Raw genomic sequence first — 72,089 nt, forward strand, 5'->3', positions numbered from 1 at the left:
GTACACGTACGTGGGGCTTGGTACCAGCATGCACCAGTTTGTATCACATGCGTGCATATGTGGTACAACCATTCATAATGTTCAGTACATGTTTTGTCCTTGGATGATGCCCTAGTTAGAGGGAACTAGAAAAAGATCGATCGAGTTGGGGGACATATAGTTCGTATAAGAAGTTAGGAGGTGCAAGATGTAAAAGTTAGAAAAGAAACAAAATATTTTGCTCTATTTAAGAATCCAGGAAAATTACTGTCGGTAAACAATAAGAAAATGATTTAATTTTCGACAACTTATAAGTTTATATTTGAATTTTCATTGCCTTAAAAACTCTCAGACGATAAGAAGTTAGAAATATGTGGCTAGCCGTACGTAAAAAGAGAAAGATAAAACATTTGTTTCATTCAGGCAACCAGCGAGGAAAACTATTGATGATTCAATGGTAAAAGGTTGTAAATTTAAATGGCTTAGGTTTGAGCTCTCACATTCGCAACAAGACTCAAGCTACTTATTTTAGCAAAATCACCCGTCAGAGCCATCATTAACTATTGGTCGTTGAGGTGTATTTACGAGTATAGTTGGATTTCTTGAGACGTAGTTTCTTATTGCATGAGTACGAAAGGATTGAAGTAAATTCAGAATATGTTCAATCACTTTCCGAACTACGTACAAAGCTTTATTCAAAAATCAAGTAGTAGTAGTACATCTCATGACCTATGCTTGTCATTCATTAATGGTATGGCCAGGTAGGTATTGCCTCCAGTGTCCAAGGCTCCTTGGCAACTTTTCCGGACAGTACAGCATGCTCCTCTAAGTTGGTGAAAATTGATTTTTGGCAACCTGATAATATTGATTTTTTTTTGTTTTATTTGTCTAATTATTATTATTATTTTTTGAGTAAAATGAGGTAAGCCCTTTATTGAAATTAAATGATTACAATGATGAGATGCCAAAAAGCATCAATAAAGAAAATAAATAGTGCGAAAGGAAAATATGCAAAAATTTCATCTGAATTACAAAGAAATAAAGGTGATGCAGCAATATCGAAACGCAACACTTATTTTACACTACGGATAAAAGTCATGTAGTGAATTGAGTAGTTGGTGGTTTGACTATCCATGCAATTCCAACACACAAATTGACAATAGCCAATTTGGCCCCAGAATGAGGGCACTCTCCCACCTAAAGAATGAAGCCGGCCAAGGTTGTTAGAACATGGCCAAGTTGGCAGACAATCTTTCACGAACAGATACCATAAACCTTAGTCCCAAATCCAATACCAGTACCAAGTAGAGGCTCCAAGCCATTCCAAAAATTGAAAAACAGCCCAATGAATAGAGTAGGCTGGAACCCAAGCCCAACCAATAAAGTGGGCCAAAAACCCAACCCAACATTGAGAATAGGTTGAAGCCCAATCCCACAGCTCGCCTGGATCCCAAATCCGGGTTCTCTTGCTTCGGTCCCAGACCCGATACGACTTGTGCACCACCCAACTGCACCGCTGGCCCGACACCACCCCTGCCTTAATTGCATCTCTGCCACAATCAAGCCAAAACCCAACCAGGCAATTGTGGAACTCGTTCCCAGCTTTCCAAAACTGCAGATGCGGCGCTCCCTAAAGTACGCCACCATCGCAATGTACATCACTGTCGAGGTTAGCCTCACATTGACACTAGATGCCGCCTGACGTCAGTCCGTCCACCATATCAGAACCTTCATCAAATCTCGTCCACACCAACAATGGATATAACAAATTACCACGAGAAGAAGCAGAAAGGAGAATAGCAGGCCAAGACCTGTAGATTTATCCACGGGTAAGAAGAGGTATAAGAGCTGCATACTCTAGGGACGATGGCTTGGAAACCCTAGCAAAGCTAGGTCATTAAATTTTTATATGAATGTTATTAACTTTTTTGTCTAATTATCTTTAACTTAACTTCTTTGAAGAAAAAAAAAGCATATTATTTTTTTAATACGTTTTAAGAATTAATAAAAAGAAACACATAGAATTTTTCGAGACTTTAGTGGCTTAACATATATTACTTAATTATCAAAAACTTAATAGTCATTCGGTCCACAAAAATAGGAGAGAATTTGGGTTGGAAAAAACACAAGGGTTTTTGTTGCATGTCCGGCGGCGCCCTCACATTGACGGTGGCTTCCAGCCTCATCGTTGTTTGATGAGTGTGGCCGGACAGGTTGTTGTTTGGTTGCGGCGGGTGGCTATCGGAGTTTGAGGGTGCAACACCTCTCTTTATCTTTCGCTCATAAGTTTTCGATGGTGGAGCCGGGCTGCGTTACAAGCGCGTGGGGGCTCGATGCTGGCAGAGGACGGTGTAGTCGATTTGGGTTCCAATGCTTGGAGTCGACCACCAAGCTGTCTGGTGCTACATGGCAGGCTGAAACGGGATTGATGGAGCAACGAGGTTTGGTTTTTTCGATGGGTTCGCAAGGCTAGGAGTAGGAGTTTCTAGTCAAGGGAGGAGCAGGTTGGCATGGTGGAAGGATGGTTCTCGATCTCTAGTCTCCACTGAGATTAGATTTGGGTTTGGTCGCTACGGAAAGGAATGGTGCGATTTCTTTCTAGAGTGGGGTTGGCTGCGCCTCTATCCTTGGCCTAGATGCTTGAGATTTGGATTTGAGCTAACTGACCTTGCAAGCTCTCATCTTATTGTGGCGGTTTCCGGGAAGCTAGAGTCAACTTTGAGGGAATGGAAAGCGGTTCGTTGCAGATTTTTCTTTTGCATTAGTAGGTTTTTATCTTTTGGTTGGTCTAATAAGTAGTCCTTCCTCATTTGAGCGAGGGTTTGGTTGTCTTGGTTTTGTGATTGTGCCATTGTTATGGTGTCATCTTCAGGGACTAGTTTTAATTTCGATGTTTTCTTGTTGTCAATGTAATGGGGAGACGCCCCTACACGTATACTGGCTGTTTTGGTATATGGTGTTGGAAGGGGTTAGTTTCTTCTTGAGGTTGAGACTCTTGTGATAAGTTGATGGTAAGTAGCCCAGAAGAAAGGGTGATTTATGTGGTTAGAGTTAAGCATCTATCGGCTCATGGTATCTGTAACCGCTGGTTCTATATTAGGGGTATGATTAGGTCTTCTTCTCTAGTTAGAGTAGTTGGGATTTATCGGAGTCATCCCCATCGTTGTAATCTCTTGGATTAATGAATTTTCTTCTTTTCTAAAAAAAAATATATATTAATTAACAATTAAACACTTAAGATTAGCCCAAGCGGTAAAGAGGAGATTGAGAAATTGGTTAGAATTAGACTAGATCAGGAGTTTCCTATTATGTAACCAAAAAGATTAACTATTACTTTCATTATCATCCTAAATTCGTCAATGTTTTCATGAAATGTATCTCGGTGTGTTTTTCAAACTCAATTTACTTTCTTGGGTTAGGGGTAAAGTGCTTGGCCCCTTGTTAGTAGATGTAACCTTGTTAATAGATGTAACCAAAAAGATCAACAATTACTTTCATTATCATATTAAATTCGTCAAAATTTTCATGAGATTTATCACGGTATGTCTTTCAAATCCAATTTATTTTCTTGGGTTAGGGAAAAAGTGTTTGGCACCTTGTTAGTAGACGTAGCCAAAAAAATTAACAATTACTTTCATAATCACTTTAAATACGTCAATATTTTCATGAGATTTATCTCGATGTATCTTATAAACCCAATTTGTTTTCTTAGGTTAGGGGTAAAGTGCTTGGCACCTTGTTAGTAGAACTATAAACTAATTGCTCTACAAATTTTTAAATTTCACGGCCACAGATACATGACGACAAAACCTCCCATCAGAATTAAGAACCGACCAATAAGATATGTAGTTTGTTTTCACATTTAATTGTCTAATGAAGTAGGTAGAGGATAAACTAAAATGTGTGCAGGGAACATCTATTGTTTATCAACAGCTATTACTAAAATAATGAAAGCTAAAAAGAAAGGGTGGTGTTATTCACTCACCCATTTTTTCTAGGGTTTTTGTTCATTTACCCCATTTTTAGAGATTTTTTTCCCACTTACCCCATTAATTTTTTTTAATTCCCTCTTACCCAAAACACTCTAAGGAGGTCTTGCCTAATACCCCATTAAGATTTTTTTTTTGTTTTTATTTTTTTTTAATACCATTTTATCCTTACCTTTGTTACTTAGAGAGAGAGAGAGAAGGGAAGAGAGAGAAACCATAGGACTTTGTCGGAATCTGGTCACCGGCCGCTGGAATCCTGCCAACTTTCACCGGAATCCGGTCACCGGCCGCCGCCCATCAGACTTTTCTGAAAACCTCACCGGAAAGGTTTATTGCCCCCAATAGATGTCTATTGCCTCCCAATACACATCTATTGCCCCCTAATAGACGTCTATTGCCCCCCAACAGAACTTTCAGTCGCCGGAATAAGAACCAATCTTTTTAAATTTAGACAAATAAACATTGATTAAATAAGAAAAATGAGAAAATTATATCAATTCAAAACGTCTATTGCCCCCCAATAGACGCTTCAACAAACGTCTATTGCCCTAATAGAACTTTTTTTTTTTCCTTCTGGGCCTTCTGCATCAATGAAATCAATTAAAAACTTACAAGTAAAGCATCTCTCCTAGATTAATCGTACAGCAAAAGGGCCTAGGCCCATTGAAGAACAAAGGGAACTTGGCGAGCTGTTCATTTCCAGCTAGACCAAAGCATGGACCTAGCCGGACTCTCCACTTCCAGCTCAAACTCTTCGGTGACCGGAGAATACGAATATTGAGCGGTCGGGTACTCCCTTACGTACATCCGAATGCACATCGGTGGGAGGGAGGAGGAGGAAATGCTTCTGTCCCGTGATCACAGCGTAGAGATTCTAGTACTGATCCTTGTGAAACGACGTCGTACAGCGCTTGTCCCCAATCCACATGTTGACGGCCTCGGGTCAGCAACCTAGGGCTTCGGTGGCGAATTGGATATGCGGATCGCAGTCCGCCGCTAGAGGCGAGTACTCGGAGGGGAAGCAATTGTTCTGCTATTGTGTGTAGGAAACAAACTCATCGTTTTGGTCGTGATGAGGCGGCGGGCTTCAGGGAAGGGCGTGCGCTGCACGTGAGCGGAGTCGAAGCAGAGGGGGGAGGAGGAGGAGGGGACGAGGGCGTCGGCGCGGCCGTGAGAGGTGAGGTGGGGAATCGAGTCGGTCCAGTTCGCCGGAGGTGCCTAGATTGAGCTCCTGTACTTTGATGTGAGAGAGAGAGAGAGAGAGAGAGAGAGAGAGAGAGAGAGAGAGAGAGAGAGAGAGAGAGAGAGAGAGAGAGAGAGAGAGAGAGAGAGAGAGAGACATGGCATGATGTAATTTTTTAATTAGGCTGAGGGTAAAAATGTCAATTTAGTTTAAATTGGGTAAGGAGGAATAAAAATATGTTGCTGGTTAAATGAGATAACTTTTACTCATTTTGAGGCTTTGGGTCAAGGACCCTTTTTTCTATGCACACATCATTTTTATTTTTCTATTACTTTAATTCAATTTATTTTTACAAATTACCCTAACTACCCTCATTTGCAATTCTGATTATTTTTTCTTTCTTTTCTTTTTTGCAAGTCAATCATCACCAAATTTTAAAATCTAAACCCTATTTAAAAACTCGGATAATATGCTCAATAATTTAAAAGGATAATTTAAATTAATTCTTAATTCAGAAAATAATTGCATGCATTATTTAAAATCAAACGTCCACTTACAGTATACGGCTAACGTGGTATCCAAGCATAAGGATCCTCGTCGAGTGATGAGTCAGTACCTCATCCTGTACACAATTATATTCCATAAACGACAATTCGACAAATAAATACGATTCTATAATGAATCCCGAAAATCCCACGTAAACCAACATCTCCATTTCTTTCCGGATTCAAGCCAAACTTCACTACTAATATCAATCCGTTGATTAAAACATTCCATAGTGGAAACAAGGGAAATCCGAAGGTCAGATTCCACAAATCGACATTCGAAATTCCAAACTTCGAAAATTCACAATCAATGTCAAACTTCTCCAAAATTCGTCAAAATCACATATCCAACCTCTACAGAAAATATAGGATTTAATTAGCTAAAAAATCGAAATTAAAAAGCTGCCCTACACGTCGCCACTGCCGCCCACAGTGGCAGCGCCACCGCCACTGCAACCGCTACCAGCTCCAATGGCCACCAAATTTTGGTAGCAGCATCGTGTCAACCATACGAACAACTTTCTCAACTACAGCAAATCCAGAAAATGACAAGAAGTACCTCAACAATTAAGGAGAAGCTTGAACCTGATTGTACAGTAAAATTTTCCAATTATGCTTTCTTCCTCCGCACTTTGAATCGCTTCAAGAAATTTGGAGAGCATGAAGAGTGGCTCAATGCGCTTCTAATGGACCTGGGTTTGTGGCAGGAGGTGGCTGGATTTGAGAGAAACCGACATTGACCACATCTGCTACAGTAACCGCATGTTTCTCAGTGTTGGTTAGTAATTTTCCGGCCATGATGCCTTGAAATACCACCGTAAGCATCAAGAGGAGGAGGAGACGAAGTCAACGATGCCGGTTGCAAGCTGTCAGGTGGCTTGGAGGCGGAGAAAGAGAGAGTTGCAGGAGAGAGAGAGAGAGAGAGAGAGAGAGAGAGAGAGAGAGAGAGAGAGAGAGAGAGAGAGAGAGAGAGAGAGAGAGAGAGAGAGAGAGAGAGAGAGAGAGAGAGAGAGATAAAAGAAAAAGGAAATTTACCAGCCCACAGTAAAAAATTCAAATATATATTATCTACCATGAACATTAACTTTGGTATTTCGCTTATAACTTTTGCATACAAACTCTGATTTTTACGTACCACATATGCACTCGCTCGGTTTGATTTCCTCTACAACTTTCATGAAGAACATTTTCTCAAATTTTGACCCAAACAAAAATCAACTTTTAGGGCAACTAAAAGTATCGAAACATATTAAAAAGTGAAAGTAATTGTCGTTTACCGTCCAAATGACTAGTAAACGGGTAAATTTAGGTTCGGGATGTTACAGGTTACTAACCTCCATCCTTTTTTAGTTAACTTGCCTTGTATGTACACTAATGTAATTATCTACAAACCTTATTGAGAGATGAATAGAATATCAAATTATTCCTATATATTGTTTTATATGGTATCTGAGCAATGCGTTTTTAAAACCTAAATTTCTCAACCGAATTCCGCTGCAGAAATATCAACTATCATAAGAACTTTTTGAAGTTCTTCATTTTACCCTACCAATACCAATACTAGATTCATAACCATACCAAACCAGATTCATACCAATACCAAGATCAGTACCAATACCATATAGCTGTATCCAAGTACCCATATCATATACCCAGAGATCATCTTTGAATATAGGTTCAAATTCCATTAGAAGATCAAACTTAAACTCAGCCTAGTTCTAGTAGAGATCAGACTCGAACTAGATTGCCAACCGGCATTGAAGCCACAATCATCGGTTATGTTAGACCAAATTGATCTCAGACCTATAGATGGACAGCTTGCCTATCATACCTGTTCGATGATCTCTGATCAGGTCACTACTGGTCAGTGTCGACCACTAGACTTTGTGAGATTCTTCCTGACGCCAGACCACTCCTGTAAGATCTTTCGCAGATTGACTAGACATCCGATGAGGTTAGAATGATTCTCTCATCAAAACTAGATGATCGAGCACACCCCTGATCTCTAGTCCTGGACCAAATGCTCCCATTTGTAGAGGACCCGTTGATCAATAATCCAATCCACCTTCGTTAATGCTGAGTCTAACGGTAACATCCTCATCTTCAGGCAACAATTAATCCATACCACATCATCGATCTCGTGCCTAAACCACTGACGACAAGCTGACAATCCAAATTTGTTAACCCTTTCGATATAGTTGGCAACAGAAAATGAAGATCTGAAGATCTGATTCGATTTTGAAGATCCGACACGAATTGACTTGCTTTCCAAAAAATAAAAATAAAATAAAAAAATTCATTGAGTTGAAAACCAGAAGGGGCGGCTCAAGTAAAAGTTAGAACAAGATGTTTCAGTGGTAGAAACGAGGTTGTCGTGAGAGCTTCCACCTCCGATATCCCTACTTGCCAACCATGAACAGAGGTAAGAGGGAAGACTGGACTAGCCGGCCTTCGACCCTCCGATGCGTAAGTCAGATACATATAAGAATGTAGACTAGGTAGGAGTAAATGGAGAGTGGTGGTTTACCTTGGATGAGTGGAGAGACATGTATTTATAGTGTGGGGATGGGCTTGTCACCCCTTTATTTCCAATGTGGGACTAGCTATCATCCACCCGATACCACAACTGTATGGTATTGGCATCATGTCTGTGCTTTATTGACGTTACTTTAAGTGGCTAATGAGCCTTGTGTTTCCGATACTTGTGCCTGAGAGGGATCTATATCAACAAGTCCCCCAAGTCCACAGTCAAGAGTTCTCTTGGGTAAGGAGTTTGTCCATGGTAGAAGTATCAGAAGTGTAAGGCGAGTATCCTCGCCATGTGACTTACGTACAACCATTACCCCCAGTCCCCCAAGTCCCCAGCTAAGAGGAGTCTTAACTGGGGTGGTGATTTCATTTTTCAAGTAAAAACAATGCAAGCATTCATTGGACATTTGGCGAGAGTGTCTTCCTTGGGGTAACCAGTCCCCTGAGTCCCTTAGTAATAGGGTTTGGACCAGGTGCTGTTAGCATGTTGCGTTAGGTGTTGCCAGCTATAAGGTGTACTTGGTATACTTGGTGTCTGTTGGGATAACCTTGGCTATGTCAGCCCACTTTTGCATATGGCGATATAATAATTGTGGTGTGAAGCAGATGATAGCTGTAATGAATGTAGCCGATAGTGGCTGGAATATACGTGGTGATATCGCTATTGTTATGCTTGGCACAGCCTTTTATTTTGCTGTTGTTAAGCTCAGAGGTTCAAACCCTCTTTCTAGTGCCAAATGTTTCAGTGGTAGAAACAAGGTTGTCGTGAGAGCTTTCACCTCCGAAATCCGCACCTACCAACCATGAACAGAGGTTAGAGGGAAGACCGAGCTAGCTGGTCTTCGACCCTCCGATGCCTAAGTCAGATACATGTAAGAATGTAGACTAGGTAAGAGTAAATAGAGAGTGGTGGCTTACCTTAAATGAGTGGAGAGACATGTATTTATAGTTTGGGGATGAGCTTGTCACCCCTTTATTTCCAATGTGGGACTAGTTGTGGTCCACCCGATACCACAACTATATGGTATCGACATCATGTCTGGGCTTTATTGGTGTTACTTTAAATGGCTAATGAGCCTTGTGCTTCCGATACTTGTGCCTGAGGTGTATCTATACCAACACAAGAAAACAAAGAAAAAAAGAGATTTGGTTGAGTTGAAAACCCAAGATGGTAGCTCAATCAAAAGTTGTATAGGAATATATTTTGTGCTGATAATATGTCTCTCTGTAAGATGTTATCGATTATGAATGAGGTAAGTTAGTACTTTTGCCATGATCTTCCATTCACTTCAACTTTCGTGACTAGCTCAGGAACACACGGCCACCCTTAGAAAATTTTAAACTTTAAATGGAAAAATCTATGATAATTGACTCAAGTGCAAGTGCTCATATGAGTCATGATCCAAATTTCATCCAAAAACTATTTCCTGCTCGTATGTCAGTTGTCACTAATGCCAATGGTGGCTCATATCCTATCATTGATGTTATTCTGTATCTTTAACACCCTATATAACCCTAGTTACAATTTTAGTTGTCCCCTCTTTGTCTAATACCTTGTTGTCTATGTGTCAAATTACAAAACAATTATATTGTTGTGTAATCATTTATCCTTAATGTTGTATAAGACATCCTCACAGGAGAAATTATTGGCCGTGGTATTGAGAAGGGGAGATTGTACTACATGGAAATGACACATGCTAGTGAAGTATACCATGTTCAGAAGAGAACTTCATCAAGAAAAGAGAGAGCCGTTGTGTCACCAAAAATTGGGACATCCATCATTTAACTACCTGAGGAGTTTACATCCTTCCTTGTTCAAAACTCGAAAGGAGTCTGATTTTCAATGTGAGACATGCATCCAAGGAAAGAGCCGTTGTGCTAGCTTTCCACTAAGCAATTCCTACAGTATTATGTCATTTGACTTTATCCACTCAGATGTGTGAGTGCCTTGTCCAGCTATTCCTTTTGGTATGCGTTATTTTCTAGTGTTTGTGGATGATTGTACAAGAATGTGTTGTGTTTACTTGTTGAAGAATAAAAACGAAGTTTGTTATTTGTTTCAAATTTTTCATACCATGATCCAAACCCACTAAAGTCTTCTGCTCAAAAACTGGTGGTGAATATATGAACTATGCCTTCCCCTCAGTACCTAAACAATCATGACATTATCCACTAGACCACATGTCCCCAACCTCCCCAACAAAATGGTGTGGCAGAATAGAAAAAACCATCATATCCTTCAAGTTGCCGCTTCATGCTATTAGTTGCCCACATGCCCGAATATTTATGGGATAATGTTATTCTTACTACAATTTATCTCCTAAATTGTCTGCTCACACAAGCCCTTAAAGCACCAAATGAAGACACCCATATACGTCTAAAAACACCACTTGAAGCTGTTGGCTAATTCTTTACCCTACCACCACTCCATACCCTTCCACCCAAGATCTTTGGTTGTGTGGCTTACAGACATATCTCTCGTAATTAGAGAAGAAAGTTGGATGCTTGTGCTGATAAGTGTGTTTTTGTGGGATATGATTATTCTACCCAGAAAGGATATAAGTGCTACAATCTCTCTACCATGAAGTTGTATGTTACAATGGATGTAATATTCTGTGAGCATCATTACAAAAAAAAATAACATTCTGTGAGTAAGAACTTTTCTATTCCCCAAAAACTTCTCATCAAGAGGAGCAGTGTTCTTCAACATTGAAAGTACCAGAAGTTGTTGTGGAATAAAGACTCGTTGTACAAGAAAGATATATGTTGGTATTTAAAAAGATTTGAAAATGTTTAATTTAATTTAATTTAATTTTCAATTTTCAATTTGTAACTTATGCTTTTAATCTTTTAATTATTTGGGGGATATAGAAGTTTCATTTTGGATTTAATTTTCTAATTTTATGGTATGTTTTATGATGGAGATTACATGAGATATTTGGAGCCGATAAAAGGCAACAATGCAATTTCCCAAGTTGTTTACAATAAGAGGGTTATTTCTACTTCTCATTTGCGTACTACCATTTGATTATTACTTTCCCTATTTCATACTATTATTTTGGGCAACGGTTTTGTGATTTGGAGATTCTATCTGACTGTGAACGTACTCATAGCGGACATTTGGTTGCTTGTATTGGGCTCGTATCTTGGAGTCTTGTAGATTGTCAGCACCTGCACGTAGGGAGGCTACAAAAGCTTTAGAACAACGTCTTTTGACATGTTTCACCATACCAGTCTTGTTTTCTCACTTTGGTTTTACTATATATATTATATCTATTAGCCTATTTGTTTTTTGTTTAACCTTTCTTTCTTTTATTTCTTAAATTCATTTTCTGTTTGATTTTAATTTTCTTAAAGAAAGAACCCAAATTTTATAACAAAATCAAATGGATCTTCAAGCACCAACAATAAGAAATGATGATAAACTAGAAGTACTAGCAATAGGAATTGATGATCAACCTCAGTCATTCTTTCTAGATTCAACTGAAGACCTCCTTAATCCTACCACACTAGTCGCTATTTCTCATGAGGATGCTCTTGAGGTAAGTTCTAATCCTGAACTTGAGTCAAATATTTGTTATAAATGATGAGCCTCTCCTTGATTGTGAGTCTAGTGATATTATACATATTGAGGCTAACCTTAAAACAATGGCTATACAAGTGTGTGCCTAATACTGAAACAAGTGTTTGCCCCAAATATCGATTGCCAAATCATACAACAAAATGGAAGCCTAGAGCCCAGTATGAGCCAATCCTAATCCTAAAGCCGAAACCAAATACACATAAGTAATATTGTGTTAACTCATAGATTGTATGAGTCATGGGCAGACCCTAAATGGATTGGGACAATGAAGATTGGAATGGAAGCTTTGGAGAATGATGATACATGGGATCTATTATCAAAACCTCCAGGGAAGAAAACGGTGGGGTATAGGTGGATCTATACATTGAAGTATGTTGTTGATAGGACATTGGACAGGTATAAAGTAAGATTAGTTGCTACAGGCTACACGTAGACATATGGTATTGATTATGAGGAAACAATTGCACCGATAGCCAAGATCAGTACTACCCATATATTATTGTCTCTAACCACCAATTTAGATTGGCCTTTGAAGTAGCTTGATGTGAAAAATGTATTTTTGCATGGAGATTTGAAAGAAGAAGTATACATGGATCTACCCACTGGGTTCATTGCACCTTTGCAACGAGAAATGGTATGTAGATTAAACATATCTCTATACGGCCTCAAGTAGTCTCCAGAGCATAGTTTGGAAGTTCAAACAATTTATAGAGGCATTTGGCTGCAAGTCGAGTAACTCAAATCACACTCTTTTCTTCAAATGTAGAAAGGGTAAGTTGACTACTTTGACTATTTATGTGGATGATACGATTGTTATAGGAGATGATCAGGAAAAAGTGAAGTAGAGTTGACTCGCCTTTTATGTATACTAATGTAATTCCTTGAGAGATAAGTATAATATTAAATTATTCCCAAATACTATTTGATATTAAGTTCATACCTATTGAACATAACTTGATCAGAAAAAGTGGAGGGGATGAGGGCTAATAGAGGAGGCAGATAGGACTTACTCCTCCCTAAGTTTTAATCTACCCTACGAACTATGGTATGACTCATCTGATATGCTTGAGTAGTCAAATATTTAGACTCCAAAGTTACAGCAAGGCCGTAAGTTATACCATTTGCTAAAGGGAAGAGGACTCGAGGATGTAGCAAACGCACTTGTTCTTTCTCCCCAGAATTTGGACGCACCCTAAAGACCTAGTTTGAGGGATCTTGCTCCAACATGTTCAAGCACTTTTGACAATCATGGTCAAATTCAAACTCTGATACGGTTATTAGATGAAGCTTGAGAGTGAGTCTTTCCTAGCTCTATTATATTTTGTAATCTCTTCTTGGTTATTGATGCAGTAGTCTTATGGTGGCACAACTTATTCGATCACTTCGCAATTGTTAACATCATTTTAGAATTACGAGCTACTTTAGGTTTTAGTGGTTTGTTTGCGGTGTGTAGACTTTAATTACTTACTATAAGTTATGCTTAATTATGGTCGTTGTAGGTTTTTTGTCCACTTTGATTTTGCCCTTTTGAACTATTGGTAATTGGTGTATAGTAGAGGTCCTTCTTTTTTTTTTTTGAAAGGGGTATTGATTGCATTAGATTCAATAGCCATTAGTGGGCTAGAGTCTACCATGAACTTGAATAGGATACGGACAAATCATGAACTCTATCAAGTAAATGCAAACTCATTACAAGTCTGTTTTGAGCTTGCTATAGCAGTGAGTTTATAGTACAAAAAACTACTCCATGTCTCCTAAGGTAAAATCATAAACTAGCCTCCTATTAGCCAAGCATGAAATTGTGCTAGCAACAGAATGCCACTAATTCCTATCAAACAAATAGGAGCAACTCCTCATCCATAAGCCGCTTGACAACCAATCTTATTCCAGATAATTACCAACTCCTAAAAGTCATTATCCAAAATGATTGGTCCTAGACCATAAGTCGACCTGAAAGCCTAAGAATGTCTACATCTCAGGCCAGGCTCACCTTCATCACTAACTGACAAATGAGGATGGCAAGACACCCTCCCTACTAGTCCACAATGTAGAGCCTAACAACCCATATTTGAGCCTAGGCCCAAACCTGAGCAAGAATAGCAGCAACTCTAATAAGCTTCTGCCAACCAATAGCCGCCGCCAAGTTCTCCGGCGACCGGCTTCTCCAGCAGTGTATCACCTTTAAGCTCTGGTTCCGCAGCCTTCCTTTTGTGAAGTCGACAACAAAAACTAACCAAAATTTGAAAAAGAAAGCCCGATCCTCTACACTCAATACCCCAAACCCGATCTATTGCCTCGGCCTCACCGAATCTCGAGCATGACTTGCCGGGAAAGAGTCCTGGTCAGAAGGCCTTCTGGCATCTAAGCTAGACGACTCGTCGACGAATGCCGTTGTGAAGTCAAAACCTCCAGAATCGGCCACCCTGAACCCGGTTCTTACCACAAAAATTCGTCTCGTCTGCTAAGTCTGAAGAAAAAAAGGAGGAAAACTAAGGTGTAATCGCCGTCGCTCCTCTGCTCTCTTCGAAGGCGTCAAAGAGCTTGTTTTTTCTCTACTCAAAGTTGTGGTGGTGTATAGTAGAGGTCCTTGTTTGAAGTTTATATAACAAAATTATTAAGTTGATAAAGAAAAGAAGAATCACTCTCCTATTTTCCAGGGATGCCCAAAGCCCAATCATTTTCGTGCCATTGCAGATAAGGTCAGATGCAAGCTTTCTTCTTGGAAGGGTAAAATGCTTTCTCAGGCTGCAAGATTACAATTGATTTCTTCTGTAATTCAAAGCCAGCTCCTCCATAGTTTTCAAGTCTATGCATGGCCACGTTCTCTTCTTTTAAATGTGAAGAGTTGGACTTGAAATTTCTTCTGGTCCGGGGACCCATTAATGAGAGGTTCTGCTTTAGTTGCTTGGGATACTTGCTGCCTTCCTTTGGATCAAGGTGGATTAGGCTTGAAAAATCTGATTAAGTTTAATCACGCTTTTCTTCTTACAAATTGCTGGCGTATTGTCAACGCTTCATCTACTTCAGCAGCTTTTATTAGAAGCCGTTTTTTCTCTAACAACATGCAAATCTTACAGGAGACAAGGTAGTGTACTGGTGGGTATGAGATATCCTCATTTACAACTATTTGAACAAAAATTTACTAGTCTTTGAACCAAAATTACAACATTGAGAACAAAAGTTACCATATTTATTTACACTATTTACATATAGTTAAAAAAAAATTACAACATTGACAACGAATTTGTTCAAAAGCTTGTAAAAATGTCGTAAGAGGTGTAATTACGATCATTAGAACTAAGATTACAATATTGACAACGAATTTGTTCAAAAACTTGTAAAATGTCGTAAGATGTGTAATTACCATTATTAGAACTAAGATTACACAAAATAGGACTCAAATTACAACTTTGACAACAAAATTTGTTCTCACTTTTGTAAATGTGGGTATGAGATACCCACTACTACACTAGAATTTCCCAATCTTACAGTATTATCACTGGTCCTCAGTTTGGCTCGGCATCAAAAAGTTTTGGCACAGGTTTTACTCAAAGCTATTTTGCGTGGTGGGGGATGGTAATAGAATTAATTTTTGCTCGGACAACTGGCTAGGCTCTCCAATTTCAAGCACTCATCACCTCACTTCGGTGTCGAATTCAATCATGCCAATTACGGTTAGTGAGGTTATTAAAAACAAGCAATGGTCTTTGCCTTCTTTGTTCTCTTTTTTCTTTCCAGATCTTGCATCTAGGATTATGTCTGTGGTCTTGCCATTGGATAATGCCAAGGACCAAGTGGTATGGCCTGATAAGGCCACAGGGCAGCTGACCACCAGAGATGCTTTTCATTTTTTCTCACCGCTAAGACCCACTGTGGGTTGGAGTAATTTGGTATGGCATAAGGCCATGCAACCACGTAAGAGTTTGGTGGCATGGAAGATAATTAATAGAAGGATTGTTACTGATGATGCTTTGCAAAGAAGAAGTATTATTTTATGCTCCCAATGTTCTCTTTGTCATACTCAAGGTGAGACAACCAATCATCTATTCTTTGATTGTCATCTAGTTCATGAGTTTTGGAGTTGGCTTGCCTCAATTTTTCATGTGCAATTGATGCCAGGCTCATGTCTTTTGGACCTTATCTCCCATGATCTAATTCATACCATGGTCCACTATACTAGAATATTATGGGGTTTTGCTTTTTGCAATGCTTTATGGTGTCTCTGGACTGAGAGGAATAAGATTAGGTTTGATAAGGTTTCTTTTGATTTAACAAGGTTTAAGCATTTCTTTCTCATTGCTTTGAAGGAATCTGCTTCCATCCATTTTGCTCCCAGTGTAGTAAACTCGAGAGTTCATAATATGTTCAATGTGCTTGGGCTCTCGTCGTTAACAGTCAAAGCTCCAAAATTTATTCCTGTGCAATGGGTGTCTCCACCGGTTAAGTGATTGAAGGTCAATACAGATGGTTCTTTTCGCTACTCAAGCACAGCAGGTTTTGGTGGTATCTTCAGAGACCATGATGGCTTATTTCTGGGAGCTTTTGCCAAGAGAGTTGAGGTCCCAAGTGCCATTGATGCAGAGGTGTTGGCAGTGATTGAAGCTTTGCAGATTGCTTGGTCAAAGCGATGGAATCATATTTGGCTTGAAACTGATTCATCACTTGTAGTTCATTACTTCAGAAATCCATTGCTTGTGCGATGGAGGTTACAGGTGGCTTGGAATAATTGTCTTTTTCTGGTTCACATTATTCAGTTCAAAGTTAGCCATATTTACAGGGAGGGAAATACAGTAGCAGATGCTCTAGCAAACTATGGTGCTATTAATGTTGGCTCTAGTTGGTGGGATGCTTTGCCTGCCTTCATCGCTAGCTCGTATGGCCGGGATTTGTCTTCAGCAAATGTTTATCGGTTTCGTTAGGTTTTTTTCATTTGTTCTATATTTAGTTTGTCTGTTAAATTTACTTGGTCCTTGTATTAGCACATTCTGGTTTTGGTTTGTGCATTGCGGAAATGGTTTAGGCCTAGTCCCCATTTCTCTGTACTTTTTCTTATTCTTAATAAAATTTCGAATGAGGGCGAGCAGTTAGCCCTTACTTCGCTTCTTAAAAAAAAAAAAAAACTCTCCGCTCACACTTTTAATTTTACCATACGTACATATGATAATGAACTTCAAATTAAAATGGACAATGACACAACATTATTGCTTTCATATATACTGTACATTGTAGTAGTACTTATTATAACATATGTGATTATTATTTTATATCAGAAAGTTAATTTGCATCTTATACAATATCATAATGCACACGATGGAATTAGGTGGATGATCTTGCACACTATGCCAGGGGAATCTGTCTGATTATTCTTTCACTCACATGCAGTTTTAGTCTAATTAAATTACAATTTGTTTCTGATCTTATGCCTTAATCTTGTCTTGTCCAGTTAATAACAGAATTTTGTTTCTTAAATGGGTCATAGTCTCATGAATAGCAAATGATGAATCTCTCAATATTTGAAGGATCACATGTATAAGACAACAAATTTTATGTCAATTAATATAGTGGTTGTGCAGGTAATTTATGTTAGAGAGTGAAATTCACATTTTTTATTTTACAATCCACGCGCTATGTTTTATTTTTTAGTAACTTAAATTTTTGTCTTTAGTAACTTAGTTTTGTCCTTTTATAAGAACTTCAATAAAAAAAGGAAATAAGGAGTATGAATTGTATAATAGGGAGTGTGAATTTCACTCCCCTTTATCTTTTAGCATTTTAATAGTTTTTTTTTTCTTTTCGATAATGAGCATTTTAACAGTTAGAGTTTACTATTCTCTTATACTTCTAGCTTTTCTTTTGTTTTTAGTAAGATCGTAATTCTTTTTTATAAGATAAATTTTTAACAACAGTTCCCGACAAATGGATGACTCTGAAGTTCGGTACATTTTCTTTCAAAAAAATCAAAACTGTACATGAACTTGTAATCTCAACCGAAAATATGTACAAGCCATTACATCCATCATTAGTTAATGTGATTTTGGTCAAATTTGTAAGGGCAAACCCGTCTCTTCAAGGATTGATTAAAAAAAAAAAGGAAGAAGAGGAAGAAGAATGAAGAAGGAGGAAGAATTAACCTTTCTTCTAGTTCTCACATTTTCTCTAGGATCAAGGTGGTGGCATCGACAGTAGGATTGAGGAGTGGCTGATTTGGTGCTAAAATTTGTTATCGGGGGGCTAGTATGTTTCCCATTCCCCTCTGCTGGTCTGCATTGAATGAGTTATTATATTGCGGCTGTGAGTCCGCTATTTGCTTCTGCAACAATTATGGCGGTGGGTTTGGCCGTAATCCCGCCAGTTCAGATAGGTTCAAGGCAACACCCATTTGGATTATTGCCGGTGTTGCCCTCACCCTTCTGTTTGGGCTGAGCCTTGAGCTTTGCCAGTGTTCAGTTTGGGCTGGATTTGCATTTGTCCCTAACGCCTTCTTCAGTTAATCCAAGTTTGATAATAGTGTTGCCACTTGGTTTTGAGCTTCTGCCTTCTCCTTTTGTTCTTTCTCCCGCTCTTTGTTTGCTTTGTTCAGGTCCGCTAAAGCTAGTTCCAACATGGTGGCAAGGTCCCGGCCTAGCGCTTGATGGCTGGTGCCAGGTTGGTTCTCCACAGAGGATTGTGTTAGGGGTACCTCGGGGGTGTTAAGCGGTCGACCATCAGTGTTGGCTGGTGTGGTAAACAGTTCGCGGTTGAAGGTGATTGTTGGATTAGCAGGGTTCGTGGGTTGAGGGTTGACGGATTGGTTTGTCTGGTCTTCAACGCCATTTCCACTACCGCTAGCCATGGTAGATTATGGTGGAGTAATCTTTAGTTCAAAGATTCTCACAAACGGTGCCAATGTTAATGCTCAGAATACCGCCACAAGACGTTGGCTTCCGATAACATGGATAAGGGTCCAATCTTCCGATATGTTGCGAGTTCATAAAGTCTCACTATCTGTCAAGAGAAATACAATGACATTAAGAGAGGAGACCGCAGTTGGCAATCATCGCTCCTCTGATGCTAAAGTTAGACAATATATTTATATTGACAGAGTAGCTGTTGATAGCTATTAAATGTGTAATAAATGAAGAGAGAGAAGTGGACCTCTTATAGGTGAAATGGTGAGTTACCTCTGTCTTGTTTGCGATGTGGGACTGATATGCTTCAGTTTGATGGCTTTTGGTCCTTTCTGCAGAGGTGACTTTGGGAGGCGCGTGGCTGCGCGTTGAGGTGTGTTTCGGCTTGATCCTGGTTTGTTGGTGAAGATTGGTTTGCTATGTTCCCGGGGGTCACATCGTCAAGACCACTCGGCAACGTGAGAAGGCCTAATGTGAGTGCTGATTATGGCCGGAAATAGCATTTATGTACAACTATTAACCTTTTGAAAAGTTTGTTTAATTAACCATCGCTTTTATCAAGAAAATGACATATATGTCCCAACTTGAATTGTTTTTTTTTTTTGTTCCCCTTTTCGATTGGATCATTTTTTTTCAAAACTGAATCGAATGGTACCATACATATGAAACATGATTTAAATTTAAAACAAGTAACAAAATCATATTTAATATATTACTCGTACAAATTTAAAACGCATATGAAACATGATTTTGTTACTCGTTTTATAAGCAACAACATCGATCACCATCACTAATATGACTGAAATTCAATACCCTCCGTAAGCTAGCCAATTTGGACAATGCCTAAATGGTGCCAGAGACCATAGTGGGATATAAAGCTGGTGAATATTGATATACAGATCTCTTGATGACTGCAATGGAATGGCAATCGAAATTTTTTCTAAAATAAAATACCAACTTTAAAGAGTAATTGGGTGAGTTAGGGCTAGTTTGAGATTACTGTGACTTTTTAAAAAAACTGCTACTGCTGTGTTGTGAGAATAATCAGCTGTGAATTAAAACAGTTTCGTATTTGGTAAATAATATTTTTAAAAGTGTTGTCAATACATAAAACAACTGTAGAGTATGTTTTGATCCACAACAGCTTCTAAAAACAACCTCTTGGCTGCTCCTAAAATCTGCTGCCGGTGATCTATAACTTTAAATTAAAGCTGCTTTTTATTTATTTACCAAATATAATAAAATCTAAAAGTTTGAACAAAAGCTAATTTTTTTTTAAAGCGAAGCAATCTCAAACATGATCTTACTAGTGTCAATCCTGTTAAAAAATAATAATAATAATAATAAAAACATGCATGCACAAAACGACTTTTACAGAAGGAGGGGAGAATATTGACCGATGGGCAAAGAGGTTTTGTCTTGCTAGGTGATATGCCTTTCCACACTATAGTTATCGAGGAATCGAGAAAACAGTCGGTGGCCCTTGGATTCCCATTGCAGGGTCATGCTAAAGCCTTAAAAGCCGAGGCACACGAAGGTCCAGTCGAAGAATAATACGACCACCCTCCCCTCCTTCCTTCTAGTACTGCCCCCAATAAATGGGTCCCAACGTCGTCGTTTTGACAAACTGTAGTTTGAGTCTCCGACAAGATATGTGAATCGTAGATCTCCCTCCCTCCCTCCTCTAGTCCTCTGTGATATGAGCGGGCTTTGGATACCTCCCTGTTTTGCACGAAGCTTAACTACTACTGGGCTGGGACAATCATAGAGCATTGGGAATTGATGACCAGGACTACCAAGTGCAGTATGGAACAATATTTTTTTTTTTTTTTTGAATTGAAATAGAACAAAACTTTGAGAGAGAGCGAATTAGAGGGGCAAGCTGAGTGGCTCCACATATAATGTATCATCATTGACCATGCATTCGTTCAATCACATGATGAGTCATTATATGATTGAGACTGTGGATCTAGAAAATAAATGCATATATGTTTCAACTCCCCACCCAAGCGCCAAGTGATTTGAGTGAGGAAGAATCATCATTGAAATTATTATTTTTGATTCAATGATATTCAAAAACTCTTAAAGAGTTTGACATTGGTTTGAAGATCTAAATTGGGGCTTTGGCAGTGATCGAAATGGTAGGTTTAGATAATGAAGTTGTGAGTTTTCATTTTGTAGTGATCGTAATGGTATATTTAGGTAATAATTCTTCAATGTGACCTAAATTTATGAACGGTGAACATTTTTTTTATTATTGAAAAATAGACATCCTCTTTAGAAGGTGCCTTATGATCTTATTTAACTTGCGCTATTATGACAGGTCACCAGATCATCTAGGTAATTCTTAATGTAAAATTGATGTTTTGTGCTCAACACATGGCCCTGTTCGATGACAACTCATGTTTGACGTTGGTAACTCTACCAACCACACAAGTTCGACAACGTCTGGTGACGAAAGTTTCTCTATTATTTGAGTATTGGACTTGTCGGATAATGGAGGTGTTAAAATTATGAAGGTTGAAAATAGATTGTGAAAATATTAAAAACGTTAAATTGACGTTTCAGCTTGTTAGAGCAAATTTAAAAAAATTTCAATTTTTATTCAGTGTTTTCAAAAATAGGCTACTCAAGAATAAAAAAAGCAGTGTTATTTTGTCTACCAAACGGGCCCGAGTCTTGAAAGGTCGAGCCTAGCCCATAACAGTTGACGATCGAATGGCGCTGGAGTGCGAGCCGAAAGTTGAGAAGTGTAACATGATACCAATATAACCCAATATCTTCACTTTCACAAGCCCATACCTCCTCACTCAGGTTGTGTGGGCGATAAGATCAGCAAAGCCTGGTGTCTTCACTCTTTTCTGCAATTTTGCATGTATCTGCTTCATTATATGAGCAAAGGTCTTAACTATTCTCTGCCACAAAAAGGTACTTCCTAGCCTAGTGAGTTGATTGATTACATATGCATTTTATTTTATTTTTGGCAAGAAGATGTAAGAACTTTATGGGAAACAGGGATCAATACATATGATATTAGTACAAAGTAGCCAAAAAATGACTTATCCACAACCTCATGAAAGTCGGGAAATAAAAACAAATTCTCTACTAACCAGGTGCACGGCGTGCAACTTTCACAATAATTACAGCAAGTTATGAAGTTGTTCTAAAATAGCATGATGTACAAAAATTTCAAAAAAGTTCATCAATCATTCTGTAAATTTGGTATAGATATACTCATAGACCAGTATTTTCTACTACTGCCATAGCATGGTCAGGAATTTGACATCAAAGTAGGGTTAGTTCTGAAAAATATTTAGTGCAAGTGCTTTGTTTCTGTTTGTTTCAATTTAACTTGATAGAGTGTGTTGCCACTTCCTCATAGTAAACACCAGAAGATTAACAATTAGATAGAGCTATGAAAACAAAACAAACCATCACACAAACAAAAAAAATCTTTAAATAAAGAGCACAGAATTCTACCTTCTAAGCCTTCTCTTGCCATACACACAATCAATTATGATCACGTAGAGAAAATCTTGTGCTCTGTTTAGGAATTTGAAATATCCATATCTCCACTTCTTTTTTAGCACTAAAGGGCAACAAACTTCCCAAAATCCTACAATGAAGCCGAGAATGATGGAAGTGTGGAACCATGAAATTAGATTTTCATGCTCATCCTCTGTATGGTCTTGGCTGTAACCTGCATTATCATTGTCATCGTTTGCTGGACACTCATTTGGAAGTGGTGGACCACAAAGTTTTAGGTTCCCTTCAAATGCAGAAGCATTGAAACTTTGGTGCTGAGTGCCTCTTGGTATTGATCCTTCAAGATTATTGTACGAGACATTAAAGACTGCCAAAAAATTAAGCTTTGTAAATGATGATGGGATATTTCCAGTAAACTGATTCCTGGAGAGATCCAATGCCTCCAAATTCTCGAGGTTAGATATATGCTCTGGAATGTTACTGGAGAAGTTGTTTTTTCGAAAACTCAACCCATGTAGAAGCTGCAACTGGCCGATCTCAATAGGTATGTTTCCACTAATGGTATTATTCCCAATGAATATTGCTGGAACAAAGTAAGAAAACTTGTACTCCACCTGTTAGCTTGAAGAAGAAGGAAATGCAGAGAAAATAGAGAGGCTGTGCTACTGTATTGATCGAAATTGAGTAAAAGGGTTACAACAGCAGACTTATATAGTTTTGGACACATGTACAATAGCTGTAGATTTAGTAAAAGTGAGGTAAATTTTTACTACTCTCTGTTAACACCCCTCCTCAGCTTGATGGGAGATTCAGAGCATCAAGCTGCTGCAATGAGAAGTATGCTACAAAGAATAGAGAGATTTGGTGAAGATATTAGACTTCAGCCAGGAGGAATGGTTGGCATGGAAGTAAGGGACTTGGTTGAGCTGCAATGGAGATTGACTTGGGTTGAGAGAAGAAAGAAGTAGCCATGGGTTGAGGAGATGCATCAGATGGAGGTTTAAAAACATTGTGATGTCTATGGAAATTGTAACGCCCCAGAAGGATTACGTTACAGCGACGCAAGCCTCTGAACACGAGTCTGCAGCTTGTGCCACAAACCCATGCCACAAAAGCTTACAAGGCCTTTTAGAATCGTGGTGAGACAAACGTTTACAATTGAGTTTGAGAGTACTATTTGGAAGTGTAAAGATTTTACAACAAAAGAGTCCTTTATTTACATTCCACAAAAGTCACGAGTCCAAGATTCGGGTTTCAAGTTCACAATAAGTAAAACACACACCAAAAGATAGGCAGGCGGATAATAGTAAATTTACAAAGGTTCCCACAACAAAACAATACCATATTCACAATTTCAGAAGGAGGGAGATTGATCAACACCTGCCAAACCAACAGTCAAGTCCAAAAGAAGCTATTCACAACTTGACGATGCCAACACCCAAGTGTCTAAGCCTGATCCTCAGCTGGCTCCTGCTCAGTTCCTGGAAGGAAAGTAGGGGTGAGCATCACATATGTTCATCGCCCAGTAGATGAGCTCAACCCCACTAGGTTTTATAAATAGCATGCAGTAAAACGTGATAAAAAAGAGAGGAATGCATATACCATATAATGTATAAGTATGGTACGTAAAATTGTAAAGTGAACGACTAATAGATGGGATCCCAGTATCTCTATAACCAGATGACTAGTCCCACGGACCAACTACACGACCTTAGCTTAATTAGAGTGATTACCAGGTAAGCGTAGGGAGAGCGTCCACTACCTAGCTACACACACGTATCGAGTCCGTCACTATGATCGGAATACTCGGACGATTGAAGGTTAAGGGGATCTAACTAAGGAAGACAGTGTCACCCTTCGCTCTCAAGTCATCAAACTTACTTGACCGTATGGCATGGCCCTGACACGTTAATAGTAATTTCTGTGTCGGTAAAATAAAATAAGATAAAAAAAAATAAAATGTTGAAGGAAGTCGACATCATGTGTGCCTCTTCAAAATAGGGTTTAGTCTTAGAGTTGTAATAGGAGAAGGTTCTAGATTTCCTAATTATGTTCAGATTCTATTACCTTTTGTATACTCTGTAAATCCCTATATATAGGGCTCCTATTATCAATAATACTACTACAATTCTCCCATCAATTCTCTCTGCAAATCATATTTTCCTTCAACACATTATCAGCATGAACCCTAACTGTAGCCCTAAAAGAGAAAAAAAACCCTAAAAACTCTCCACACCAAAACTGCCGCAAGAACCCAAACATGACCGAGCCTACCCTCAGCCGCCTACTGCCCCACCTGCCACAAGCCTCCTTGCTGCCCATGTAGCCAACTCACCCAGCACCCAGCCCAAAGCTCGCCCACCCCTGCTCTCAGACCTGCGCGCTGCTGCCCTGCAGCGTCCCTGCTGCCCCTACGCTCCTATTGCACACCTAGAGCCCCCGTACGCCTGCCAGCCCCCCAAGCAACGCTCTCGCGCGCCAACAGCTCCTGCTGCCCCACAACTCACTGCAGCCCTGCGTTCCAGCCCTCTGTCACGACCAGGATTGTAAATCGGTTGCAATCCTATCTTAGGATCGAACAGCCACTGCAATCCTAGCTTAGGATTGAAGCATTACCACCGTTGCTGCTACCCTAACACGCCTGCTCCAACACGCGCGTGTTCTCAAGCCCTGAATCATCAATTAAGCTTTTGTGATTAAAGTTCTTGCTTTCTTGTCTTTTAAATTCCTTTATTTGCTGCAGGATTTGTATAATACGAACATGGGTTCGATTATTTAATAAGCGAAATTGTGGGGATTCACGCTAAACGAACTAAGAGTGTTCGTAATCAATGAACTAAGAGTGTTCATAATAAACGAACTAAAGAGCGTTCGTAATCAATGAACTAAGAGTGTTCATAATATTCAGACTAAGAGCATCCGCAAGCATCAAATTGTGACCATATTAAAACATCATTGTTTCGGTCTAATCCAAATTTCTTGGAAATCGATTTCTTGGTAGCATTAAGGCTCAGAAATCTTAATATTAGTTTTCGTGGAAGCATTGACTCCGAAACTAATCCATTCTTGTTTCTCCTTTTTGGATATCAAACTTGAACGAGCTCAATTTTACCCCATTGGATTCTACGGGCACGGGATATTTATTGCCTATAATCCAAGAGCCCTGTTCTAAAAGAACCGCTCAGGACTCACAAACTAAGATAGATTATTCCAGGGCACTTACCCTGATGAAGCGCCACATGGAGATGACACTCCATTTTGAGTACATGAATGAGGATAGAGCTAGAAACCTTTGGGTAGCGCTTCGTGAATGTTTTAACAACATTCACAATTTTCTGAACTTCGAAGCATGATGGAATTATCTCTACTTCTCTAACTTTGACAAAGTTATGGAATATTGTTCTGAAGCTCTCCGCATCAGACATTGATGCATGCTTGTGAAAAACTATCACAGAAGAACAATTGATTGAGAAAACCCTCAATACCTTCCTTGTCTATGCTATGAGGTCCTCTGATTTATTCCGGACTCATGTAAATGCAAGACAGATCACAAATTTCAATAAGCTAATTGGAGCTATGGCATGTGTTGAAAGGCACAGCCACAAACTTTGTGAATGGAAAATATAATAGGCCTCAAGATGGTTACCATGAGCACCGTTTAATGGCTAGAAGAAGTCGCCATTGATGATATGATCAACATGCTCATGAAGATAATCGCCAAAGTTGGCAAATACATGACCAAAGGAGTCATGACGTTGAGGGTTGGGGGTTGGACATCATGGCGCCACTTTTGGCCATGGTAACACTATTCCAACGCCAATGGTCCTAGGGACCATTTATATTGCGTCAATATGCCTCAATCAAGAGAGCATCCTCTACATTATGTTTTATGAAGTACTTGATCAATGGTGATCAAGACATCGAGTTCAAAAAGACTTTAAAATCTGGCAATGAAGACAAAATGTCGCAGATTTTTATTTCGAATAGTCTTTTATTTTTCCAAGAATTATGTAATGGCAATTATGCCTTAATCAATAAATGACAATTTTGTATTAACTCTTTCTCAAGTGGCGCATCCAATGAAGTGTGATGTCTAGGAAAGTGATTGAGATTAGTGGTACTTAAGAGAGCCTCGCTCCACCGACATCTCTCTCTACTTCCCTAGTCATATTTGATTGGAGTTACCAAATGGATTGAGTGAGTGACTACGAGTTGTCTAAGTTTGATTTTTATTTTGGATTAGACTTTGGTTGAGAAACTTTGATGTAATCATTGGCTATTAATAAAGTGTCGATTCTTTTACTAAATGTCTTGGACATACCTTAATTCGAACTTTATGTGAAAGATATAAGAGCCAATGATTTTCATGTGGAAACACATTGTGAGAATGGACAAGAGTTCCTTTGCATCACCTCTAATGACTACGGACATAAACGAGTATTAGAGAAACTTATGTGTCGCTCTAGTGGGTTGTATGCAACCACTATTCGAGTCATTGAATCCAACCATGTCATGAGAGATGACTTATGAGATTCTGACACATATAGGCTTTGACACGACTGTTTGGGACACCCAGGTCATGATATGATGATCCGTGATGCTAAAGATTTCACACAGACATCTCTTCTTCAGAACGAAGAGAAGTGAGAATCAAAATTCGATTCAAAGAGAGCATTGCACCGCCGCTGCGCCTTGGGGCACTACCGCCATGCACCACCGGCAGGCCAATGCCAGCGCCTTGATCCCCCTGCGGCAAAATCATGGCTTTGACGCCATGTATGGAGACTTGGCTCCTATCTCTACTTTTCAAAGTAAATTGTGACATTGTGGCTCAACTAAAACCTACATTGGTTGATTATAAGGTCAATCTTTCGTTCCGTAAAGCCTTTTTTTTAGGATGAAGACCATCCTATGCAAATGACACTAAAGAAATATTTCCATTCTTACATAGAATCCAAGGGGATTTGGTGGATCGATTCAACCAACTTGCGGACTGCTTAGATGTTTTATGGTGTTGGTTAATGTGCAGACATGCTGGTCACATGTCGCGCTATCATCCACTCGTAATGCTGCTTATGATGAACTCCTAGCCTAGAACATATGGCTACGGGCTCACTACGCAGATCATCCCATTCAGTCAATTTGACTTGATAATGCTGGAGAGTTTACATCGAAAATTTTCGATGACTATTGCATATCATTGGGTATTGATATCAAGTATCATATTCCCATGTACACACCCAATTGGTCTTGCGGAAAAACCACCATTAAACGACTACGATAGTAGCCCGGACATTGGTAACGCACACCAATATTTCCGCTTAGGTTATGCAATATCGCATGCAGCTATGCTAATTCATCTACTACTCACAGTAGCCACTCAACTTTTATTTGCGTTACAGCTAGTGACTGGGTTCGAGTCTAATATCTCGTACTTATGCATATTTGAGTGTGCTATTTATGTGCTAATTGCGCCGCCACAGTGCATCAACATGAGTCATTGCAACGAATGCATATATATATATATATATTTGTGTTGGACATAAGTCTCCAACCATAAGTCCGCAATGTAGAACCCTTGACAGGCGATCTCTTTTTCGTTGGATTTGCGAATTACCACTTTGATGAGACAGTCTTCCCGTCGTTAGGGGGAGATTAGAACGTCAATGTTAAACAAGAACGACAAGAATTGTCGTGGTCTGTCCCCACTATGTCTCATCTTGATCCCCTAAAAGTGATGAGATCACATATACCTGCTGTAAACATGTCTGCAAGGATTGATGTCCCCATAAGAGGACATAGTGCCACCCAAAGGAGATGGGTACGGCACGACTACCATAGATGGTGGTATGGTGACGCCATAAAGGTGGCATAATGGTGTCATAGGTCATGGGTTCCGCTAGAAAGCGTAGAAGACCCATAGGTTCGATGGATTCTCGCCCTAAGAAGAGGGCGAGTTTGGCACAACTTGATTCATTGATCATTGATATTCAAAATCCGTCTCATGAGAATATTATGGATTGTAGTTATGTCCAAGAGACATCGTTGGGGGACGCGTCAATGTTAGAACTAATTCCTGAGAATATAGAGATCTCTACGAATTACACTAGTGTACATGAAGACGTGGAATTATTGAGACCAATGACATCGAACCTTACTCCGTTGAAGAATGCCAACATAGAGAAAATTGGCCTAAATGGAAAGATGCGATCCAGGTTGAATTGGATTCACTAACGAAGAGGAAGGATTTCGGGCCTGAGATGCCAACACCTCCTAACATAAAACATATTGACATTAATAGGTATTCGTTAGATAGTGTGATGAGAAAAAGAGATGATAATCTCACCTTATGGTGCATGGCTTCTCACAAAACGCCCTAGAATCGACTATGAGAAGATATATTCTCTCGTAATGGATGTCATTGCACTCCACTACCTTGTCAGTTTGGTAGTTTCCGAATAACTGAACACGCAGCTTATGAATGTGGTGACTACGTATCTCTATGGGGATCTAGATATGGAATATAATGAAGGGTCTTATATACTTCATTTACCCAAATCAAGTGGCTCTTAACCACGGAGGGCGTTTTCAATGAGGGTGAAACGCTCACTAAAGTGACTACTTGATTGGGAAGGGATATAATGAACTATGCCCTTGTGTTTTCATGACAAGTTCTGGATTTGCAATTGTCACAGTTTATGTTGATGAACATAATTGGAACCTTTGAGAGTTAAGGGAAACCGCTGAACACCTGAAATCCGAGTTTGAGATGAAAGACCTTGGGAGAACACGATTTTGTCTAGATTTAGAAGTATACCGTGTCAATAAATGGTTTACATTTTGATAAAGTCAAAGATGCACTCCCATTGTCTTCCGTAGTCTTGACCCTAAGAGGGATACGTTTCGTCCCAGGGATGATGACGAAGACGTGATAATGGCAATAGGCGCATTATCGTACCTAAGTGCAATATGCGCATTATCGTACTTAACACAATACAAGACCAGACACCTCATTTGTTATGAACTTGTTGGCTAGATGTAGCCCTGCGCCAACCCAACATCATTGGACTTGTATAAAGACAATCTTTTGTTACTTAAAATATAAGATACATATGGGCTTGTTCTATCCCTGCAGAGAGAAAAGAATGACGGAAGAATGAGAACGGATCTCATTAGCCCAAGTGGCACCGTCCAAGACGCCGTGATAGGCAAAGCCGCCGGTCACCCATCCTCCTCCCTTACATCAAAATGATGGTGATGTTTTGATGGATTTTACTGATGTAGGGTATTTCTCTGACCCTCACAAAGGTTGCTCCTAAACGGGTTATGTCTTTACCATGGGAAGCACTGCGATATCTTAGAGGTCTATAAAGCAGACCCTTGTTGCTACTTCCTCAAATCATACAGAGATTATTGCTCTACATGAAGCTGTGTGAGAATGCATATGGCTAAGGTCTGTAATTAGACATATTCGAGAAACTTGTGGTTTGAAGTCTACCACAGATAAACCTACTTGCATTTATGAATTGAGCAACTGAAATTAGGTTTCATCAAGGGCAACAACATGAAGCATATATCACCTAAGTTCTTTTACAATCAGCAACAACAAGCACTTCTAAATATTGAACTGAATCAAATCGGATCTGAGGATAATGTAGCAGACTTATTTACTAAGTCGTTACTTAAATCAACATTTGAGAAACATGTGAAGAGCATCGGATTGAGAAAGTTATCCGAACTCCCATGATTGTAGCAATCAGGGGGAGATATTGATATCAGAGGGAGGTATGATGTCTACATGTTCGATATCGAAGAGTGAAGGACGTGTTGTGCTCTTTTTGTCCTTCGACCAGGATTATTTTTGTCCCACAGAGTTTTTGTTACCTGGCAAGGTTTTTAGTGAGACAACGATCAAAGTGTCATCACCAAGTTTGAGAGGCACAAGGGGGAGTGTTGAAGGAAGTCGACATCATGTGTGCCTCTTCAAACTAGAGTTTAATCTTAGAGTTGTAATAAGAGAAGGTTCTAGATTTCCTAATTATGTTTGGATTCTATTACCTTTTGTATACTATGTAAATCCCTATATGTAGGGCTCCTATTATCAATAATACTACTACAAATCATATTTTCCTTAAACATAAAATGAATAAAAGACACCGAAACCGTGCGTAAGTCATGCAATACTTAAAACAAATATATAAAGAAAACTCTAGTGAGGCGTAGGTGAGTCCCCCCCTACCTGGAATCCGTGCTTAGACAATCTCCAAGCTGTCACTGTCGTTGGTTAAGCCTCGGTCACTAGAATTCTAAACCCGACAATTCTAAGTTAGTAAACTCTCTAGGAACAAATGGTTATCCTTCACCTATGTACCATTTTCGACGAATCATGAATTACAATCAAATAATTCTACATAGAGTACATAACTTTCACCAAGAAGACCAGCTCATAGTCAAACATAGCATATACCAAACTTTATAATCATGGCCTCCCTTTGATTTCTAATTAAGCACTAGCAACATGCCAAACAACTTTCTGACCAAAACCTCAATTAAGCTTTCTATATGTCATCAGCCACAAGTTGTTTAACCATAACATATATATACACATCAACATGCAGCTCAGATCCTCTCGCTGAACCTTAATACCAAACCAAGCTTAACAATTCAACTACCAATCTCTTTATGAGAAACGAACACCCAACTTTAATTAAGACTAGAAATTATGCCCACGCTTTGCCGCGGGAGTTACTCATCAATGAATTAGAACTACGTAATGGAAGAAAGAAATTATTACATAATATTACATGGTATCCCTGATCTCATAACATTACTGTTGTTCAGGAGAGTAATTGCTTGTGTAGACAACGATAGAGATCAATTCCGAGTGATGTTGCGGGTTGGTTATAAGTTTAACTACAACAAAAACAAACATTCAAAATATTATGTCCATAATCAGAGTATCTTTTACAGATTTGAAAATCTGGTATGTTAACCAAATACAAACATGAGCGATTTTGATCCAATTAGGTACATCGGTGCTGCAAATAAAACCAAGAGCAACAGAAGACCAGAACTTTAAGAATCAGATTAATCAAACACGAAAATCAAGTCAAAATATTCTTCCAATTTCAGAGTAAAAAAAAGTTAAAAATTTTCCTTATCAAACTTAAAAGCTGAAAGTTCATCACTGTAATTAAAAAAAAAAAAAAGGGAGAGAGAGCAATTTTTTTGCCATGAAATGTTCCAATATTTGCAGAGCATCTAGTGAACAATGAAATACCTAATTCCCTAATAAAAACTTCCATTCTTTCAATCGCTGTCCCAAATTTTTGTTTTGGGGGAGGAGGGGAGCTAGGGGGAGAAATAATCCCACAGAATTGCAATAGAATCATTTGAGCACCATGACCCCCTAAGAGTTAGAAGTGCACATGTTATATATGCAAGTGCATCATCTGTAAATGATATAATCAATTTCCTAACCACATGTAAATGAAAACTTCCATTTTTCAGAAACTACATGAAACAAAAGAGCACAAACAGTCAAGCAAGAATTGTGCTAAAACAACTCACTCCTCAAAATCTGAACTTTGAAGAGTAAAGGTATTCCCAATGTTAGAAAAACCAATACACAAACAGCAACATACTTTTTGCTATTTGTTAAGCAGCAGACAAAGGGTATTACCTGCTATGACATTTACAAATGTCTTAATTTGAAAGTTGCTGCTTCCATCATTCTTTGCAAATGGTGCAAAATCTTGGCAAACATCCTGAGGTGTAGAATGTCTCTTTAGCTGCGACAGGCGCCATATATCTACCTTAAAGATTAAAAAAATTTGAGGAACAATTGTGCTAAATCGCCCAGCTAGAAATACACAAATAGTGCTAAATGATTGCTTACACATTTAAACTGATAAATTCAGTTGTTAAAGCAAAGGAAACCAATAGCTTACATACCCAGGTGTGATAGTTGGAAATTAGAGAAGCGAATAAAAAAATTGAGATACATATAGACACAGATAGAGAATTACCTGACTTGCTCAAATGCTTTTAGCCAATATGTAATTCATAAGAAGCAACCAGCCATAGCTGCTGTAACCAACCAAGTTAAGCCTTTAAAGCTGAAGACTGAATTTGAAACTATGACCGAATGACTCAAGCTGGAAAAAACATGCAGATGCCAGACAAATTGGAATTAAAGCTTTCAGTAGAATCAGTTGATCTATTTTCTTGTATCTGTCACTGAAGCCTAGTGAAATTTTATCAAAAGATTATATGCCTTTTTTTAAAGGATGTTAAGGCTTTAAGGTAATGCATAAATGAAGCATTTTATATTAACTGTTCCTGATTATTAGGCTAAAACGAATTATAAACTTTTAGAAAATAAACAGACAGAAGAAAGCAGTATATCTAAAAGATGTAGATACAGATCACAAAATGCAGAAACTTGAGAAAAGAAATTCATCAGTTAAAAATTTTGTTTCTTGCTGGAACATGGTGCAATTTGTTTCGTTTGAGGAAGTTGACTTTGTTAATCATAAAGTTAACCATTTCATGACAACACCAAAAGCTACTATGCTGAGTTAATTGAGCACTATAGAGATGTTTGAACGAAAAGACAATGGATTCAGATTCATTCACAACTAAACAATAATTTTGGTAAAAGGAAACAAAGTTTATATAAGAGGATTATAAAACATGAAAAGAAATAATGATCAAAATATGAAAGATGATAACTTACTTAGACACTGTTGGCCATTATACTGGTGCCCAAACGCATTTTTTCTGATCAATTCTGGCAAGTTATCTAAGAATCCAAACTAAACCAAAAACATGGGCCAGAGAAGACCCACCTGGTTTGAACCCCATATATAAATTCCACATATTCCTGAAAAAAAAAAGAAAAAAAAAAGGATGTTAAACCTTAAATTGCAGGATTCAAACTTTAATCTGCAATATGCATAGGCATGCCTTACCTTTGAATTGCTCAAAGGTCTTCTTCTTTCTGTTTCAATCATGACAATAGCACGTGAATGGATCCCTGCAAATATAGATGATGAAAATCATGAAATTAATTCATCATTTTCTCCCAATATTCATATCAAATCAATTGCACAACTAAACTAAACAATGACGTAAAAAGGGAAAGACTAAGCCAAAATGAGTGAGGATTAGTTCAAATTAACAAAAGAAATTGGTAAGTGTAAATGAACGAAAAAGCTTGGGTAACTCACCAAGTCTGTGCTGATGTTGATCTCGATGGAGAAGTTTGATGTCGGCTAAAAGCAGATGCTGACGACAATGGAGGCTTCTTGAATTAGGATAGTACCGGAGATCCCTCCCTCTTATATATTCAACTATTTAGGACAAAATTGTAATCCCATGGAATCCATTTCGAACACTGTTTGTCCGATTGTGAAATCTGGAAGAATTGGTATTCTTCGTTTTGTTTGGACTTGATAAGATCATTATCGGCTTTTGTTCGAGCTTGCAGGTTGTTTCTGCCATCAGTCTACTAGGTTTTCAGACAATGTCAAATCTCAATTGAACCAGCCGACATCGTGTCAAACACCAAGAAGAACCTGAAATTCTAGTGGAAAAAGGACAGAAGCGTCTTTTTTAACCCCTTCCAATGGCAAAAGACGCATATGCCCAGATGACATAGTATGAAACACGTACAAAAATGTGTAATTGGGAGAAAAATTCAAGGGAAAAATGGCCTTTTCGACCTGATGAACAGTAGTAACAGTAACCAGCCAACCGGCCTTTCGTATATAGTATAATAATATCAATAACTTTCCTAGATAACAAGAACTTAAGTAACCAAATCAAGCCTTCAACTTTAATCTAGTTTTTGTCAAGTACTCATTCACGTCTGCAACTTAACTACCAAAACAATGCAGCTTTTAAACTCTCTTGATTTCCAAAATCACCAAACGATAAAGCTATCAACAATGAGTGGCTACACTTCCAGACATTGTTTATACAAGCTAACCGGGAGTGTATTCTATGCACCGTCAGTGTATGGGTACTTGCAATATGAATGGATGTAATTTTTTTTGATATTAAGATATATAAAGGAGTGGATTAGATGAGTGGCTGTTATTTTTAGAGATTAAAATAACTTACAGTGCACTTGCACTGTCGGTGCATATAATCCTCTCCAAAGCTAACCCATCCATAATTAAATCAATTACTAGCACTATAATTTTCAACAAGCAGACCCACTCATCTTTATTTAATTAATCAAAGAATCAAACCAACCAAACATTCATAAAGACATCAACACTTCAACAAGCATGAACCAAAAACCACGAATATGATTACATCTTGACAGCTTACTTCCTCGATCAATCTAGTGAGCGGGATCATTGCTGCCCAAAGCTCTTTTTAATTCCAATTCCGACTCCGAGCACTTGAACCCACTTCCAAATCCTATTTCTTCTTCTGTTCAACCTCAACTATGAACAAGACCCATAATCAACAAACTTATACAACCTAATTTCAAACTCACCAAGAACGAGAATCTGGGTCATGGAAGCTTACCCGGATTAATTCAAACTCCAAGGTCTTAGTCAACTAATCTTAAGGTTGTAGCCACGAGTATCATCTGTGGTGCTCAATGAGAAATACCAAAGGAGAAGTTTGAGATTGATGGAGCAAGAGGGGGAGTTGGTTGATCAGGTGATAGTAGCTCTGGTCTGAATTGTGCTTTGGTGTTGGTGGATGTCTAGATGACGTTGAGAGTGCCTAAAAAGGGAAAGAGCAGGTAGGTCAACGTGTTGCTATAAGTGCTATTACTTCTTTTTCTTTACGACCTATTTTTCGTGAAGCAAATGGTGTGACCCATATATTGGCACATCTTGTTAGTGTCTCTTACTTAGATGATTATTGGTTAGATGAGACTCCTGTGATTATTCAGGATGTACTCTATGAGGATTCTTGTACTAGTACTCGAGATGTAAGTAACATGTCCCCCTCGCTGTACAATCATCCCTCTTATATTAATAATAATAACGGGTGTGGGGCTGAACCTCCCAGTTAGGCTGGATTCCAAACCCCCTTTAAAAAAAAAAAAAAAAAGGTTTAGTCTCTAGGCACGTGGTTAAGGCTCAGATACACACCTCAATTCTAACATGCATAAGATGTGGGCTGACCCAACTTTTCCTAAGCCCAATCCTGAATTGAATGAATACTAGTAGAGCTCTCCACGTAAAATTCGACCAAGACTAACCCACCTAAGATGCTCAATTCCAAACTTAGTTGAGACAAGCCTATGTACTTTGGACTAACTTAACTTCCAAATTTCAGAAATAAAACTCGGAACTAACCGTATGAAAATCCAAAGTAATTAAACAAAATTACCCGGGTTCATAGAAACATTCTGCTACACTATGACCTCTCTTGAAGCAAATCTGACACTGCATATAAGATTCAGAGGTAATAATTTCCCGATGAGATGATCTCTGAGAACACATTAGAGCAGTGTGTCACTTTTTATTGCAGATTTGATAGGCTTCAGGAGTGTTATTGATCCCATTTGAGACACCATAACCATTGAGACCTCCAAAGTTCTTATTCCCCAAACTACATAAATTATCATATAAGCCAGAAGTCCTAACTTGAGTATAATCATAGTTGTGATTTCTGTAATAATTCCACCCACGATTCTGATAACGAACTCTAGCTCTTCTTCTTTGGTCAAAACACTTGCACGCACCAACAATAGAGTTAAAATACCCAGCTTGCAAGGCAACTTGAGGAGAAGGATGTGTACTATTTTGCTGAATAAGACCAGTGTTTGGCTGAGAAATTATGCCGTTGTAAAGAACTTCACTTGTTGGAATGACATTTGCACCAAGAGGATAAACAATGGAACCAACAGATGCATTGGAAGTGGATGTCACCATATGACCATTACTTGACATAAGGGGCAGCCCAGAAACAGATGTAATAGCATAGTTAGTACTATTTGCATAACAGCCTGTTGAGGTACACAACTACACTGAGTAATTGGAGAAACTGAAGTAGCAAGATGTGTGGCAGAAGAATATTCGAAACACTGCCTTACATAAGTTCTTGTATGGTTCTCAAGATTGACAACAACTACAGTCACAAGAGCAGGAGCAAATGATCTTGATTCTTGAACAATATCAGACTCAACATCTAACAATAATGTGCGAAGCTCGCTTAGAGATATTGGCGTCTCTTGAGCTCTAATGACAGCCTTTATGGTCTCAAAGTCAACAGGCAATCCAATTAGGATTAGAAACACTATATCTTCATTAGGAATGAGAACTCCAACAACAGACAGTTGGTCCCGAACAGTTTTAAAATGTTCCATATACTTTGCAATGAGGTCTGGAACTCAAAAGCTTTGAACTTTGAAAGTTTAGCATACCTCTCATAAAGTGAAAACCAGACTTCTTTTGAGGTTTTGCTCCCAACAATAAAAGAAAGAGAAATAGGAGAGAAAGTACTAGTTATTAATGTCATTAAAGCAGAGTCATTCTTCCTCCAAGCTTTATCCTCTTGTGTAAGCTCTGAGGTAATACTACCCTCTTCTGTAATTTTGTATTGTGGAGAAGGAATATATCCATCAATATATCCCATAAGATCACATCCTACCAACGTAGACTCTAGCATAAATCTCCAAGTAACGTAGTTAGTGTCATCTAGTTGAACTGTTATTAGATTGTAGAAATTGGACAATAGACAATTTGTAACACAGTAGTGTTATCCATGATGCAAGGTAACATAGAAGTGTAAAAGAACCTGAAAATGAGACTCACAAATCTTCACAGTTCAGTTTTTTTTTTTTCCAACTTTCTTTCTCATTCCCAAATATTTCTGATCAAGCTAAATTGTAGACTACAGACCAGAGTAAACAATGATGTCAAAGGAGTATCAATGCAGAATTCTGTGTCCCAACAATCCTTGCGACAACCTAATATTGCAAAGTGTATATGACATTATTGATAGGCATTCTTTAAAGAATCAATACCGAGACCAAAGTGAATACCAGTTTGCTGCAACCCAAGAGACTTTAGTACTATCTTCAATGATCAGCAACTTTAAGTAACAATCTTTTGCACATTCAAATCTCTATCTACCTTAAGTACCAGCAAAGACACCTAAACTTAAATTATTCTTTCTTGACATGAAAAATCACATCAACACTTCATCAGTTTTCTTGACGATGAATCAAAATACACTTCTTCCTTTCACCTATTTTCATCAATCAACAACCAAATTTTAGAAGAAATCTCAAATCATAACAAAGAGAACCTCTGAACTAAAATCCCCAAAATTCTAGGGTTCCAAAGTATCAAATGCTAAAAATTGCAGAGATTTCTGAGATTGTTGTATCTTCAACTATAACTTCCAGTAATCATGTACTCATAATGAAAATCAAAAGCTTCGATAATATGAACAATAGCTAAAACTTCAACAAAAATCTTCCAAATCGATGATGATCTTATCTGAATCTTGAGCCGAAATTGAACGAACGGTCTGTTATCTTGAACAAATTATAGTAAACCTGAGGAGAACTTGATTCTTGATTATTTTTCTTGACAAAAACTAGGTCACAGATTGACCTGAGCTCTGATACCATGTTAGCTTGAAGAAGAAAAGCTTGAAGAGGAAGGAAATGCAGAGAAAATAGAGAGGTTGTGCTACTGTATTGATCGAAATTGAGTAAAAGGGTTACAACAATAGACTATATAGTTTTGGACATGTGTACAATAGCTGTAGATTTAGTAAAAGTGAGGTAAATTTTTACTACTCTTTGTTAACACCACCGATAATCTACCCTGAGATCCATAGATAGGCAATTCAAGTTCATCATCGTCTACTTGAGCTTCAGTCTATTCAGACACCAACTTTGGTAGTCTACAAAGTTCCTTTGGAAATTCACTTGAAATTAGGTTGGATTCCAAGTTGATAAAAAACAGCATTGGAAGTCCCTATCCAACTAGCAATTAACCCTGTGATTTTATTATGGTCCATATACAAGATGCCTAGCCTCTTGAGCTTAGATAACCATTTAGGAATTTCACCAGTAAGGTCACAGTAACCTAAATCCAAAAATTGAAGATTTTGGAGTCCATCGAATTCAACCATGCCAACATCAGCTCGTGTTTCCTCATCTACAAAAACATATGCTAAGGCCAGGAATTCAAGAGTTCTGCAACTCATAAATAATTTCATTTCTTTAGTCATGTTGGTCAATCTATTGGTACTAAGCAAGAGGAAATATCAGAAGGACAAGGATTTCAATGAAAAAAAATCTCAGGCTGGATTGGTCCTTCTAGGTCATTATTACTCAGTTGAATTGCTTTCAGGAACTTGCATGAGTAAAGGCTTATTCGCACAAAACCAGTGAGGTAATTATTCCCTAGATCAAGTTTAGTAAGTTGACTGAGTTTGGAAAAATTAAGCATGGTGATGTTCCTGTTTAAGTTATTGAATGCCAAATGCAGTTCTATAAGATTGGTGCAATTCATCAAAGATTTGGGTAGATGACCTTCAAGATTGTTGAAATGAAGGAGCAAGAGTTTCTGTAATGCCCCGTACCTATTAATTACTTTTTACCGTGGTTGACCGAGGAGTGACTTTTTCTTTAGTCCGGTAAATTAGGAAATTTATTTGAGATTGTCGTAGAATACGCAAAATCGAGTTCGTGGACACGAAGTTTGTTTAAATCGGAGTTTTTACGGAAAAGTTATGATCAAAAATAGAAAGTACTATTCATAGCATGGTTATTTTTTTTAGATGAGTTATTATTGTGGAAAAGAGGGAATAAAAACAGAAAAGGAAGAGAGAGAAATCGGTTTCCCGATTCCAGCCCCCCCCCCCTTCCTTTCTTCCTTCTTTCTTTTCTCTTCTTTCTGTTCTTTCTCTTTCTGCAAACCGGAGCCACTTTTTCCGGTGAAACCATCGCCACCGGCCGCACCACCGGCCATTAGAGGATCTTCTCTTCCTCCTCTTGCATCTAATGTAAGTATTTCACCTTGGGTAGCTTTGGTTTTGGAGATATGAGGAAAATTGCAGAAATGGAAAAAAATGGATTTTTGCTTTGATCTCAGTTTTCCGGCGATTTCCGGTCAAATTTCTTTGGGTTTTGGTTGTTGGTGAGTTGCTGAATGAGTTCCTAACCTTGTTGCAGCTTGTTTTGGGCTGTGGAGGAAGATTTGAAGGTGTTTGAGACTGTGAACAGTACCGTAAACAGTAACTCTCGAATTCTTGGGTTCTTGTTTGATTTTTCTGGATATTTTTGCTTGTTTTTGGTGGCTGCTGCAGGTTTAGAGATAGTTGTGTGGGTTATGAAGTTGATTTTGGAATAAATAGGTTGATTGGAATTGAATTTAATCTTTGAGTTTGTGTTAAACTTGAAGTTTGTTTGATATTGAGTTTTCTTTGGTTGTGATGTTGAACATGGTTGATGGATTTGTCATGTTTGTAGTGTTGGGTGAAAACTCTTGGTAAAGGGCTATTATGAATTATTTGTTAGGAAGTAGAGAGAATTTGAGATTGTTAGAGTTGAAATTGTGATTTTGCAAAGGAGAGAAAAATTAAGAAAGAATGTGGAATTGTTCTATTTTGCGGAGGAGTTTGGAGTGGAGATTGTGTTTTGGAAAAGAGAATTTAGAGAGGAGTTGAAATTGAGAGATGGGAATGTGAGTGGAAATAAGGAAGGTTAAGAATGAATTTGGAAATTTTTGGAAAGGATTTATATTATAATTTGGTGGTAATTTTTGATGAAGGAAGTGAATTAAAAATTTGTTTAGTTATCGAAAGGTTCTTGTGAAGATTTAAATTAAGTGAAGTCCTTGATCGATTGAGAATCGAATTAAAAATCGGTTGAGTAGTTTGAGTTAGAGGGCATTGAGATTGTAAAGAAATGATAGAATTTAATCTCAAATTAATGGATGGGCGTTTTATAACCATTTGTGAATAACGGATGCTTATTCCGAGGGGAATGAGTTGTTTTTGAGAGTATCTCATTATATGGTTAATTATATCCTATTTTATTGTGACAGGACGTACTGAGCCCTCGAGCGAGGAGGACACAGACAGGCAGCAGGGTTAGCTGCGGGATTCACTTGTGAGTGGACTTTTATTTTGTTAAAATAATGCATGCAGCATGGTATTAAGTTTTGAAATGTGATTTTATGGAAAGAAAAGGATTAAAAAGGAAACAGTTGACAAGGAGGCCAGTTTGGCGCATGCGTATCTTACCTAGTTGGCAGACCCTTCTAGGTAATAGTCTGGTTGGCAGTCCCTTCCAGACTACAGCTCGGGTGGCAGTCCCACCCGATGCGTCATCTGGTCGGCAGTCCCTTCCAGATGACTTGAGGTAGTTAGTCGGCAGTCCCTTCTACTACCTGTGGCTAGTTGGCAGTCCCAACTAATCACCGCCTCCTACTCCGGTTGGCAGTCCCTTCCGATGCGTCATCGGGTGGCAGTCCCTCCCTGATGGCATGAGATGCCTAGGAAGCAGTCCTTCCTAGTAATCAAATGAGTTTCTTGGAAAAAAAAAGACTCGCTGCATGATGGTTTTGTTAAAAAGAGAAATGGGGAAGCATACCATAAATTGTTTTGATTCTAGTTTCGGTTTTGTCCACTCACTCTAATGGATTTTATATGTTTTCCCCTGGGCCCTTCGTTTTCAAATGCCCAGATTTCAGATTAGCCGAGATTGCGTCCAGGCTCAAGGACTTTGGGAATCAGCGCTTCCGTTTTTGTCCGTAGGTTATTACTTAACCTACCTTGTATGATATCGGCTTAGTTTTAGTGTTGCTCTGATAAGCCTTTTCTTTTGATTTTGATGGATGTTGTTGTTCGGATTGTGGTTGCTTACGGAGGTTGTATTGGGCTTTGAACTTTCCGGATGTAATATATGTGCTTGGATTGTAAATATGATATTGTAGGTTGAGTAGAAGTTAATGTTGTAATCATATCCAGGTTTGTGAAATTTTTGGGTAGCCCATATTTAGGGGAGGTTCTGCCGAATTTTCGGTAGGATTTCGCTTAATGTGGGCCCCGCAGGCTCGTATCCAGGTAATTGGGGTGATTCCTGGGTCGGGTCCTGTCAGTTGGTATCAGAGCACTAGGTTATTAGATTCTGTGGCCGATATCTTCTTATAGTTGTCTTACATGCTTGATAGTATTCAGTACCTCCCGAGTGATGGCCCGACTGCAGCGGTTCCCCATCATATACTCTTCGGTGCTGACGTACCAATCAAGTATGTAAGATAGTTGTTGTTGGTATAAATATCTTGGTGTAACTCAGTTATGGGAATTTCAGGTGGAATGAGACCCGGACGCAGATCTCGTGCTGGCAGGAACCATTCACCCGCTAGTGAGGGTGATGATGAGCATGTTCCTCGTGGGTTGTTACGGACCGTGGAGCGGTTGTTTGAGCGTTTTGCAGCGGCTCTCCCCAATCCTAGGACTGACTATACTGTGGAGCGTGCCAGACGCCATGGGGCGTATACTTTCTCTAGTGCTCCTACGGAGTCCGTAGCAGGAGACTGGATTACCCGCATGGAGAGAGTATTTGAGTCCTTGGGTTGTCCAGCTACTAGGAGGGTTCCTTTGGCTATTGACCTCCTAGATGGGGATGCATGGCTTTGGTGGCAGGGTACCAGGAATATGGGTTATGACCCAACTACCATGACTTGGGAAGAGTTCAAAACGGAGTTCTCAAATCGGTACTATAATCAGGCATCCCAGCACCGTCTCCGATTTGAGTTCATGCAGTTGAAGCAGACTGAGGAGATGACTGTGTTACAGTATGAGGAGCGTTTCATTGCTTTGTCTCGGTTTGCCCCTGAGTTGGTGGCGACAGAAAAGTTGAAGGTTGATCAGTTTATCAATGGCCTTCTACCTGTATATCGGGATTGGTTGGCGCCTCATGATTATCCGACTTTTAAGTTAGCTGTGGAGGCTGCCATGAGGTGTGAGGCTAGATATCTGGACGGTTCCCGACCTTTGGAGATTGGCGGTCCCAGTCAGGGGCCATCTAAGAGAATTGCCTCTAGTTCGGGTTCTGCATCGTCATCAGGCAGTAGACCGAGCAGTTCAGATTCTAGCTCTCGTCAGCGTTTCAGGGGACGCTTCAGGAGGCCTGGGCAGACCGGTAGGAGACAGTCCAGGGGTGGCACTGCTAGTTCCAGTGGAGGCTTTGGTAGACAGGCGATTCCGAGAGACTATCCCCAGTGTGCTACTTGTGGTAGACACCATGCAGGCCCGTGTCAGGCAGGTGTGGGGACTTGTTACCAGTGTGGCCAGTGGGGTCACTACAGGAGAGAATGCCCTCAGTTGACTCAGGGAGCCTTCACTACTACTGGTCAGAGTATGGGTCAGACCTCTGTGGGTGCTACTAGTTCGGGTTCTCAGGGCAGTTTGTCAGGCAGGAGCAGCACACAGCCGGGTCGTGGACAGAGAGGGCGTCCAGTGACCCAGGCCCGTCTTCATGCTATGACCCAGCAGGAGGGTCGCACTGCACCGAACGTCATTATGGGTATGTTAATTGTTTTTGGTCAACCAGCTTTCATTTTGATTGATCCTGGAGCCTCTCACTCCTTTATGTCTAAGAGGTTTTCTTTCTTTGCTAATGTGCCCCCATCTCTCCTACTCGGAGAGTGGCATGTTGTTCTACCATCGGGGGAAAGACATAGAATTGAATGGGTACATCGTTTTTGTGGAGTGTTTGTAGAAGGAGTTTGCTTAGAGGCGGACTTGATTCCATTTGAGTTGGTGGAGTTTGATGTAATCCTTGGGATGGATTTCCTACGGATGCATCATGCCTTAGTGGATTGCTTTTGTAGTACTGTATTATTTCGGAGTCCGGGTAAGCCAGTTGTCACCTTTTATGGTGAACGGGAGGTTCTCCCATCTTGCATGATCTCAGCTTTAACTGCTAAGAAGATGTTGAGTAAGGGTTGCCAAGCTTATTTGGCACATGTGGTGAATTCAAATACCGAAGTTATGGATCTTAGCCAAATTCCTGTTGTTGGTGACTATCCAGATGTATTTCCAGAAGAATTGCCTGGATTGCCCCCGGTGCGAGAGATAGACTTTACCATTGATTTACTTCCAGGTACAACACCCATCTCTAAAGCACCTTATAGAATGGCACCGGCGGAACTGAAGGAGTTGTATGTACAGTTGCAGGAGTTAACGGATAAGGGATTTATACGACCTAGTGTATCTCCCTGGGGCGCACCTGTGTTGTTTGTGAAGAAGAAAGATGGTACTTTGAGGCTTTGTATTGATTACCGGAAACTAAACAGGGTGACTATAAGGAATAAATATCCCTTGCCCCGCATTGATGATTTGTTTGACCAGTTGAGGGGTGCTAAAGTTTTCTCAAAGATTGATTTGAGATCTGGTTATCATCAGTTAAGGATTAAAGAGGAGGATGTAGCCAAAACTGCTTTTCGATCACGTTATGGTCATTATGAGTTCCTTGTTATGCCTTTTGGGTTGACTAATGCACCCGCTGCTTTCATGGATCTCATGAACAGGGTGTTTCGCCCGTATCTTGACCGCTTTGTGATTGTGTTCATTGACGACATATTGGTTTATTCTAAGAGTGAGGAGTTACATGTTAAGCACTTGAATATTGTGTTGGAGACTCTACGGCTACACCAATTGTATGCTAAATTCAGTAAGTGTGAGTTTTGGCTTGACCAAGTGACATTCTTGGGTCACGTCATTACAGCTGGTGGTGTTAGTGTGGATCCCCAAAAGATAGAAGCCGTGTTGAATTGGGAAAGACCTACCAATGTGACGGAAATTCGTAGTTTCTTGGATCTTGCTGGTTACTATCGACGTTTTGTGCAAAACTTTTCTAGAATTGCCGCTCCTCTTACTAAGTTAACGAGAAAAGGTGTCAGATTTGTTTGGTCTGAGAATTGTGAGCAGAGCTTTCAAGAACTTAAGAGTCGGCTGACTAGTGCTCCAATTCTATCCTTGCCTGATGATAGTGGGGAGTATGTGATTTACAGTGATGCCTCTAGACAAGGCTTAGGCTGTGTTCTAATGCAACATGGTAATGTGATTGCTTATGCTTCTAGACAATTGAAGCCACATGAGTTGAATTATCCCACACATGACTTAGAGTTGGCAGCTATTGTACTTGCTCTTAAGTTGTGGAGGCATTATCTGTATGGAGCCAGATGTCAGATCTTCACTGACCATAAAAGCCTCAAGTATGTGTTTACACAACCGAATTTGAATTTAAGACAACGAAGATGGATGGAGTTGATTGAAGATTATGATTGTACCATTGAGTACCACCCCGGTAAAGCAAATGTGGTGGCGGATGCACTTAGTAGGAACCCATCTGTGACTTTGTCATATTTAAGGGCCACTCGAGTACCCCTATTGTCAGAGTTGAGGTCTACGGGGGTTGAGTTATTGGTTGATGAGGTTGGTACTCTGGTGGCTAGTTTTCATGTGAGACCAGTATTCATTGATAAAATACGGGAAAACCAGCCTCTTGATCCAAGAATTGAAGGGATTAAAGAAGGTGTTCGTGGTGGTTGGCAACTTGAGTTTTCTATTCGAAGAGATGGGACATTGATGTTTGGGAAGAGATTTTGTGTTCCTAACGTCGAACCACTTAAACGAGAAATACTTGATGAAGCTCATAACTCTGCGTATGCCCTGCATCCTGGTGGTACAAAAATGTATCGGACTCTTAAAGAGTACTATTGGTGGCCAAACATGAAAAGAGAAATTGCAGCTTTTGTGAGTAAATGTCTAGTGTGCCAGCAAGTGAAAGCGGAAAGGCAAAAACCGTCGGGGTTGTTGCAACCTTTGCCAATTCCGGAATGGAAATGGGATCATCTCACCATGGATTTTATTTACAAGTTACCTCGTACGCAGGATGGTAATGATGGTATTTGGGTGATTGTAGATCGACTCACCAAATCAGCTCATTTTCTGGCGGTTAAAGAAACCTTTAGTTTGGATAAACTGGCAAAGTTGTATGTGGACGAAATTGTAAAGCTTCATGGTGTTCCCGAGTCCATTGTTTCTGATCGCGATGCCCGATTCACATCGAAGTTTTGGAGGAAGGTTCACAAATGTTTGGGAACAAAATTACAATTTAGCACTGCTTTCCATCCTCAAACTGATGGACAATCTGAGCGGACTATACAGACTTTGGAAGACATGTTGAGGGCTTGTTCTCTACAATTTAAAGGAAGTTGGGATAAGCACTTAGCTTTGATGGAGTTTGCATATAACAACAGTTACCATTCGAGTATTGGTATGGCCCCCTACGAAGCTTTGTATGGGAAACAGTGTAGGACCCCCTTGTGTTGGGATGAAGTGGGAGAAAGACAACTTATTGGTCCTGAGATTATTGAAATCACAACAGATAAAGTTAAGGTGATCAGAGAGAGACTTAAGACGGCCCAAAGCAGACAGAAGAGCTACGCAGATAAACATAGGAAGCATCTTGAATTTCAAGTTGGTGATTGGGTATTTCTGAAGTTATCTCCTTGGAAGGGTGTGGTAAGGTTTGGTAAACGAGGGAAACTAAGTCCAAGGTATATGGGTCCCTATGAGATTGTGGAACGAATTGGTCTTGTCGCTTACCGCTTGGCTTTACCTCCACAACTATCTCAAGTACATGATGTATTCCACGTCTCCATGCTTCGCAAGTACATCACTGATCCTTCACATGTGTTACCAGCTCAACCCATTACACTTACAGAAGATTTAACCTATGAAGAAGAACCAGTGCAGATCCTTGATCGTCGAGAGCAAGTACTCCGAAGTAAGGTTATACCTTTGGTTAAGGTATTATGGAGGAATCACCTGATTGAAGAAGCTACTTGGGAACCAGAGGATCAAATGAGGCAACAGTATCCACATCTTTTTCCTTGACAGGTACAATTTCGAGGACGAAATTTTATAAGGAGGGGAGATTGTAATGCCCCGTACCTATTAATTACTTTTTACCGTGGTTGACCGAGGAGTGACTTTTTCTTTAGTCCGGTAAATTAGGAAATTTATTTGAGATTGTCTTAGAATACGCAAAATCGAGTTCGTGGACACGAAGTTTGTTTAAATCGGAGTTTTTACGGAAAAGTTATGATCAAAAATAGAAAGTACTATTCATAGCATGGTTATTTTTTTTTAGATGAGTTATTATTGTAGAAAAGAGGGAATAAAAACAGAAAAGGAAGAGAGAGAAATCGGTTTCCCGATTCCAGCCCCCCCCCCCCCCCTTCCTTTCTTCCTTCTTTCTTTTCTCTTCTTTCTTTTCTTTCTCTTTCTGCAAACCAGAGCCACTTTTTCCGGTGAAACCACCGCCACCGGCCGCACCACCGGCCATTAGAGGATCTTCTCTTCCTCCTCTTGCATCTAATGTAAGTATTTCACCTTGGGTAGCTTTGGTTTTGGAGATATGAGGAAAATTGCAGAAATGGAAAAAAATGGATTTTTGCTTTGATCTCAGTTTTCCGGCGATTTCCGGTCAAATTTCTTTGGGTTTTGGTTGTTGGTGAGTTGCTGAATGAGTTCCTAACCTTGTTGCAGCTTGTTTTGGGCTGTGGAGGAAGATTTGAAGGTGTTTGAGACTGTGAACAGTACCGTAAACAGTAACTCTCGAATTCTTGGGTTCTTGTTTGATTTTTCTGGATATTTTTGCTTGTTTTTGGTGGCTGCTGCAGGTTTAGAGATAGTTGTGTGGGTTATGAAGTTGATTTTGGAATAAATAGGTTGATTGGAATTGAATTTAATCTTTGAGTTTGTGTTAAACTTGAAGTTTGTTTGATATTGAGTTTTCTTTGGTTGTGATGTTGAACATGGTTGATGGATTTGTCATGTTTGTAGTGTTGGGTGAAAACTCTTGGTAAAGGGCTATTATGAATTATTTGTTAGGAAGTAGAGAGAATTTGAGATTGTTAGAGTTGAAATTGTGATTTTGCAAAGGAGAGAAAAATTAAGAAAGAATGTGGAATTGTTCTATTTTGCGGAGGAGTTTGGAGTGGAGATTGTGTTTTGGAAAAGAGAATTTAGAGAGGAGTTGAAATTGAGAGATGGGAATGTGAGTGGAAATAAGGAAGGTTAAGAATGAATTTGGAAATTTTTGGAAAGGATTTATATTATAATTTGGTGGTAATTTTTGATGAAGGAAGTGAATTAAAAATTTGTTTAGTTATCGAAAGGTTCTTGTGAAGATTTAAATTAAGTGAAGTCCTTGATCGATTGAGAATCGAATTAAAAATCGGTTGAGTAGTTTGAGTTAGAGGGCATTGAGATTGTAAAGAAATGATAGAATTTAATCTCAAATTAATGGATGGGCGTTTTATAACCATTTGTGAATAACGGATGCTTATTCCGAGGGGAATGAGTTGTTTTTGAGAGTATCTCATTATATGGTTAATTATATCCTATTTTATTGTGACAGGACGTACTGAGCCCTCGAGCGAGGAGGACACAGACAGGCAGCAGGGTTAGCTGCGGGATTCACTTGTGAGTGGACTTTTATTTTGTTAAAATAATGCATGCAGCATGGTATTAAGTTTTGAAATGTGATTTTATGGAAAGAAAAGGATTAAAAAGGAAACAGTTGACAAGGAGGCCAGTTTGGCGCATGCGTATCTTACCTAGTTGGCAGACCCTTCTAGGTAATAGTCTGGTTGGCAGTCCCTTCCAGACTACAGCTCGGGTGGCAGTCCCACCCGATGCGTCATCTGGTCGGCAGTCCCTTCCAGATGACTTGAGGTAGTTAGTCGGCAGTCCCTTCTACTACCTGTGGCTAGTTGGCAGTCCCAACTAATCACCGCCTCCTACTCCGGTTGGCAGTCCCTTCCGATGCGTCATCGGGTGGCAGTCCCTCCCTGATGGCATGAGATGCCTAGGAAGCAGTCCTTCCTAGTAATCAAATGAGTTTCTTGGAAAAAAAAAGACTCGCTGCATGATGGTTTTGTTAAAAAGAGAAATGGGGAAGCATACCATAAATTGTTTTGATTCTAGTTTCGGTTTTGTCCACTCACTCTAATGGATTTTATATGTTTTCCCCTGGGCCCTTCGTTTTCAAATGCCCAGATTTCAGATTAGCCGAGATTGCGTCCAGGCTCAAGGACTTTGGGAATCAGCGCTTCCGTTTTTGTCCGTAGGTTATTACTTAACCTACCTTGTATGATATCGGCTTAGTTTTAGTGTTGCTCTGATAAGCCTTTTCTTTTGATTTTGATGGATGTTGTTGTTCGGATTGTGGTTGCTTACGGATGTTGTATTGGGCTTTGAACTTTCCGGATGTAATATATGTGCTTGGATTGTAAATATGATATTGTAGGTTGAGTAGAAGTTAATGTTGTAATCATATCCAGGTTTGTGAAATTTTTGGGTAGCCCATATTTAGGGGAGGTTCTGCCGAATTTTCGGTAGGATTTCGCTTAATGTGGGCCCCGCAGGCTCGTATCCAGGTAATTGGGGTGATTCCTGGGTCGGGTCCTGTCAGTTTCAATTTAGAAAGCTTAGCAATACTTGTAGGGAGCATGCCGCTCAATCCATTAGAGTTGAGGTCTAGGATTTTGAGGTTCTTGAGGTTGGCAATTCTTTCACTAATGGCTCCATATAGTGAATTGAGAGGTAATGCAATTTCTTCAAGTTTGGTAGCACTATAGATATCATCAGGAAGTAATCTTGAGAGGTTATTGTGACCAGCACGAAAAACCTGGAGTTTGGTGCATTTCCCTAATCCATGAATATTACTACCATTGAAATGATTTAAGGAAAAATCTAATACCCTAGTGAATGCAGAAGAATGGAGACAAACTGATGATGGGATAGAACCTGAGAAGTCATTTTTCCTGACATTGAAACTAGTCAAATTCCATGCTTGTTGGAAAAATGAAGATGGAATTGCACCATCGAAATGGTTGTTGGACAAATCCAGTGTCCACATATTACTAGATGGTAGTAAAAATGGCAGCTGTCCAGAAAGATGGTTATAGCTGAAATCTAGGATCTCAAGACAATTCAAAGACAATAACAATCCAGTGTTCTCAAGTGAACCATAAAGTAAGTTGTGGGAGAGATTGAGGTGGGTGAGATGCGTGAGATTTTCAAGTGATGATGTGGGAAGAATACCTCCTTTAAGCCCTTTGAAGGGCAACAACAAATGAGTGACATGACCAGCCATATTGCAAGTAATGCCCTCCCAGTCACAGCAGTCATCAGAAGACTAATTTAAAGAAGAGAGTGTACAAAAGGAGGACCAAAGGGAGTCTCTCTCAATTTTTTTGCAGGCAGGGTTTGTAGAAATGACGATAGAGATAAAGAAGATGAAGAGGATGACATAATGGCTGCTTAGGCTTCTTTGCCATGGTTCTTATTACAGGAATGCAATTACATTACTCAGTAGGTTGTACATATACATACACACAAACATTGGTTTATAGGTAATTGTGATATTTAGGCGAAAGCTCAGATGTGTTTCTTCCTGCTATTGAGATTTCGGCAGCTAGGCTTGCTCAAGTCTTCTGTTGTCTGCCTTTATTTCCTGGAGCTCTACTCAAAATTATGGTTCTTCTATTCTTCCTCATGAATCACATTACACGTCCATAAGAAGACCTCCACTAAAGAATGTGCATTCTGTTTCTTTGTGTATTTCGTTTGTATTCCCTGTATACGCTAGAAGAATGTAAGTGCTCCACTCGAGAACTTTAAGCCATTTGCATCTTGAAAGGTCATGTCCTCTACTAATTAAGAGTTTGCATTAATAGCATTTCCACTACTTCTTGATGAAAACTGGAAGTCCATCACTATGGTACTAAGTGTTTAGCCATCAATCTCCAATCTTAGGTCTAAAGTCGCACTTTTGGACTATGTTTCCAAAACCCATCTGGACATTTAGATCATGTTGTTGACCACGTGTGGATGAAGAAGGGTTGGAGATTGGTCAAGTGATAAGCTCATAAATGTACATGATTTTATATTGATTTCTACATGTTTTTTTTAGTTAGTTTTCCATCTATTTGAGTCATTTACTTCATTTTTATGTTTTGTAGGTGTTATGGAGCAAAGTAGAAGAAAGGAAGCTAAAACAGTAAATCTGTCTGTGTAGATTAGTCAACTTCGACATGAAACTGAGAGCAGCTCAGAATGAACCAGATAGTAAGCTTTATATGTTTGGAAAGCCTTGGATGTCTAGTTTCCAGAAATTTAAATTTTATTCATATAATTTTTCTACAAGAAGTTATGCCCAATTGAGTACAGCAAGGTCAGCCAGTCCGAGAATCTAACACTTTGACGGAAATCCATGATTTGAGGCCCGAATTCCTTTTAAAGCCCAAGGATGAGTATTAACTGAATATCTCTATTTATTAAAGATCAATGGCATATTTTAATGGGTGGAAATTATTAGAAGTCTTAGAGGAGGAGCTATTTGAATCCTAAAAGGAAACATCTCCTAACGTAAGCAATAAAGGAGAGACATTCAGTCTAGATGTATGCTCGGCCGCACAAGAGAAAGAAAAGAACGACGTCTTCTATCATCATCTAGCCATCATTTCTTCCTCTTCCTTTCTTCTAGTTTTTGTTTTCTTCATAACTATGTCTAGCTAAATACTTTTGTAGCGACGATTCCAAAGCCCCAAACATGTTCAATTCATATTGATGACAATTCATTTTTAGTTTTCTATATTATCAATTAACTGTTTGTTTCACCGTGTCTACAAGACGAATCTTTGCTTCTTTGTTTAGGTACGCAACTAAATGAATAGGTTAGGGTTCTAATGCTAGGAGTAACACTAGATTCGTATATGATGTGTGTTCATTCCAATTGAGTAGCAAAATGTTTTCTTGAATTACATGTGACTCAAACCCTAGGTTTAGCAAGACTACCAACGTACTCATAACCCCAGATTTATCAAAACCATTTTCTTGCTTAATGATTTTGATATGTTAAACTTAATGAGCTTGTGTCTAGGTTGCATAATCGGAAATAGATTAAGTCGTGAACTTGTATTCACTTAACGAGGAACTAAGAAAGGGTAATGGGTTAACTCGAGCTTGTGAGTTAACTTCAGGTAAATTCAATTGAGAATTAGGATTTCATAACTGAGCTTTGATATGATTGAGTGTGTTTGATGGTGGAGAACGAGTCCTTAGCTTTGTTTTTTTCAATAGTTTTAAAGTTATAGAATTTGTTTCTACTTTGTTAACTTTGTGTGTTCAGTGTTGCGTGAATTATTTCTATATCAAATCAACACCGATTGTTTTGAAATTTTGTATACGTATTAATCAATGTATCTTTAGTGTCCTGTAAAATTTTCAGAAAATTCCATCGAGTCTAGGTTAGTTAATTTATTTATTTTTGTTAACTGTTCAGTAGCATAGTTTAGAGTAGTTTGTGACATTTGATTAGCAGTTTAGGAACAATCTTCAGCGGGTAATGACTCTTGCTTGATCACTATATTACCAACGATGATATTTGATTTCAATGTTTAAGTTATGCATCTTTTAGCCGTATCATCCAGCATGTGCAATTTTTGTTGGGAAAATTATAATTTAGCCTTGAACGGTTGGAGTCGAACAATTTATAGATTTTACTATTTGTAGGGAAATTACTTTTAGAAAGTCTAAAAATTTAGATCATGATCTATTTTAGACCACCACGATTGGAGATGATGACCTAAGTGATGTGTGCTTATATTTGAGCGGATCTGCAAAAGCTTTTTTTTTTTTTTGCTAAAGCTTCTTTTTTGTGCCATAGTTTGATAAGTAAGATTAATCAAAGGGAAAATTTCGCAAACAGTACACCAAGTAAATGCCACTAATAATTCTTATACATAAAGTTCCAAACCAAACATTTCGGTACACGAAATCTGAAACTCGACCCACTATCAGTACACGACGTCAATTTTTGACACTAAAATGTCCATTATGCCCTCAGTTCTTTTTTTTTTTTTAATAATTTTTTTCTCTGTTATTTTTTTTCCTTCGTTTTTATCTCTTTCTTCTTCCTTCTTCCAGGCTCACTCCCTCACTTCCAACGCCGCCCTCCTCACCTCCACGCTCACTCCTTCGCTTCCAACGCCGCCCTTGCCCTCCAATTGAACACCCATTCCTCCACCGAGAGCAGGTTCTGCTCTAAATTTAGTAGCTGGGTTTTTGAATTTGATTGTGATTCTTGTGGTACAACTTTGAATTGTTGCATATCTTGTTCAAAGTTTGGATCTTTCTTATCTGCTCTTTCTTTTGATCTTAAAATTTTATCACATCTTGTTCTTTTTTCAGAGTGCGTGTGCACCTGTGTTATCTTATTATGGTGGCTGAGAAGTTAACAGAGGTGGGTGCACTCGGGCTTCTTCTCACATGAAAACAGTGGTGGGTTTCGTGGAGCCGGAAGAAGGAAGAAGAAAGAGATAAAAACAAAGGAAAAAAAATAACAGAAAAAAATTATTAAAAAAAAAAACTGAGGGCATAATGGACATTTTGGTGTCAAAAATTGAAGTCGTGTATTGATAGTGGGTCGGGTTTCAAATTTCGTGTACCAAAATGTTTGGTTTGGAACTTTATGTATAAGAATTATTAGTGGCATTTACTTGGTGTACTGTTTGTGAAATTTTCCCTTAATCAAACTATTAATTAGTTTGTCCTACAATTCAAATTTTGGTCTATTACTTTCAGATAGAGTCTGAGACTCTGAGTTGGATGTATATACACATACATGTATAATTCCACAACTTCAAATTTTTGATGAACTTCGTCATATTTATCTTAATGAAAATGTAATGTATATGATGTTCTATATCTTTACGGGCAGGGGCGGAGCCACATGGAGACCCAATGGATCATGTGCCCCACTCACTTTTCATTAGTACAAAAATTGAATAAGACGACAGTTTTTAGCTGTCGTCTGATACGGAGCTGACTGTCGTATATCTCGCTGCCTTCTGATGAAACATGATTTAGAGAACTGTCGTCTGATGAACTCGACATCCATGTCGACAGGCTGTCAATATCATGTCGACATCATTAACTGTTGTGTGAACGTTACTCAGACAACGGGCAACTTAAGAACCTGTTGTGTGATTGTGATTCAAAAGTCGTTTTTCTTTTTATAACCGTTGTGTGACTGTTATTCACACAACTAAACATTATAGCATCTGTGATCTGTATTATTCTCAGACGACAGTTTTTATTGTATGGTTGTTGTGAACATTGTGTACGTACAACAGAAAATTAAAGATATGTTTGCTTTCACACGACATGACGAACTGCATGCATTGTGGTGTAACACTTTGGACAATAATGAAATCAAAAATCACCAATATATATCTAATATTGTTATAATCCACATAATTGTATCGAAATTGATTAGACAATATTGCAAAAAATGAGCACATGTTAGTGCAATGTTTATTTTGATTGGCATTTCCTAAGCGCAACAACCAAGAGTCATGTTTCTTGTAATAGCTTTCTACTCTTGGATCCTTGAAAGAATGGAATGCTTCAAGCTTCATGTACCACTCTCATCAATCAGGTATGTCTTGCATACATGTGCATGCTTATAAAGTGGTTAGGACTGAACTTGCCTTTGAATCCTATTATAGGATGCGAAAATCTTTTCAATCCTAATGTACTGATATGAGAATTTTCGGAACGTTTTATCCAAAGCATTCAAACTTTCTTCATTTGGTTTATGGGCTTTTCCTTTCAAACGTCTGATTTTAATCCATGGATAAAAACCTCTTTTGAAAAGCCTTTCCATAGTTGAAACCCTAGGAGACCCTAGTTCATTCATATCTTATATATATATATATGTGTGTGTGTGTGTGTGTGTGTTTTTCACGTTGTTAGGGCTTGTGCACTAGAACAGAAAAGATATTACTGCTACGTTTATAAAGAGCTTTCTGATCTTTCATCCTCAGAAAGTATTGAGCCAAAATTGTTGTTGAGAATTCTTCATGAGCTGTTCCTTGTTTAGCTCTTGAAGGATTATCAAATCTCAAACTTTTTCTATCAAAAAAGTTTTCTGGTTTTATGCTTCATGTGTGTTGGTAGTTCATGCATGATTTGTGCCTTGAGGTGATTGACAACCGAGGTGAGAGTTGTGCCATCTTAAGATTGACAAAGGAGAACAAGGTCGCTGATTTGGAAGTAGCAAAGACGAGGAGACACCGCTGCCCACTAGATTGATTCTAGTAGATGAGTTGTGTAAGATCTTTATGTACTTTCATATTCATATAGTGGATTGTTCACCGGCATAGTGCTCGCAGTTGTTTACCTCTTTGGAGGGTTTTACTGCGTCAACATATCTTGTGTTATGTGTGACGATTTTACTTTGGATGGTTTGGCAAATTGAATAAATCATAACGTGATCAAAGATCTTCAATTTCAATTAGGATTCAAGTTCTATTGCAATCCTTTATTAGGATGCGAAGAGGTCTGCACTCCTAAGACTGATTTCTAAAGTTGTTGACATATTGATCAGTTTCGTTAGTTGAGAATTACATACATCCATTCTGTAATTTCAGCACCTCTATACTACTCCAACACCAAAATATGGAGCACATCTATACTACTCCACTAGCAAAATAAGTGAAGAAATGTACTTTAAATTGTCACTTCGGAGCAGAAAAACACATTTCTAGCCTATTTCACGTCACAGCTTCTAGGGCATGAGCAACTACATACTTTACAGCTTGAGGATGTTCTTCACCACATAACTTGCGAGCTCATTACGGACTTCATCGATTTTCACTTGACAATAAACATGGTTGGCTCTCCTAGCCCACTGCAATAGTTTGAAAATAACAATGAAAGAAATGCCATTTGATAAACTAAAACAAAACTATTTTGAAAAATAACAGCAAACATCCAAATTAAGAAGTTTTAGTTACCTTATCTGCAAATGACAAGTTTGTGTCATGGATGATATATCTCATCACAAAATAGCCGCACTGTTTGTCGTTTGACTGTGATGGAATGCCCCCATAAGTGCACACAGAACATCAGAAAGATTACTGTAAATATTAAATGTGTTTCAAGACCTGTCATACATTTCCTTGAACTAGAGAATCTAACCCATGTTACAAATGCACTAACAATCGAAAGGACCAATAAAAATGGTCATTAAGCTCTTTTGACTAGATTAAATAAAGTCCAGTATGCCACTTGCTCAATAATTCATTCTAAACAAAAATCCTTACTATCAGTCTTCTCTACTACACATTCATCATCTCAGTTATCACTTGTCAGCATGGTCTACATTCTACAATATTCATTTCCCAAACAGATGATGATAGGAACAATACGGTTCATTTGAAAGACCAAGACAATAATGCATACAAATGACTACAGGATGGAAACACTGAGAGTATGAAAATAAACAATAATGCATACAAATGACTACTACTACTCGGGCCATCGAAATTTGCAAAAATCCAAATAGGCTGGTGTCATTTAATTGAAGACAACTACCATTATTAGGACATTTAACTGCACCACATATGAAGTGAAATTTAGAAGCTATAAGTAACAGGATTACTCAACAAAGTACTTGACTTCTCCATCCTAAATCAAAAGTCAAAAGCTTTTTAAGAATGAAATGCAAGTTGAGGATCTTGACTCCTCCTTCCTCGGAAACTAGCGGAGTACTTGCAACATATTCTCTAATACTCGACGACAGTTTCTGGCATTACCATTAATCATATTAAAATAAACAATGCACATCAATAAACACAATATTAATCATCTAAATACTTTCAATGCACATAAAACTACCTTGACCACTATTCTCCACCACATTGGCTTCAGAAACGTTCTAATAATACAGTATGAAAAGATTGAGTTGGCGTGGCATACCTTCTTCTTGTTGGTGTTGTTGTGACGATAGAGGGTCCAGTCTTTTCCAATATCAATGAAAGAGTGATCATCATCACTCCTGCAGTTGTTGAAATAAGAGAAGCTCTAATAGGAAGAGTGAATTCGGGAGCCAGAGGACAAGGCCCACTCAATCTCCATCATCTTGGGGTTGACAAAAAATATCTTGCCATCCAATGTGACCAAAAGCGCTCTATCATTCCTATTGCACCAACCAAGTTTCAAAAAATTCAGAACAAGAAGAAGAAAGAAAAGTGAAGATAATGAAGGAGGGGTGGTTACAATGCAGGAGGCAGAAGAGAGCTGAACAGCTGATAAGCGCCGCCGGCGGATTTGGGTTGGCGAGGGAGGTCTCCTCGACTGAACAAGCCTTGACGAAATAGCCGATCAAGGGAGCAAATAGGAGAAGGAAGATCAGCGATCGTCTCATTTGGATTGGATTGGTTGATTCAGGAATCTAGGAATTGTATGGGAATTGGGAATTTCTGAGTGATTTGGGGAATTACTGTGGTCTCCTCCGCTTCTTTTGAAATTTGGGTCAACCTAAAACAAACAGAGTGAATATCAATTGAAGGACCCAGACCGAATTGATGGAGAGGATCAGCAGTATATATAAATCATAACCTTGGACTAGAGACTGGGCTCCCAGACCTGATGACAACTGCTTGGATTATGGTCGGTGATGGCCTTGAGGGGCTCGTACCGGAGATGATGGGGGAGAACATCTTCTTATGTGACGTCTTCCGCTTCAACATTTTCCTCTTGAGATTGAAAATTGAAACCCTAGAAAACTGGGGATTTCGAATTCAGCAGAGTGTGATGGGGATCTGAAAGGGACATTGGAGGACGACTTGTTTTGGATTTAGGGCTTCAAGCCGTCAAGCCGTCAAACTCCGGGGATATTGCTGCAATCCACATAGACCAAGTAGAGATGAGGGTCTTGTTCTTTCTTGACCCGCGAGAGGGTAGAAGTGAACGAGTGCGAGGGAAAGAGAGTGCTTCAGTTCCGCTAAAAGGGTATCGAGAAAATTGGGGTTGTTGGCTTCTGGAGGTTTGAGGAAGAGAGACTGGTTTTGGTTTTAAGGTGAGGCGCGAGTGAAGATTGATTTTGGCTGCAAGTTTTTGTTCGAGAGTGAGGAGTGAGGCGTTGTGGAGAGTGAGGAGGGAGGATTTTGGTTTTGGGTCGATCTGTTTTGTTATTTTTTTCCTCTCTAAGTGTAGGGTTTCAAGTTTGGTCATATCAATTTGGACAAGCCCTACAAGGACTCACACAACAGAAATTAAAAACAATGTGGTCTGAATGCATAAGTTTTAAATTTGGGATTTGTCTCATGTTAACTTGACTTCTCTATTTGGGGAGTTGGAGAAAAATGGTGGTGGGAAATCTCCCTCCTTTTTGTCAAACTATTTTATCAGACCACAGTTTTATTATTTCTCATCGTCTCATCAATACATGTTGGAGAAAATTTTGGGTTTTATATGAGGTATGGCACCACTAACATGGTGGGAAACTAGCCGCTCAATTTTTTTGAGCGTTACACAACAGTTTTTATCTTAAACGTTTTCTAAACTAATTTCTAAGTCTCTATCACACAACGGCTCTTACAAAAACGACGTCTGAAAAAAAAAAATTTCAATCACACGACAGAAAATTGCATAGTGTCATTAACACAATATTTCACAGGAGACCCAGAACGAAAGGAAAGGAATAAAAAACATGGGGTCGCTTCTGGTAATTTCAACTTACTTGGTGAATCCTCATCAATCATCATATATTACCAAGCCTTATATCACGTAGTAAACTTGATCTAGCACATAATCATTTAAAAAAAAAAAGAGAGAGAATATATACATATGAAATCAAATTAAGCAAGCCTTATATCACAAGAAAAGAAAAGAAAAAAAAAAAACGTCCATGAAAAAAAAGAAAGAATTTCTCTAGAGCTCGGCCATACTCACAGTTATCATAACATAGAGCCTATCTTGAGCTGAGCAGTGTCTACAAATCTGAAATATGCATACCTCCACTTCTCCTTGAGCACCGGAGGGCCACAATTCCCACAAACTCCCCAAAATCCAACTATGTGTTAGAAATAATGGTGTGATAATGGAGATACCAGAAATCATGAAGGAGTGGCTATGGAGTTGTGTATCAAAACCCTAATAACTGTGACAGGGAAGATGAAGAAAGAGAGCTAAACATAATTGGATATTTCTCTGAGTGTTTGTTACAATGCTTGGCTGAAAAGCAACAGTAGCTAATTAGGATATTTATACTAACTCATGCACTAACAGCATGCTAATTTCTGTTAACTAATTTCTAACAGAATGGTTGGATGAATGACACGTGTAATCTAGTGTGAATGTCCAGCTGATAAAGCTAACTGCTCTTCTCATTTTGAGCTATGTCTTGATGTGTAACACGTGTATGATCTTCACTAATTGTACGATCTTGTGCTAATTCAATTAAGGATTGATAACCCCTGATCAATCCTAGTTGCTGAAAATTTATGATCAACAGAATACTATAATAGAAAATAGAAAATATATATATATATATATGTATGTAAAGCAATATGTAAATAAATACAAATAAGTAGATTAGAATTCACTGAATTGATCTTGTGAGAGAGGCTTGCGTATGCAGTGCAATGTCCTAAGACAAAAATTCATCCCCACACCGATGCTGTAGTTGATTGTAGACGTCTACCTTGCAGGATACAACTCTCGTTCCAAGGCCTTGCACGGATGCCTTGAAACCTGCCTAACTTCACTTGTGTTTCTCTAAAGTGTTTGGGAAGAAGAGATGTCGAAAAAGATATATGTGCAATGAACCTTCATGCCATTTTTATAGAGGACAGACAAGATCGAAGACGCAACTGTTCGTTCAATTTGAATTTGATTTGAACAGTTACAACTGTTTTGGATCGGTTTTACCCAAATTTTGGAATTTTAATTTTGGCCCAAGAGCTTCAAGGCCCAAAGCCCTATCTTTGATATATTAATATATCCAATGGGCCTTCCTTTTAAGTTTGTCCATTCAATACGTGTTTTTTGTAAACATATATAAAGTGACCAAACTAGAGCCTTATTTTCAAAGTGGGATCATCTTCCAATAGGTTCTAACATCATGATCATGCTTCCCTGGTGTACATTGATTTTGTTGACTTTGCTAACTTTGAGCTGATGCTTCACTCTTCACCTTAACACTATGAACCCAAGAGCACCAAATAAAGGAACCCATGAATTTGATCTTGATCCCCATTTTCCTCGTGGTGTTGAGTAATGGCGCCCTTAACTGGTATGCACTTCTTTGGAAGTGATCACCACAAAGTTTAGGGTTCTCCTCGAATGCAGAAACATTGAAGCTTGGAGCTGTGCTCGACTTCCAACTTTTTGTTGGGTCTAAATTTGATTCGGTCAGATTTTTTTCTTGTTGATAGAGTGAAGATGGAATTGAACTGTTATTTGGTACTCCTTGGTTGGACTAAAAGAGCTATAAAAACAAAATGGAATCAAGATACTAGAGTAAGAATTTCGGATATGTATATAATGTCAAATGGGTTGTGAAATTTATGTTTTCTTTATGTTTGTTTGGAATAATGAATGAGTACTAGTGTACTACGTGATGGAAAATTTTACAATGTGTTAACGTATAACATACATACAATTGCCTTAAAAGTGGTAAAATGAGTTCTCAAAATAGTAATATTAGTCCTCAAAGTGGTAACAAGAGTCCTTAAAGTGGTAAATTTTCTTAGTTACCACATGAATCCTCAAAATAGTAATATTAGTCCTCAAAGTGGTAACATGAGTCCTTTAAGTGGTAAGTTTTCTTAGTTTACCGTATGAGTCCTCAAAATAGTAATATTAGTCCTTAAAGTGGTAACACGAGTCCTTAAAGTGGTAAAAATAGTTGATGTATGAGAAATGTTAACATACCATAACTTTACCCCTATGTGATAAAGACTATGTAATATATGCTTCCGCTGGAATTTTGAGATCTTGTTATCTAGTTGTTAGCCCACGATTTTTTTTGTCACATTTTGATTATAGAGATTTTAGTTCTATAATTAAGATGTGATTCACACCTTAACTCGAGATTATAAGATTAGCTCGAGTCAGAGCGTGACACTAACCCAAAGGGAAAGGAGAAAGTTTAGAATGTGTTGGTACTTAGCCTACAGAATATTGGTCTACACATCTAGATGCAAATTAAAGTTCCTTGGTGTACCGCAATTGAGCGCTTTGGCACTGGAATTTTGTCTGCTATTGTTTTATGCTAGAATTCTTTTGTTCTGCTAGGCTTCTGAATAAAGGAGCGGATATGTTTTCAAGTGATTGCACCTATCACCCCTGATGGGTATTATGTATTGTGTCATTCTAGCCAGCATTTGCTATGAATGAAATTCATTCTTCTTTGTCAACAAATAAAAGAGAAAGGAAAATTCATAAGTACTCGAGTGTTGGCATACACCTATTTTGGTGAATACTTTGGACAATTGGATTAGTAATATATCCAATGGTCCAAAATATTTAAAATGGGGTAACTGGTTTACCCCTTAACCAAATCATTAATAATTAATTATGGAATCTTTTTCTCTAAAAAAGAAAAAAAATTAAGTCTTATTATGTCATTAATACTTTTCTTAACCAATTATAATTGAGGTCTATTTTGAGTAATTTATCATGAAATAAAATATTACTTATATGATGACATTATGTTACCCTGTAGATGTGGAAATTTAATCATATTCGGGTTCTTATTCCATCTACGACCATATTTACAAGTGAATAAACCACAAATGTACAATGAATATATTGTTCTAGTGGTAATACTTCATGTGTAGAACAAATAAAGCATGTGTCCTCACTGATATTATAGGGTTCTTGATTGTGTAATTGGGCTATTTTCTCGTGTATTGTCTTTCATTGATAAGAAATTACATCTATGACGATACATGTTACTATAAATGATGACAAATGATCGATGTCAGAAGTTATGATTAATATTCTATTTGTGATAATTACTCTACCTGCGACCACATTTACAAGCTTTTAAACCAATTTACATATGTGAGGAAAGTTGGTCAACCTACACCTGGGCTCAAATGAAGAGATAAACTGGTGAATTCAAGGATGGCTCTGCGATAGAGGTTGATGGGAGTGATGAACACGATGTTGGGTCTAAGAAGTTGATTTTAGTAATTTTTCCATTTTGATTCTCTTTTAGGTTTTGGCCATTTGTGGATTGAATAAGCAAGGTACTTCCTTAAACTTTGTGGACAACTGATTAATTTGTTTTATTACTTTATATGTGTTGATTGTGTGATGCCAAATTTTATAGCATTTGTTTATCAATGATCTGAATTTTTGTTTCTTGGGTTGCTTAGGTGTTATCTGGGAAAATAGAACATAGCGAAATTAAGAGTAGTATAGATTATACTTAAAGCTTATCCAGTGAGAAACTTGATATGCGGGTGAGTGTTTTACAAGGTGTAGTTTTTTTTTTTTTGGTTAAACCAAGGTATCCCCCACCCGTAGGTAAGGACTAATCCCTCTCGAGCCGGGTCGGACCCCATTTAGGGGGGAAGCTCTCTCAATACTGGCTGCTCCATTCACAAGGCTCGAACTCGAGACCTTGCTTAAGGGGAACAAACTCCTTACCACTTGAACCACCAAGCATTGGTTTTACAAGGTGTAGTTTAGGTTGTACCTTTTGGCTATGTTGTAAAAGAAAATGTACTCATTTGTGGTATAAGACAATGATGTATTTATTTTAAAGAGAAAATTTTACAAATAGTACCCCAATTAAAAGACATTCATCACTTTGGTACATCAATTTAAAAAACTATCAGATTGGTACCCCAATATTTAGATCCACCACAATTTTCATACCTTCTGTCTGTAACAGTGTTAAATCTACTACCACACAAACTATTTTATGGGCAATCTTGTCTTTTCATTTTATCAAATATTTATTTTCCTCTTCTTCCCCTCCTAATCACTCATATAACTTATACTAGCAAGTCACAGAGTCAAACAAGAAAACAAATACACATGTAATCCATTCCAGCAAACATATCATGGTCAAACACTTAAATATATATAATATAACATCTTGTAATGTCTTCAAAAAAAAAAAAAGGAGTGAAATTTGCACACCACTTTTTACAAACTATACCCCCTCTTCATATTTTAATAGTTATGGTTTTCTGACGTTTTTTTCTCTTCCAAAAATACCCTTGTTCAGTTTCTTTATCTCTCTTATTCTCATCTCTCTACAACTCGATCGATCAGAACCAAAAATAGATCAGCGCCAAGGCCAAACAACTGTGTTCATAACCAAATGTTCAAATCAATTAAACTCACAATATTGATTCATCTAATTCCTCTAATATTGCTTCGTTTCTAATGTTGGTCGTCGCGAAGAAATATATAAATTTTGGCTATTCTAGCTTCATGGGTATTCAGTGCAAGATTGGACATTTACAATGTTTGTCATGAGTTACATATCAAGTTCTGGGTTTGCTTTTAACTGGTTTCAATCAAAGTTTCTGATGAGGAGCAACATAACATGACTTCTAGAGCAATACCATTTTGGTTCGTGTATAATTTTAACGTTTTTGGTTGCTATCTAATTTTAAGCTTATAATACTTGGGCTGATTATAGAAGGAAGGGCAAGAATTTACAGTAGTTATAGCATCATCAGAAGACAAGATCAACGAGTTCTATTTCTTATTAGATTACCCAATGAATTAGAAGTAGGAAATGAAATCATACCAGCCTATATTCTTCAAAATCAAAATTAGTTGGTTACAGAATTGTAGATTCATGCCCAGATTTGTACCCACATTTGAGACTTCAATTTTCAAAAAATAAATCTTTTGCTTTCTGGGTTGTTGCTCTTTGATCTTTGAGTTTCAATCACAGTCAAACCAACAGCAAATCCATTTCATTGAGAAATAAATTGAGATTTTGAGAGCAGAGGAGAGAAAAGTTGTACATCACGAGATAAATCAGATTAAAGAAAGATTGACAATAAAAGGATAATGACGTAAATGATGGAATTCTCAGATTAGGCAAAAATCATAGAAGCCAAATGAAAGAGATGATTGTGTTACAAGAGAAATGAGAAGATGATGAGGAGAGAGATGGAAGGAGTTAGAAGTTATGATTCTAAGAGTAATGTGGGAAAGAAATTTAAGGGGAACAAAAGAAATTATTAAAAAAATTAAGAGGAGGGAGTGTAGAATGTAATTTGGGGAGTGCAATTTTCACTCCCCAAAAAAATATATTTTGTAATGAGTTTTTGCATCGAATTAAAAGCTCTCAGTCTCAAACTATTTTCAGGTGTCTGCATTTCTCTCTGACTCTCTCTCTCTCTCTCTCTCTCTCTCTCTCTCTCTCTCTCTCTCTCTATGTCAGAGATGATAGACTTCGAAGACCACACTATGTTGCTGAAGGAGAGTGCGCACTAAAACAGCCTCCATCGAAGAAGCAGTTGAGTTAAAGCATCACCGAAACTGATAAAGTCAGCAGTGGTGCTTGAAACGGCAATGGAGAAGACGGTGTTGAAGACTGAGACTCCCATCAATGACAGTTTTGGTTTTAGGGTTGCATGGGATGGGGAACTGAGTTTTGGAGTTGGATTGAGAATTTAGATTTTGGATTGAATTGAATTGATGGAGTCATGGAGATATAGAATTTGGACGCTTTGGGATTAAATTTGATGGAATTGTGGAGAAGAGAATTGGGGTATCTGGGTGGTGTTGGTGGTTCCGTTGATCAGGGAACCGTGGTCTGGTGGATGATGGGCTTGATGGTTCTCTAATTGTTGAGTGGAAGGGGAAAAAAACAATGTTGAAATGTGAAGAGACGAAATAACAATAAGACAATTAGTGACTTGATGGCGTTATAAACGGCGGGTACTAAAAATAATTCGAATTTTAATATTAGGGTACCAATCTAATAGTTTTTAAAATTGATGTACTAAAGTGATGAATGACTTTTAATTTGGGTACTATTTGTAAAATTTTCTCTATTTTAAATACTTGTGGCTATTGTATAAAAAATAATGTATTCATTTGTGATATAAAAGAATAATGTATCAATTTTTTAATACAAGGATTGTCATACGATGGTACCCATAATCTGAACAATTCTTTCTTTCTTTTTTTGTCAAAAAATCAGAAATTGTCACGGATGGTATTAATGATAGGAGCACAATGTGCGACGATATTAATGAGTATATGCCCCATTTTAGTCTTGTTTCTCCCTTAAGTTTCGTGTGTAGAGTCATCGAGTCATTTTAAGAGTTTTGTAGAGTGTTTGGAGTGAAATAGGCAGAAAACGCAAAATTCATGAAGAATCCTAGCTGGATTAGGATTCTCCACCGTCATGCTAAACTGTGAGCCTTAAGAGAGAATTTATGGGAGTATTTTTCTGAAATTAAATTATTTTAATTCCTTTTATTTTCTCTGAAATAATTTAATTTTGTGCCCTTTATTAAATCAGGTTGACCAAGCAATGAAGAAGAGAAATAAAGAGAAAGACGCTTCAGCTTGGAAATTAAAGGAATTGCCGCATTATGAGAGGAGTTAAGGGCATAAAGGAGACGTTTCAGTTGGGAAATTAAAGGAATTATGATGCAATCCCATCCGTCCAATGATGAAGGGTATGATCGACAAAAGCCAATCAATGCCCCCTATAAATAGGCAACGTCCAAAACAGAATTGGCATCACTTCCTTGCCTATCACTTCCTGGCCAAAAACTATTCCAAGACTTTGCCCAATTCACTCCTCAAACTTTCATCACCTACAAGACCGTGACCACCATCCATCTATCAATCTACAAAGTTCTAAGGTGCTAAGTCAAGGACGCTCCACCACCATAGTAGAGACGAGTTCATCACCTTGTTGCCAAGCCGTTGAGGAAAACTTCAAAGTGTAACTATGACTCTACTTACAATTTTTGTTTCGGTTTTGTGTGTTTGGATTTGTGAGTTATGTAATTGGAGACAGGAAATTTTCAGAATATTTTTATTAATGTTTTTGAGATTTTCAGTTTATTATTGAGTTAATTTCGAGAATTCTTTTATGATGCATGTTACAATCTTGTGCCCTTTTACTTGTTTAGGTAATTTTCAGAGTTAGGTTAATAAGTTTGCATGCTAGAATAACGGTGAGAGTTCTTGTGTGTTTGCTTAATTTGCCAAGAGTAATTGTTATTTGTTAAGGCGCTAAGTTAAACAAGTAGCAATTAGTTCTAAAAAGTGGTAAAAACCATGTTCAATGGTTAAACGATTTTGAAAATTACGTGTTAAATTCTATGTGTAATGGTTAATTTCCACATGTGAGTTGATTTGAGGGTTAGATAATACTACTAGTTAAGAGAATTACGCTAAGTGTTTTAGAAAATTAGTAGTATTGGGCTTGGTAAGGACTTTTCTGATCCAAGCCTACATTAGAACGAATTAGATGAATGGATTGATCCGCTAAGGCTTTTCATTTGGGCTCTTATCTAGGCATTTAAGATGGGCACATTTTTGTAGCATGTTGAAATGGATTTTTTGTTTTTACACTTAGTAATTTTCCGAGTGGTATTGGTCTAGGTTAGGGAAGTCGATCATTGTATATAGTTTTATTTGTTTCGTTTTTATTTTAAGTAGATTAGGAACCAAATTCCAAAACCCCCATTTTATTATTTTATTTGTTAATTGACCTTTTTGTGTAGGTGTACCCTATAATCCCTAGACTGAACGGTCCCTGCTTACCCTATACTGACAACTATATTTTGCAGGGTTAAATTGTGAGGCTATTTAAGTCGCATAAATTTTTGGCGCTGTTGCCGGGGATTGTTAAAATCCCTAGCACTGAAAGTGTTATCGATTTTGTTGTACATAGAATGCATGCTCAATTTTTGTACTACACTTGTGGAATGGTGACAAATTGCAATTTTTGTTAGGCCAAGCTTTAATTGTGATTTAGTTTAAGTTTTATGAGTGTTACAAAATTAAGCATGTCTTTTATAATTGTTGTGCAATTTGTAGAAGTTTCTTTTTGAGCTTGTTGTAAATTGTTGTTTGTTTCACTTAGATTAATATACTTCGGTTGTTATGAATTTAGTTAAATACTTAATTGCTTTAAGTGTGTAAAATCGTATGAGTAGACAAGGGCCCTTTTGTTAATATTGACTTAAACCCTTCATTAGTACATTGCTAAGGTCTCTTGAGGTTGAGGGCGGCCTTTATTAGCACTTGGTGAACGGTCTAACACATAAGTTAATTTCCCAGTTGAGTAAAGGGCGCATACAGATGGTGTCTTAGGTTGGGACCCTGGGTGATGGGTTCAATTGGATCTTAGAGATACTATAGAATGAGCCTAAACCACTATGTGGGAGTAGCCGATAGGGGCCTAAACCTCAATGAGGGAGTAGCCTCCGTAGTATCACCAAAATGAGTCCTCCCTCTCCCTTAACTCTTAATCTGGCCATCCGGCCTTCTGAAACAAAGGAAGGAGATTTATGTCTAGGCGACTATTCCTATATCGTATCTCACCAATAGTAGTGGTTTCTATTGGGCTTGACTTACAACTTGGAATCAATTGAGATATTAACTAAGTTTATAACAAACTTAAATATATATATATATATATATATATATATATATATATTGTGTGACATGCTTTAGGTATATCGGATTAAACATGACCTTGTCGAGGGTAGCTGTTCTATAGTCCCATTGCACAAACGAGGTCATCTGTTCCAGTACCTAAGTATGTAAATGTAAAAGTAACTTAGAAAGTAGGAAAGACATAATGTTTGTATTTCGAACCTTGTATATGTTACTAACACTTGATTTGGTCTTAAAGGTCCATGAATGTCCACTGTCTCTGATAAGACTAAGGAGCTCTTTGAAAAATTAGAACGTGCTAGGCAAAGGGTAGAACTCACTTTTTCAGACCGCCCTCCTCTAGAAAGGAGAGATTCTCAGGACTCTAGCTATTCAGGTTATAACTCCTCAACTAGATCAACCGAGAAGATCAACAAACCTGACCATTCTGAAGAAGGAGAAGAACAAGTCTTTGAAGAGGAATAAGAGGAGGTCACTGAAGAGGACGTTGCAGACACAGAAGAGGAAGAAGAGGAAGAGCACGCCCGTGTTGAGCAAGTACAGGCACCAATGGCTGAGACTATTAGGCAACTGTCTAATCCTACAGGTGGGGGTGCTGCGCCCTTATGCATTGCCTATCCACAACCAGGAGAGGGACTTAATGATGATTTTGAGTTAAAGAGTGGGTTTCTGTATTACCTACCCAAGTTTCATAGGATGAGTAGTGATTAGTGAAGACACCAACAAACATCTCAAGGAGTTCGAGTTTGTCTGTGGGAGTATGTGCCCTAGAGGAGCTGATATCAATATCTTGAAGATGAAGGCATTTCCCTTTACTTTGGAGGACAAGGCCAAGACTTGGCTATTTGAGCTGCCTGCTGGGACTATCAACACTTGGAATAGGATGAAGGGCGAGTTCCTTACGAAGTACTTTCCTGCCTCAAAGGTCACTGTTTTGAGGAAGCAGATTAGTGGAATCACGCAAGGACATGAGGAGAATTCTACAATTATTGGGATAGATTTAAGAGCCTTGTAGTATCATGCCCTAACCATGGGATGAGTGAGGGGTCCCTCCTTACCTATTTTTATGAAGGACTCACCGCTAATGAGCGTGGTCTGTTAGATGCTGCTGCTGGAGGGTCCTTTATGGATAAGACAGCTGCTGATGCCAAGGAACTACTTACTAATCGTGCACTAAACTATCAGCAATATGAGGGGGTGCTTTCCTCTCAAAGGAGGGTACATGAGGTGTCCACTAACTCTGCTCTTGAAGACAAGGTCAACAAGATGTCAACTCTCCTGTCTCAAGTCTTAAACATTACTGAAGGAGGAGTAATGGCTCAAGTGTGTGGGATGTGCTCGACTCAAGGGCACCCCACTGATAAATGTCCCCAGCTTGCCTCTCCAGAAGGATGGGAATCTGTTAACGCCCTAGGGTATCAAGGAGGTCAAGGAGGTCCGAGGTACAACGCTTACTCCAATACGTACAATCCTGGGCTTAGAGACCACCCCAACTTTCGTTGGCTAACAATGATAACACCTTGAGACCACCTCTAGGCCCAAATCAGAATTCTTAGTGCCCACCAGGTTTATTTTTTAGGCCTCAGGTACCTCAAACTTTTGGTAATCCCAATTCTATCCCTCCACCTCCTGTTTCTAATACTTTGAGTGCCCCTAATTATGATGAACTGTTGAAGTCCCTTGCTGCTGGGCAATAACAACTTAACACGGCTACTCAAGCTTTGGTTGTAGGACAGGCAACCCATTCAAAGGATATTACAGAGCTCAAGAATCAAATGAGCCAAGTGGTGGATTTTATGGGTCGGATTGCTGAAACAGGGAAGCTACCAAGCAACACGGTACCTAACCCAAGGAACTAGCAAGCCCAAGCCATCATCACTAGGAGTGGACGAGTGCTAGTAGACCCTCCCAGAGCCCACAAGAAGGCCCAAGTGGCCCATAATGAAGAAGAAGATGTTGTAGAGGTGTCTAAGAAGGATGTTGAGAAGGACCCAAGAACATCAAGGGTGGAAGTTAACCTGCCCCAAGTTGAGGCACCTAAAGGTACAATTCCTGACTCTAGTGGTTTAGTTAAGACTAACCCAGTTGTTTCTATACCTTTTCCAAGCAGGTTTGCCAAGACGAAGAAAGATAAATCTGATCAAGAGATCTTGGAAATCTTCAAGAAGGTTCAAGTGAACATGCCCCTGATCGAGTGCATCAAACAGGTGCCTAAATACGTCAAGTTCTTGAAGGAGCTATGCACCACAAGGAGGCAGACACGAGAGAAAGAGGTGGTGAAAATGAGCGAGATGGTATCAGCCGTTATCCAGAGGAAACTACCCCCAAAGTTGAAGGACCCAGGGAGTTTTTCTGTTCCCTGTATTATTGGTGACACCAGGTTTGAAAATGTGACGTTAGACTTAGGGGCATCCATAAATGTTATGCCTTATAATTTGTATGTGTCCCTAGGTCTAGGCCTTCTTAAAAGGGATAATGTTGTCATTCAACTTGCTAATAGGTCTAACAAATAACCTCAAGGGTATGTTGAGGATGTTCTTGTGCAGGTAAACCATCTGATATTCCTTGCAGATTTCTACGTATTGGACATGGAGGAATCGCCCCTAAATACCACTCCATTACTTTTAGGGCGTCCCTTTATGAGGACTGCAAGAACGAAGATCGACGTGTACAAAGGGACTCTCACCATGGATTTTGATGGTGAAGTTATACGCTTCAACATTCTTGAAGCCATGAGGTACCCTGTTTCTGATTTGAAACCTTGCTTTGCTATTGATGTAGTTGATTCACTCGCACAGGTTTTCTCTGAAGCAATGGTTGAGGATGAATTGGCCCTGACCTTACAGGAGGGGTTCGGATATGATGCAAATGGGGAACCTATCCCCAAGGTTGAGTGGGACGCTGAGGAGGCTAGAGTGATCAAGACTGTGGCCTCACTGGAGGCTCAGCCTATAAAGAGGTCAATTTCCTATATGTCAATTCCGGTTTCTACTAATAAAATGCTACCCTCTATGGTTCAAGCACCCAAGTTGGAATTGAAGGTACTCCCTGAGCATCTGAAGTATGCGTACCTAGGAGAAAAGGAGACCCTCCTAGTGATCATATCATCAATGTTGGAGGTAGAGCAAGAAAGGAAGTTGGTGGAAGTGTTGAAGAAGCACAAGACTGCCATTGGTTTGACTCTAGCAAATATCAAGAGAATCAGCCCAACCACGAGTGTTTACCGGATCCTGTTAGAAGATGGCGCCAAGCCCACAAGAGAAACCCAAAGGTGTCTACATCCGCCCATGATGAAGGTGGTCCAAGACGAGGTGATCAAGTTGCTAGATTGTGGGGTGATCTACCCAATTTCTGATAGTAAGTGGGTCTCTCCAGTACAAGTGGTGCCCAAGAAGTTTGGGGTGACAGTGGTAAAGAACGAGGACAATGAGCTAGTGCCCCAGAGATTAGTGACTAGTCATAGGGTATGTATCGACTACCAGAAGCTGAATGCCACAACGAGGAAGGATCATATGCCCTTGCCTTTTATTGACCAGATGTTGGAGCGCTTAGCGGGCCATTCCTACTATTGCTTTTTGGATGGATATAGTGGGTACAACCAGATCTGCATAGCCCACGAGGATCAGGAGAAGACAACCTTCACATGCCCCTTTGGGACCTTTGCTTATAGGCGCATGCCCTTCGGCTTATGCAACGCACCAAGTACTTTCCAAAGATGTATGCTTTCCATTTTCTTAGAATACATTGAAAATTTTATTGAAGTCTTTATGGACGACTTTAGTGTCTTCGGTAAAGATTTTGGTACTTGTTTAGAGAATCTAGGATTGATACTTGAGAGGCGTGTAGAAACTAACCTTGTGCTAAATTGGGAGAAGTGTCACTTCATGGTGACACAATGAATAGTGTTAGGACACATAATATCTGCTAGGGGCATTGAAGTAGATAAGGCTAAGGTTGATCTTGTACGTCACTTACCTTCCCCCACAACTGTGAGGGAGCTACGCTCTTTTCTTGGCCATGTAGGATTTTACAAGCGGTTCATCAAAGACTTCTCTAAGGTTGCGAGACCTATGTGTGCCCTATTGCAAAAGGACGTGCCCTTTGTGTTCAATGAGGATCGCAAGAAGGTGTTTGAAAAGCTCAAGGAGTTGTTGACCACGGTCCCCATCATATGTCCTCTGGATTGGAGTCTACCCTTCGAGCTTATGTGTGATGCATCGGACTATGTTGTTGGAGCTGTGTTGGGCCAGAGGAATGATAAGAAGCCCTATGCTATTTACTATGCTTCTCGGACCCTCAACGACGCCCAGCTCAACTACTCCACCACTGAAAAAGAACTTTTGGCTGTAGTCTTTGCTTTAGATAAGTTCCGTTCTTATTTATTGCACTCTAGAGTAATTGTTTACTCTAACCATGCAGCCTTGAGATATCTGATGATCAAGAAGGAGGCCAAGCCCAGATTGATTCGATGGATCCTGCTGCTTCAGGAGTTTGACCTAGAGATCAAGGACAAGAAGGGAAGCGAGAATGTGGTGGCGGACCATTTGAGCAGGATAGTACATGAGGAGGATGTCCAGCCCCTACAGGAAACTTTCCCAGATGATCAGCTCTTTGGGATAAAGGTTAGTGTGCCCTGGTATGCGGATATAGTTAACTATTTAGTCACTAGGACATTTCTTGACACACTTTCCAAAGCTAGTAAGGATAAATTGAAGAAAATGGCTAGGCACTTTATTTGGGATGAGCCCTATTTATGGAAACATTGTAGTGACCAAGTCATTAGGAGATGTGTCCCAGAGTCTGAGCATAGGTCAATTCTGTCATTTTGCCATAGTGAGGCGTGTGGAGGCCACTTTGGGCCTCGTAGAACGGCCTTGAAAGTCTTAGATTGTGGATTTTATTGGCCCACTATCTTCAAGGATGTAAACTTGTTTTATATTTCTTATGATAGATGCCAACGGATTGGTAACCTTGGCCCAAAAGATCAAATGCCCATGAGCCCAATAATAACTGTAGAAATTTTCGATGTTTGGGGCATTGACTTTATGGGCCCATTTCCTTCGTCTAATGGCTGTTTATATATACTATTGGCTGTGGACTATGTATCAAAGTAGGTGGAAGCAAAAGCCACCAGGACTAACGATTCAAAACTGGTTGCAGGTTTCTTGAAAACTAACATATTTTCCAGGTTTGGAGTGCCACGTGTGCTGATCAGTGATGGAGGTTCTCATTTTTGCAACCATACAATCAAGGCTTTGCTAAAGAAGTATGGGGTAACCCATAAGGTGTCCACGCCCTACCACCCTCAGACCAGTGGCCAAGCAGAGGTGTCCAACAGAAGACAGTGGGTCCAACAAGGAAGGATTGGAGCCAGAGATTAGATGATGCATTGTGGGCCTACATAACGGC

At 38.8% G+C, this 72,089-nt stretch overlaps 3 protein-coding genes and 1 pseudogene across 5 annotated transcripts; 1 reads left to right on the forward strand and 3 right to left on the reverse strand.

Annotated features, from left to right (window-relative positions):
- Positions 1 to 4,576: 4,576 nt before the first annotated feature.
- Positions 4,577 to 7,384, reverse strand: LOC112164101 (annotated as a pseudogene).
- A 14,787-nt stretch (positions 7,385 to 22,171) lies between these two features.
- Positions 22,172 to 25,606, reverse strand: LOC121049281 (receptor-like protein 8). Its single transcript, XM_040505990.1, has 2 exons — positions 25,405 to 25,606; positions 22,172 to 22,764 (listed from the first exon to the last, which is right to left on the reverse strand). The coding sequence occupies exons 1-2, from the start codon at positions 25,604 to 25,606 to the stop codon at positions 22,172 to 22,174; spliced, it is 795 nt and encodes a 264-aa protein (XP_040361924.1).
- A 15,272-nt stretch (positions 25,607 to 40,878) lies between these two features.
- On the forward strand, positions 40,879 to 43,263 carry LOC121049282. The gene is made up of 3 exons (XM_040505992.1): positions 40,879 to 40,930; positions 41,491 to 42,684; positions 43,187 to 43,263. Exons 2-3 carry the CDS (start codon positions 41,496 to 41,498, stop codon positions 43,261 to 43,263), a joined length of 1,266 nt encoding a protein of 421 aa, XP_040361926.1. The 5' UTR covers positions 40,879 to 40,930; positions 41,491 to 41,495.
- Positions 43,264 to 54,703: 11,440 nt separating this feature from the next.
- On the reverse strand, positions 54,704 to 58,247 carry LOC121053167. 3 transcript variants are annotated; one of them, XR_005810946.1, is made up of 3 exons: positions 56,028 to 56,304; positions 55,064 to 55,138; positions 54,704 to 54,957 (listed from the first exon to the last, which is right to left on the reverse strand). XR_005810946.1 is itself a non-coding variant. In XM_040519778.1 (3 exons), the coding sequence occupies exons 1-3, from the start codon at positions 58,170 to 58,172 to the stop codon at positions 54,859 to 54,861; spliced, it is 279 nt and encodes a 92-aa protein (XP_040375712.1). In that variant the 5' UTR covers positions 58,173 to 58,247; the 3' UTR covers positions 54,704 to 54,858. The 3 variants fall into 3 exon arrangements, 2 of the variants coding, with proteins under 2 accessions (XP_040375712.1, XP_040375711.1); XM_040519778.1 differs by lacking the exon at positions 56,028 to 56,304 and adding an exon at positions 58,068 to 58,247; XM_040519777.1 differs by lacking the exon at positions 56,028 to 56,304 and adding an exon at positions 58,005 to 58,247.
- Positions 58,248 to 72,089: the final 13,842 nt, after the last annotated feature.

Source organism: Rosa chinensis, chromosome 5 (assembly GCF_002994745.2).
Source record: "Rosa chinensis cultivar Old Blush chromosome 5, RchiOBHm-V2, whole genome shotgun sequence".
Taxonomy (NCBI): domain Eukaryota; kingdom Viridiplantae; phylum Streptophyta; class Magnoliopsida; order Rosales; family Rosaceae; genus Rosa; species Rosa chinensis.

Bases quoted from the DNA above. Each gene is read 5' to 3' on its own strand.
- LOC121049281 (XM_040505990.1), bottom strand. From the start codon at position 25,606: ATGTCTGATGCGGAGAGCTTCAGAACAATATTCCATAACTTTGTCAAA. The intron at 22,765-25,404 runs GTAAGTGCCCTG...ACTTTGTTCCAG, and splicing joins CCATGTGGCGCTTCATCAGG to CAATATTCATTGGGAATAAT.
- LOC121049282 (XM_040505992.1), top strand. From the start codon at position 41,496: ATGAGACCCGGACGCAGATCTCGTGCTGGCAGGAACCATTCACCCGCT. The intron at 42,685-43,186 runs GCACTGCACCGA...TATGGATCTTAG, and splicing joins TATGACCCAGCAGGAGGGTC to CCAAATTCCTGTTGTTGGTG.
- LOC121053167 (XM_040519777.1), bottom strand. From the start codon at position 58,172: ATGATTTCTGGTATCTCCATTATCACACCATTATTTCTAACACATAGT. The intron at 55,139-58,004 runs GTGAGTATGGCC...ATTCCATCACAG, and splicing joins GGCTCTATGTTATGATAACT to TCAAACGACAAACAGTGCGG. The intron at 54,958-55,063 runs GTAACTAAAACT...AAACTATTGCAG, and splicing joins ACTTGTCATTTGCAGATAAG to TGGGCTAGGAGAGCCAACCA.